Genomic DNA, 71,716 nt, shown 5'->3' with positions numbered 1-71,716 from the left:
TAGAGATGGGGTCTTTTAGCTGGCCTTTCGTGCTTAAGTTCTCTCTTGTACCAAGCAAGGTATCCTGGCGCCACTTCGCCTTTGGCCCGATCCTGCACGCAAGTATCTGCTTTTAAATATTGGCATTCACTCCAGATCTGACAGACTCTTGCTTCAGGAAACTGTCCGTCAGGGCTATTCTCAATTACTTGAGCACTAAGATCTTCCTCCTGTGGCACTGTTTGACATCTCCCGAGTTGTCTCAAAACCCGATATGGCGCGTAGAGCTGAATGCTCTTGAGCTCCATCAATATAAAGTGGGTCCTAATTGTCGGCATATATATGAAATCATCAACGGGCAACCATCCTAGCGTCCACTGTATTTGGCTGGCGGTAATGGTCCGAAAGAATGATGTCCACGCCGTAACTCCCTCGGGTAGACTGACCCCCTTGATTCTTGTGTGAAATTCTTCTATGCAAGTTTTCTTCGAGGCATCATAACTCAAGAGTTGGGAACGGTGGCAGAGATGCTCAGTCATCCATATTTGTAGTAACAAGTTACACCTCTCGAAAAAGTTCCCTCTGGCTTTGCAGGCTGTGAGAGCTCGGAAGATATCAGATACTATCATAGGTGCAAAAGTGCTTTCATCTTGAGTGAGCAAGGTACTGACGACCCCAGCTATTTTCAAATCAATGTTTCCGTCTTTCCTTGGAAACACCAAAAGGCTCAAAAAGGTTATCATAAAAGCCACTCGTCTATGCTCATCCCATTTTTGACGGTTACTTTTGCTGCATAACTTGTTACCCGGATTGTGGAATCCTCCGACATGACCATATCTGTCGTATATGAAGCACGAATTACAAAAACCCGCGGCCAAATCTGGGTTATGGACCGTCCTGGGTATCTTTAATGAATCTAAAAACCGATGCGCGGTGACAGCTCTTGGAGCAACCAGGTATTTTTGCCTTATCGGAACTTCAGCATTTCCGATGTACCCGGCTATTTCCTCCAAAGTCGGGGTGAGTTCAAAATCGGGGAAGTGGAAGACATTGTGTGCCGGGTCCCAGCAGGTGACCAAAGCTCTTATGATATCCCCCGAGGCTGGATTTCCAATAAACCCGTAAGACCTTTTAGATATTTATTGACCTCATCTTGCCCCTTACCACCTAAATCATCCCACCATAGCCGCAACTCGAAAGGGATTTTAGTTATTATTGAAAAAGGTTCATTTTGCATCGTGCTCATCCTACACATTTATTAAGATGATTAAGAAATAAAATTTATTTGACTTAACAAATTGACTATTTTTAATTTTTCACAGATTAAAAGGAAGATCCGGTTCCGAACACGGCTTTTCAGCACTTCGGGAATGAAGATTTTAAGGCTGTGCCCGCAAACCATTTAAAAATGACTCAGGGTAGCTGTTCTTGCGAAAACAGCCTTCTGGTGCCCTTTTGGGGACATTCGGCTTATTTTAAGCAAGAATGGTGTCACCCGACTTATTTATGACAAAAATTTTGACATTTTTGTAAAAGGGAGGTTGGACCCGATGAGGGTTGCCTACGTATTCCGCACCCTGTGAGAATCAAACCGGTGTAGTTCGGGAAAATAAACTATTTTTGGAAACAAGACCCTTTTTCCTTTTTTTTTTGCTTTGTTGAGTGAAACAAACTATAAAAATATTTATTTAGGCAAAGTTTCGACAGCGTTCGGGCGTTGGTTTTCTAAAATTAGGCAGTCAACTCTCTATACTGTTATTTCTCTTTTTTTTCTTTCAATTTTCCTGATATTCAGAAACCGGTCAGCACGCAGGCCCGAAACAAATAAATGCGCGGAAAACAAATAAGATGCATCAGGATGGTCTTTTTCATTTCAGGTTGCTAGTCCTAGACGGACCCAACCCCTGTGTTGAGTCCCCTAAGTCAAATGCAACATGATGCAAATAATCATTCCTACTAGGGATCCGGCATGAAGTCACGTTATTCTAGGTTCAAAGCCTAGGTATTTGTTATAGACTGTGTTCCCGAGTGGACAACTCGAGTCGAGGAGGGGGCAACGTACCGGGGAGCCGCGAGATCATCCGGCTTTGTAACTTGTCCAGCCTCTTTCTTATTTCAGGTTATGACACTAACAGAATAGGGAGTCTCAACCAGTAAGCACATCCCCGGAGGTAAGAAGAGAAGGGTTTCGACACAGTTTATATACAGTTCAGATAATATCAAAGCGGTAAAAGCATCATTTAGCACATTAGGCCCAAACATATAAAAAATCTCATAAAACCATATATAACAATTTATCTAAGCTCGAATTCTTGAACCCTGAGCCAGAGATTCTAGGTTCGATCCCCAACAGAGTTACCAGAGCTGTCACACCTCCTTTTTACCCGTGCCCGCAGAGGAGTAAATGAGTTTTTTCACTTAAAGGACAATCAGAACGGGATTTATTATTGAGATTTAGAGTCGCCACTTGGGAGATTAATGGTGTACCAAGTCACCGGTTGAATCCCGAACCGAGGAAAATCTGATTCTGTTAACAGTCTGCGAACCAGAAATCCGAGTAAGGAATTCTGTTAACCTGGGAGAAAGTATTAGGTATTCCCGGATTCCGTAGTTCTAACACGGTCGCTCAACTGTCGTATTTGATTTTATTTGATTTCAAAACATGCTCTAGCTTATGTGCTTTTTATTCGCTTTAAACCCGCTTTTATTATTATATTTATTTTAAAAGGAATACAACGTCGTGAAAACGCATCTCGAACTACGTCGGAATCAATGCACCCGTGGTGGTCAACACATTTCGACTCCGTTGAGATTTGGATTTGGGTCGCATAAATGCGCACCCGAGTTTAGGAATGTAATTTCATTAAAATCGCGTCTAAAGCGTCTAACGCGTTATTATTTGGAGAAGGTCGTGAAATTCGATAAACAACCCTCCCGAATTCTAAGTATTTTCATATAATATTTATTGAGGGCCCCGCATTTTGTATTTTTGTTTGGCGAGGCTCGTCTCATCATTTTATTAAAAGGACAAACCTACAAGCGACTATGATTTTCTATATATTTTGTTCGTCTCTAAAGTAAAAGAAAAAGGTCCTAATTATTTTAACAAGTCCATGTATCATTACTACGATATCAAAAATTTCTTGAATTAAAATAAATTAGCTTTATTAGATTCCAGCATTTGGGCCTGAAGCCAACCCGTGCTGGAAAAGCAGAACAAACCCAATGGCGGAGAGGGATCGAATCCCATTGACTGCTCAATGCAGCACTCAAATAAGGCGAGTCAAAACTGAAATGAATGGGGATGCAGGGATGAGACTGGGTCATCTCTCAACTAGGCCTAAGAGTGAGCCCAAATTCCTGAAGAAACTTTTGATTTACCGGAAACATGACGTTTATAAAGAGACACCCCAGCATTAATTAACTACCATATTCTCAGCAAATGGAAACAAGCTAATTAATCAGAACTTTAAATTGAAATGGGCATGCTTCAATATCATCAGTACTGTAACAAGTAACCTTGATTCAACCTATTATTTAACATAATGTCCTAATCATAGCACCTCGTTAAAAAATTTTAGAAGTAAACTCGCATTTCTTTTGTCAATGTATCCGGACCTAGAACAAATAGACATGAACTTCAAATTGTTGCCTACCATAAACTACCAAGAAAAATATGGAACCACATCCTGCATTTAACTAGTGCAAATTGCTGCATCACACCTCACTACAACCAACAAAACCAGCCGAACCTGTTTTTAACATATAAAACTATTTGAATCGATTTTATAACTACGGGAGATTAATTACTGGAATTGAATTAAGCTATACCATACTACCCTGGTAATACTGAATGAACTAGTAAGCTTAGACAGTCCAGAATAGTCCATACAACATATAATCCAAACAATTGTTCTAATAATGCAAAAAAAAAAAACAAATACTAAGCATTTAACTAGCAACTATCAGATGATAAAACAATTGACAGCATCCAAATGAACTCGAATCTGGCCAGTGTTTCTATTTCAACTCAACTCAAAGTTACATTAGGGTGATCCAAAGGTGTACCTGGAAGTTATAACAATGAAGAAGGAGAAAATCAGTGGCAACGAACAACAAGTGTAACAGCAGATTTGGAGTTCAAACAGCCACGAACACAACCAGTTCAGCCCAGAAATATATTTATCAATCCAGGAAGAGTTCAGAAATGTTTTGAACCAACAAGATGAATAGATTAACCCAAAACCGATTCGAATAAACCCAAATGACCTTCGAATTGACCCTAGAAACATACCACAACAACAAAACACTCAAACTGATCCGAGAATGTCTCGACTTAAACCAAAAGTCTACTGGAAAACCAAGTAGAGAACACTACTGACTCCAGTGGCTAGCAATCTGAAAGTTCTAAAAAAAAACTCTTAAAATTGACATCTCAAATTCTCTGTATGTTTCAAATTAGAACTGAATGCCCTCAAAGTTTTCAAAATGCTCCCTAAGAACTGAAACCTTAGAAAAACTCTCCAAAAAAACTTTTTCCAAACTGATTCCTAGTCCTCTCCACTTATACCCAAACACTGACCTTGTCAGCTCTACTTATACCCAAACACTGACCTTGTCAGCTCTCAAGAGCACTTAGGCAGAATTTTTTAACTAATTCTGCCCATGATCTTCTTTTAGTACCCCACTAGAGTATGTTTTCCCCATTACCCCTTGTCTTTTCCTTATTTAATGTTCAAACAAGCATGGACAACATATTTTAATCAATCCCTTTTAAGTCTTCCCCTACCATTATATTTTGTTCCCCATTAGCACTTAAACAAATGCATTAATTTAATGTTACCTTAGCACTTACTATACAGAACACTTAAATTTAAAGTCCAAATTACCCCCTGATGCCCTAAACTATTATCCTACATGAACCCCTTTCAATCTGTACCAAACCCTTCAGCTATAACCAATTCAAACTATCAAATTCCTAACAACTGACTCCTAACTCAACTGGATAGATTAAAAACTTCAGATTTGAAAGACCAGTAGACCTCCTGATGACCAACTAGGCAGGTAATCGACATTATGAATTGCAAACAAAGGGAGTCACACACTATAGAACAAGTTTTAATTCACAACATTTTTGACTAATCCCAACTACTCTAAACATGAGCCTGCAATTAGAGATGAGGCAAAACAAGTGTCATGAAAAGAAACCCGATTAATAGCACAAGTCTAGATTCAAACAATCATGAACCATTTCCTAAGCATTAGGTCTATTGTACAGGCCAACATCACTAATTAAGGAATCACAATGACAAAGTAAATGGTAGCCTAACCTTAAACCAAACTAACCGAACACAAATTAGACCAGTTCTTTACAAATTCAACTCGCAAACTGGCCCAAATTGGAGCTTAGACTACTGACCATAATTCAAACGGGAAACTCATGCAAATTATAGAAGAGGAAGGGACAAAGTAAACAAACGAAACTGCAAGAATGAACAATCAAAACTGGACGTAAAAGACTTACCCGAATCATAACTCGATTAAAACCCTCGAGGATCTTCCCACTTTCAAGTCGAGACGGACTTTAACCATGTGTTTTCGAAGGAAAACAGCATGGCTAAAGTCAGTCTCTGACTCAAAATTCATGGAACCTGGCCTGCCTAACTTCGATCTGGAATCTGAGCTGCCCCACGATGATTTGAAAAGAATTGATCAAGGATTCATGGTGAGGGGGTCCAGGAGATCACAGGGTGTGAACTTGGGACTGTTGGGTAAGCTAGGGTTTTGCTCGAATCTTCGATTGAAGATTCGAAACAAACCGAGATGATTCGAGGTTAAAGGGGTATGGATTTGTGTTGAGGGTGGTTAGAAGGTTCAGGGGTGTGAATTTGATGGTCATCGGACCTCAGGCCGCCAAGTTTTCAGGCGAAGGGAACGAGGGCGGCTAGGGTTTGGTGGGTCGTTTGGTTCGTTTCTGAAAGAGACGACCCGAGTGTATGGCTTAGGGGGCGTGAGGTGAGGCTTTTAGGAATATATAGTGGGGTGGGGATTTGATCTTGGCCGTTGGATCATTCACGATCAACGGCCTTGATCACTTCCCTAAGGAGGAACGGTGTCGTTTGGGTTTCAACTGGGGATTGGGTCGATCCGGGGACAAGGGGGTCGGGTAATGAAAATGGCTATGGTCCGTTGGATCAAATGAAACGGACGGTCGGGATCAACAGGCTTGAAACGGCGTCGTTACTTCGATGCTGGGGGTGGACTGGACCGTTCGATCTTAGGAGATCGACGGTTCAGATTGAACGTGGCCATACGACGTCGTTTGGTTGGCTTGGTCGATTGGGCCAGATAAAGGTGATTTGGGCTGGTTTCTGGTGGATTGGGTGTTTGGGCTTGGGAAATTAATTAAATTGGCCCAGATTTATTTTCTTCCTCTTTTCTTTTCCTTTTCTTCCTAAATTATTTTCTAAAATTATAAATCAAGTTAGCTTATTAAAAATACTAAATATCTTCTAATAACAATTATCACATCATTAAATACCAACTAAAATAAAATTACACAATTGGAGATTAAATGCTAAAAAATGCCAAGTACACATTTTTTGTAATTTTCATTCTCGCAAATCCAAATAATGTTTAATTAATTCCTAATTGTAAAATTAAATCCTAAATGCACATGCAACACATATTTTTGTATTTTTCTTAATTAACATAAAAATAAACATGCACAGACAAGTACAAATAAATCACAAGCAACACAAAACTATTTTTTTTTGAATTTTTGGGAGTAGTTCTTGTAGGGCAAAAATCACGTGCCCACACTCATCATTCAACCAAGTGCATCATTTAGTCTCTTTAGAGCATGAGTGCCAACAGAGAATACTAGACCAATTCCAAAAAAAAACATGTACATAAAATACCTAGTTTGACGGAAAGATCATGGGTTCACGTGTCCCGTCAATTTGCCTACAAATTCGCCCATGCTTACAACCATTACTTTTAAAAGCTATGGAGTTAAATATGTGTTCTCACAACTATTGCTTTCAGTCTCTCTTCTTCTCACGTCTTCTACATATGCTTCAAGGGGCCGTGTATTTTTTGTTTCTCTTGTGTCACCTGCTTGCTATGTAAGAAAATTGAAGAGTAGAAGTCCACCATTGAAAACCATTCAAAGCTTTGCTTTCGAAAATATTTTTTTTTTAATTTGTTAGTTGTTTGGATTGGGTGTTGTTCCAATTGATTGAAAAATATCAAAAGGAGTTCAAAATTTAAATTTGAAGTGATTTGGAGTAGATTTGAGCAAAATTTGAGTTAAATTTCATAAAAGACGCAAGGAAGAAGACGAAGTGAGTTTTTTTGTATAATTTTGTATAATCTTGTATAACAATGTATATGAGTATAGAAACACACCTTATACACTTTTATACACCTTTATACAAGCGTCTGTAGACGAACTTCTTCCACGATTTTCAGTTGCAATTCTTGTTCAAAATCAGTCCAAATCTCCATTAAATGACTTCAAATTTTATATACAACCTCCTTGTACTATTTCTAACAAGTCTAAATAACACCTACTCCAAATTTCTCACAAAATCAAATTTGGAATTTAAACCCACATATTTAAGCTTGTTAAAAAAATCTAATTTTCACCACCCAAATGAATTTGATTTGTTGAACTAATATTTGAGTCACAGTTACTGATTCAAAAATTAATTTAAAAGCTTGAGGAATCTTTTTTTAAAAATTAAATAGTAATTTTGAGAACCTGTTGGAGTTGGATGTTGAATCTTAGCCTATTATTTTTTGATTAGTTGGTTGTAAATTGAAATATGAGCTATAAAATTGAAAAGTAGGGAGCCCAATTGTTCTAATGTGAAATTGTCCCTAATATAAATGCAAAAAACTCACAACAGTAACAAGTTGTTACATCTATTTACTAAAAATACAGTGGAGCGCAATCATTCCTGCTCAAAGTCTAAGACTCTAAGGGGTCATTTGGTACGCGGGAGGTGGGATAAGGCGTAGGATTAAATTTATACGATCAATCAAATATGGTATAAATTTAATCCCAGTCTTAATACAAGATATTTCACGTTATCCCATCAAACTTGATAGTAATCCAATAATACGGTTTTATAATCCTACTCTAATTGTACTAGGAGAAGGTATTATCCTATTATCCAATACAACACCTACAAGTTGATGTGATGTACCTATCTTAATTCTCTTAGCCATGCAATTGACGTTGAGAAATATTTATTTTTTGGTTTTATGCTGATTATCACATCATCCGCAATCAAAATAGTGTTATAACACATAACTAAAGATTAAAAAGAAGGGAGTATAACCTACATATGAAGGTTTTGAACACTAAATAGCTATGTTTGGACATACTGTCAATCCTGGATTTAACAAAAACGGTGCAAAGATTGCTAGAAGAAAGGTAGAAGAAGAACATAAGGCTGCTCTACGACACTGACTAAAGAAAAAGTGTTGGTGACAAGCACAAATTTTGTTGAAGCACTTGTCTTCAACAATATATCATTGGCTCGACTTTTGCCAATATAATTATTGACCAGGCTTTTGCCAACATTAGTTTTGCTAGATGGGCGGCATATGTTGGCTAGCGCCACTCGCCGACAGCGGAAGCTATTTGATTCTCTCCCAAAATCGTAAAAGCTCTGATACCAATATGAAGAAAAATATTTTATTATAAGTCTCCACACATCTATATACATAAAATAAGTTATCAATACCCCTATTTATAATAGTATGAAATTTATTTTAACTAGAAATAGCAAAATCATTTCTAATATAAATTCTGACTACAAATCCTATTGAGACATGAATTAAATAAATTAGCAAATATCAAATCGTAACACAGAAAGTAAACTGATCCAAAATCAAAAGAAATTGCAATTACATAAAGTGAGCAATCTTATGTTTTAATGGTGAACGTTCTTCAGCTTAAACTCTTTAAATTTCTTTTCTTTTAAAAAATCATCTAATTTCAGAAAAATCTATATTCATATCACATGGCCTCTTTATATATTAAAAAAACTTTGAGAGAATTTTGTTCATAACATTTAGCACAAGGTACATCTCATATTTACCTAAGGTACATGTCATATTCGTTGCATTAATTAAGGTGAGATTAAGCTCTCACCTATTATGTGAGGGACTGTTAGGGGTGCTACTACTAAATTGTAAGTAAGATTTTGTGGAATTTTTATCTTAAAGCTAATTAATGAACCTACTATTTGCAGACACATAATCCACAAGGAATATAATAAATTAATTAGTTACTATTTGACTAATTAATCCAGATAGGCCAATTGACAAACCTTTCAACATCAAAACGCGTCGTTCCGATAAAATCTTCCCATTGAAGCCTCCTTAACGACGTCGTATAATTTTCATAAATTCCCCACTCCAACTCGGATTCCCAGCCTCAGCTCTCCAGAAGCTAAAAATAAGTAAAGCCAAAGTCTCACCTTCAGTGTAGAAAAATTAAATTATTTCTATGCAAAAAACACACATAATATTTCTGTTTATCTCCTCTCGACGAAAAGAGGAAACGATTTCCCTATTTAGCCTCCGATGTTAATCTGATCGGAGCGCTAGAATTCTCACTTCGATCCATCGATTTGTTGATTCATACATTCTTTTTGAATTTCCTTTTTTTATTTTTTGTATTTTTTTGGTATTTAATCTGCGCAGAGGCGAAAAGTGAATGGAGGATTATCTGAGTGGCGATGAAGATATATATTCTTCTGATCAAGAAGACTCTTTGGAAGGACTCGAGAATGAGGAGTCTGATTCCCGGTGGGCCTCTTCTACAGGAAATTCCTGCAAGGTGGTTTACAATCCCTAGAATTTTTCATTATGTATAAATTTTTAGTTTACTTTTTCTCTCCTTGTGCTATAAAACCTTCAATTTTGATGATCATGTATGTGGTAAGAGTAATAATTAATAATTTCAAACATTTTGATTTTAGGCTATTAATAGAACCCCCTTCTAGACAAGAGGGGTTGCTCTGATGGTAAGCAACCCCCACTTCCAACCGAGAGGTTGTGAGTTCGAGTCTCCCCAGAGCAAGGTGGTAAGTTCTTGGAGGGAAGGATGTGCCGGGGGTCTATTTGGAAACAGTCTCTTCTCTACCCTAGGGTAGGGGTAAGGTCTGCATACACACTACCCTCCCCAGACCCCACTAAGTGGGATTATACTGGGTTGTTGTTGTTGTTGTTGTTGTTGTAAGTAGAACATCTTAGTTTTAGTTCTATAATTTGTTTGATATTGAGAAGTAGTTGATTGATTCATTGATTGAAGTCTTAGTGTCTTTACAGACCTTTTCTTTATAGGTTTTCACGATTTTGTAATTTTCTTTATCTGAAATGGGAGAAAAAAGGTTTTTTTGAAGGGTTAATAGCACATTTGGTCCCTCAATTATTAATAAATTCTGGTTTTAGTCTTTTTGATATCTGACTAATTACATTTAACCTTCAATTGATTGAAATGTGCCCTTTCCTTTTAAATATTTTACGAGAATTATTAACCGTTCCACCATTTAATTACAATGTATTGTGCTAAGTTTGTATTGTAATTTTTACACCATATTTGAGGGTAATATAGTTTTAAATATAGTCTAAATACAACATAAGATAGTCTAAATATAACATATTTCCTACATAAAGAGACCAAATACATACATTTTAATTAATTGAAGGTTAGATGTGTCGGTGTCAAATATCACAATGACCAAAATCAGAATTTATTAATCACTGAGGGACCAAAAGTGCTATTATCCCTTCTTTGAAATTACTGCTTCAAGTTAGGTTCTTTTCTATGGATTTCAATTGGATGATGTGCCATTGTTTGTTGCCTCCCTTTTTTCTCCCTCTTTTTATTGGTTTTATCTGATAATTTGCAGTTTGTTTTACAGGTAATCACTAGGGAGTCTCTCTTGGCGGCACAGGTATGAAGACTTGAAAAGTTCTTTTTTTGGCACTTGATGTGTGTATGCTTTGCGTTTGATGTTTAAACACGGATATCTGAGGTGTTTTTACATTTTTGCTAGAGGGAAGAGTTGCGGAGAGTGATGGACTTGCTCTCGCTAAAAGAACACCATGCGAGAACGTTGCTCATTCACTACCGTTGGGATCTCGAGAGGTTGTTTGCAGTTCTTGTAGAAAAAGGAAAAGCTTGCTTATTTGCTGAAGCAGGGGTAACTGTGCTTGAAGAAGTTAATTTTGGATCATCTGTGTCTTCTTTGACGGCGATGTGCAATATATGCATAGAAGAGGTAGCGGGGAGTGATGTCACAAAAATGGACTGTGGTCACTGCTTCTGCAATGAATGTGAGAACTAATTCTGAGTAAAGCCAGTGCTTCGTTATTGATTCCATCAGAATTCATTCTACTTTTTATGAACATCTTGTTAATCTTGAATGTTTGGCCTTCCAGTTCTGTATTAGCATACAATTGTACAATTTGTTTAGAATGTTTTTAAGGTTTTGGATGTTCTTGTTTCTATATCAAAGGGCGTGCTTTTTTATTTTCAAATGGTCTCTACATTTGTTTTTTTTAAACCTGTCAAATTAAAGTGGTTCCAGGCTTCTCTTTTTTGTTTCACATGCTTGCTGCTACTTATTTCATTTTTATGCTGGAAATAAGCTAATTCTTGTTTGTTTGTTTAGGTTGGACAGAGCATTTCATTGTGAAAATAAAGGAGGGGCAGAGTAAGAGAATAAGGTGCATGGCTCATAAATGCTTTGCAATTTGTGATGAGGCCGTTATCAGAAAGCTCGTTAGTAAAAGGCATCCGGATTTGGCAGAAAAATTTGATCGGTTTCTCCATGAATCATACATTGAGGACAATAAAATGGTGAAATGGTGTCCAAGTACCCCTCATTGTGGGAATGCTATACGGCTAGAGACTGATGATCTTTGTGAAGTTGAATGTTCATGTGGTTTACAGTTCTGTTTCAGTTGCTTATCAGAAGCACATTCACCTTGTTCTTGCTTGATGTGGGAACTTTGGACCAAGAAGTGCCGAGATGAATCAGAGACAGTTAATTGGATTACAGTTCACACTAAGCCTTGTCCAAAGTGTCACAAACCCGTTGAGAAGAATGGAGGTTGCAACCTAGTTAGCTGCATTTGTGGGCAAGCATTTTGGTGAGTTTACTCTTGATGTCTTTTTGTGCCTAGATTTCTCGCAACATAAAGCTGATTCTGATGTTATTGATGGACGAACACTCTGGATACATATCAGCACTGTCGGCCCATTAGCAGAGAACATGACTTCATGGCGCACATATTGTTTTACCTTATTCTGTTAGCAGCCTCTAGTAATTTGAAAAGTCCTGAAAGATTGAGGCTCCTTTTGTAATTTTAGGATCAGGACCGGACTTGATCCAATACGTTTTTTATTGCTGAGAAATCCTCGAAGCCAGTGGTGTACAATGGGCCCACCCGTCACTCGTCCACTTAAGTGTCTGGCTTTTTTCTGCAGCAGGGTTTGAAACTTTGACATGCATCTAACCCACACATCATGCGTTGCGTTCTTACCACTAGACCAAAGTCCTGGGGGCGATCCTATACTATTTTGATCTAGCTTGGAGTTAACATAGATCTAGTTTAATTTAAGCGGTGTTGATCTTTGTTTGGAAAAACTTGGATTCCTAGGACTTGCTAACTTGTCTTTTAAAGGTTCTTTTTTCTATATAGTAAATAATTTTAATGATCATGGTGTCAGTGCTATGAATCTGTCTATTTGGGTGTCTATGTAAGAACTAAACCATCTCAGGCGACCTTATCTCATTCCTCCGCATGTTTCTACTTGCATTTTCTGTCATATGTGATCATTTTTAATCTTGTTTAATCTTGAATGGGCTGCACATATATGTTAGTGTTCGAATTGCTACGACATTTATCTTATTGATATGGTTTGATTTACATGCCAATATTGGCTCTTATTTGCATTTTTGGTCTTATAATTATTACTTAGGACTTGCTTTACACATTGGTAGGTATTCTACTATCCCATAATGCTTCCTTAGCACCTTTCAGTTCAAACATCTTATTTTAATTGCACACGTTACATCTTCATCTATCATGATATATTTCTAAAGGTTTGAGTCTAAATATCTTATTGTCCGCATTTTAGGCACTACAACCTTGTCTAATCTCACTTCAATTTTATTTTTATTATACTCTAAACTTACCGGGCATATATTTTGTCTTACTTTTAGTCTGTTCAGTTATATAATTGTCTTTACATGGACTGTGTAACGGCATCCAAAGGGGTTATGAATGTTTTTTCCCTACTCCACTTCACCTTAAGTTTTTGAGCTGGATGTTCAAATTCTCTTACCTGGTACCAAAGTTACCCTTTAAGAAGCCTATTCTCTCTCTCATAAGTTTGCATTGAAGTCTTTATGAATCTCAAATTGGACATTCCGTTTGTTCTATAAGTTGAAATAGTAGCTACAACATTTAACTCGAGCCATATGATATAATTCTTGCTGCTTCATTCCATTTGTTCTTAAGTTGAAATAGTAGCTGAAGGAAATTGCCTTCCCAGTTTAGTTGGTTGATCTTCTATTATGTTTTCTCGTTTGCTGTAGTTGGCTTTGTGGTGGAGCTACTGGCCGAGATCATACTTGGTCGCATATCACTGGTCACAGCTGTGGTCGTTATAAGGAAGATCAGGAGAAGAAAGCTGAACGGGCTAAGCGTGATCTTTATCGCTACATGCATTATCACAATCGTTATAAAGCTCATACAGATTCTTCTACCCAGGAGTCTCGTCTGAGGGATACTATAAAAGAAAAGGTGGCAATTTTGGAAGCAAAGGAGTCAATAGCGAAAGATTTTAGTTGGATTACAAATGGACTTTACAGGCTTTCCAGATCAAGACGGGCTCTCTCGTTTTCATACCCATTTGCATATTATATGTTTGGTGATGACTTATTTAAGGATGAAATGACAAAAGAAGAAAGGGAAATAAAACAACATTTATTTGAGGACCAGCAGCAGCAGCTTGAGGCAAATATTGAAAAGCTATCAAAAGCTTTTGAGGAGCCATTTGATGATTTCAAAGCGGAGGAGATTGCGGAAATGAGGATGCAAGTTATAAATCTCTCTGTGGTAACTGATACATTATGTAAGAAGATGTAAGTAGGCATCTTGGTATCATAATTTATTGTTAGTTTTAGTGAGAAACTGATGGTAGTGCTGATATGCAGGTATGAATGCATCGAGACTGATTTATTGGGACCTCTAAAGTTCAGTTGTGCAAATATAGCTCCATACAAGTCAAAGGGCATTGAGAGAGCAACAGAGCTTAATGGAGGACAGAGCACCAAAGCAAACAACAATATTACATGTCAAAAAGCTCATGACCAGACAAATGGTAAATTTTCCATCCTTTCTCATGCCTGAGTACCTATGTAGATCAGTCATCTCTGCCTACTGGGGAGTGGTAGTTTATTGTGTCCACCTCTTCAAATTTCTGATTGCTTTTGCAAGTGATACAAGTAGTTTACATTGTCTCATAGTTACCTCATCAGATTTAGTCCCAAAAAAATGTGTTACCACATCATAGAACTGTAGTGTGTTTTGATTTGCTTGGGAATATGTTACTTGAAGTGTTTTAGACATGCTATTAGTTGTTTGGGAAGGTGTTACTTTAGTATTTTAGGCATGCTATTATTGAATAATACTTTGCATCGACATCATCTTCATTGTCACTCAGTTGAGCAGGTGGACTGGCAAAGTGTTTATGGAGAGTGGTCCTCAGTGAACTAGTTAATCCTAAGATAAGCAGTAAATAACGGATAGCAGAAAAATGGGTGAGGAGATCTTCAAAGGGAAAGCAGGTTGCCTTTCTTTAGTTGTCATCTTAGAGAGGGTGACATTCTATGCTGTTACTGTTAAAGGCAGTGGGCGCTAGTTGGAGTGGTGAGAAAATTGGAGAAATGGAAAAGTGGCCTTAATCTCAAGCCAATCTTGCTGAAGCAACTAATGAAAAATTAGCACGTCTAATTAAAAGAAATGTTGTGATTGGAAGTTGCCCAAACTTTTAGTTTTCTCTTGAAGAGGGAGAAAGGTAATGGTAGAAGATCCTATCTCCAGGATCTAAACTTATGAGAACTGTCACTAGTGATAATGTCTTGTTCATTTATGTGATGAATTTGTTGAGTATTAGGCAGGAGCTAGATCATAATATGCAGTTTTGTAAAATGATTCACTGTTCTAGTAACTTAATTGGTTAGTGGTAATTATATTGGATGATCCAATTTCTAAACAAGTTTAGTGGTTATGTTGCAATTTCACCCCACCAGTTTAGGTATCTGAGTTCAATATTATAATTCTGAACTGTTAGTGTCAAAAACTCTCTTGTTAGTTCATCCTTGTAGTCACCCACATTGAAATTAGCTCTTTCACTAACTTTTGTTAATCTCATAAACAAATTTGTCTTTTACCTTCAAGAACTATTTACTTTTTTATCCATATAAAGAGCTTAAAAAAACACTTAAAAACTGGTTTAAATTTTTTGCCTAACAATTCTATCTCCACACAATAACAGTCACTGTCACCATGCAGCAGTTTTGACCTTTCATTAAAGAGCTTTCTGATGGTTATTGATGGCTGTTTTATTCAATTTAAACGTACTCATAGTTCAATCTTATGCGGCTATTATGTCGATCATCAATGCAATACAAATATTCCTAAGACATGCGTGTCTTTGTTCCCATTTTCCCTCGTATTCTCTTTTGCAGTATATGTCTCCCCTCTTTTTCCTTTTTTTTGTGGGGGTGGGGGGGTTGGTTGGTTGGGATGTACAGTAACAGTTTATATAAGTCTCTCCTCTTTATTTGTTGTGTTGGTGTAATGTAGGTTGTAAATTATTTGAAGTTGTGGTGCTTGTACATCTTGCAGGAGGTTCCATAGAATTGGTTCAGCCATCAGGTTCTGGGACTTCAGATGACAGTGGATGCTCTTCAAGGAAGCGTCGAAGAATAGATAATTCAGGTGGTGGTTTTTTCGATCTAAACTTGCCTGCCGAGCTCATTGATAGGAACTGACCCTATTGAGTTGCTGATTAATTTGAAATAAGTGTACAGCTCTTAAAAAAAGAAAAAAAAAAAACTACTCTCAGAGATTTGAAATGATAATTCAGTGGGCGATGCATTTCACTGCGTCACCCTATTTTGTTCTTGAAATTTTTGTAAGCCCTGTAAGAGGATAAGAATTACCTTAAAAAGTCCTTAGTTTTGGCTAAGATTTCAAATGTATAGCCTTTATTTGGCTTCTTTTGGGTAGAGATAGTTTGATTATTATTTTTCTGGCCTTTTGATCGCCCTCCAGTCAGTTCCTCTCGTAGTGCACTTTCCAGAATGGGCAGTGCTCCCGTGGGACTTTTGGCTTCATATCCATAATGGTAAATTTATTTTGTGAAATTTCTACATCGTGTTGTTTACTGTTTCGTTTTATCTTGTCATTGGACATTTTCTTATTCATGCAACTGTACAGTTTCTTATTGGGTTAGCTTACGAAAAAACAAGGTCTGAGTTGTACATATGTACTTTCATCTAAATCATTTTGACGTCTCCTTATGCCTCTTACATATCTGATGAGATTTATGTATATGACATAAACAGAGTCAGAGATCCATACCAAGACCTCAAGCATGAAAAAAGACCAAAGTTGTGAAGTATTCTAAGTACAGAAATTTCTCTGGAGATATAAGTTTCTGGGATGTTAGCATCACGAGTCGAAATTCGATCTTGCATGCTGAGTTAGAACTAGTCTTAACAATGCTAATTACAACTCAACTCCAAACAAGTTGAGCTGGAGTGTATGAATCATCACTAACCATGTTGTATTATGAGGACTGATCATACCCAATTATACCTTATAAAAAGGACTAGTCTCTCCGTACGTGCCTTGCACGTTAATGTTAAGTCATGTAATGTACAATTTTATAATTTCATATTAGTATTATCAAAATAAAGGATTAAATAAATAATTATACTTAAAAGAAAAAAAAATACAAATTTCTTCAGATAACAATATTGTGGATCATTGTATGGTAACATATTTGTCGAGGTCAACTGATCGTATATCGTCTGAACCTATGAACATGAACAATCAAAATTTAATTATATATATATATATATATATATATAGGGGTGTACATAGTTCGGGTTGGTTCGGATTTTACAATCACAAAACCAAACCAATTGTGTCAAATTATTAAATCTAAAGACCAAACCAAACCAATAAAACTCGGGTTTTTCAATCTCGATTATTCTCGAGTTTTCTCGGATTTTCGGATTATTCGGGTTTTGTTTCTGGTAAAATCTTCGTAGAACAAAACATATAACTTGTGCTCAAAATATTTATTTAATCCTAGTAAGATACAACTATATAAAGTATTTTCCAAAAAAATAATACAAAATATGAGATTTGTCATGGCATTATCCTAAAATATTCAACAATAAAGACAATAAAATTATGTAATATAAATATTGCTAATTAAAAAGCCATAATAAAAATAAAAATAATGTAAAAGTACTAAGTCATACTAAAATAAGTAGACAAATAAAGGGGTATTAATTACATGACTAAACGCTGAAGATTAAATAAAAATAGGTTATGCATTTTTATCTAAATTATTCCAAAATAAAAAATAGATATTCAATACATTCCGTTTCGTAGTATTGAATTAAATGCCTTTTGTTAGCATTAGTATTGATTTGATTTTGGTTTGTGTTTTTGTTAGCATTATTTAATTTCCTAATATTAATGGCTATAAAATTTATTGGAACATTCAAAAGTTTTAAGTCTAACCTTGAAATAATACCTTAAAAGATAAAATTATGAAATTTTGTAAGAAATATTTATAAATTACATCACAATAAGTATATTTATATATTAAATATATCTAAAATTTCTATATATATAATGTCGGGTTGGTTTGGTTTCGGTTTGACTTTCTTTAGTTAAAACCAAACCAAACCAATTATGGTCGGGTTTTTTTTCCAACACCAAATTAATTAAAACCAAATCATAATCGGGTTTTTTTTCTCGGTTTGACTCGGATTATCGGGTTGGTGCGGTTTACCGGTTTCATTTGTACACACATAATTAGCATGACACAATGGCAACATTTTACACCCATTACGTTTGAACAAGTGAAATAAACATATAATAAAATGTATCTCAGCAACTACATCCGTATAAAAGATGTTCTTATTGTATGTTCATTTCATCTATTTTGGTTGCTCTATCATGACGAGGACTCATGGTGTCGATATTGATATCCCTGTTGAAAATACAATATAAAGTTGGTTGTGTTTAAAAAAAAAAGTTGCGATAGATACAGACGAACTTTGAAAATTATTCGGCCATGTATTTGCAAGAAATAATTTTCGGACTACATTTGAGTTGAATATCATCTATCCTTCGAAAGTCTTCTAACAAGACAAAGTATCTGCCATACATAAAATATTGATAAAATGTAAAATGAAATCATAAAAATGACAAGACAAAAAATTTACCATACATGCAATATTGATAAAAAATAAATCATATCATAAAAATGAGATATAGTTCCTTTAATAATTATATTAATGATTGAAAAATATTTCAAATAAGAAGATCTTTACGTATAGATGGTCTGCAAGCATATATAAATTTAACAACATAAAGTACCTAAATGTGGTGAGAGAATAAGAGGAGAACGAAATAACATCTTAAAAAGAACATTAACCAAGTAGTCATGATAGCAAGTTTTGGTCCTTTGAGTCCTTGCCATCTTAGTTTATCAACAGTAATACAAGCGAAAAATTGTCAATTTTTTTTAAAATGGTTCATATTTTTCATATACTTTATATTTCTAACAAAATATTGATCTAATTAACTCAACTCCAACAAGCTAAATGCACTATTGGAAATCTTTAATGAAGTATTATGACACAACATCAAATACATTTCAAGAACTCATTCCAACTAATCCCTTTCTAAAGACACCTCCATACTTCATAATATATATCAATATTATCACTATATAATACATTTGTTATTTTGATTGACATAAAGTAAATAATATATGAGTTGTTTTGGAATTATCGAGAGGGAGATATTTTGAAACACCCAATCAATTAGAAACAACTTTTGAAAGTTTGTTATACTTTTGTTTTTAATCTAAATTCGTAGCAGGTTTTTTTTAATTAATTTTTAAATGAAATTGGAAACAATTTTCAACATTCATTGCTAAAAGGTAATTTGCAGAACAGTAATTTCTCCACAATTACAATCTAATCAAAAAATTAATGTTGCGCTATTTGATTTTCTCAACATAAGAACTCAACCTAACAGACACACTCAATGCCATACACTCTTTATTGGTTAATTTGTTGCATTGAGCATTTGTGCTTTGTACTCATCTCTAGGATTACCCAACTTATATCTTTCAACCTTCTGTTAATTAAGATAGAAAAACTGTGAGGACACCATAACTATCAAATAAATGTACACTAAGAGATAAAAGATTATAAAAAAAGAGAAAAGCTTTGGAGTCTGGTTACTGCATATAGAAGGTATTAGAAATAGAAACAAATGATGCGTTTTATTTTTCTAAAGAAGGATAGCAGATTACTCGCCTTTCAAAATAAAGGATTTGGTTAAAATTTCTTAAAAGTTGCCAACGGCTAAAACTAATTTTGAAAGACAAGTTAATTAGTTACATAAGTGAAGGGACGCGACCGATTTGAGAAAGGATGCAACAAATCATATTTGTTTTCATCCGTAATTTTTAAATAATATTTATTATATTATATATATGGTATTTTAATTATTTAAAAGGGTATTTTTGTAATTCAACATTTAAGTTATGGGTTTCATGCTTTTAATATAATATAGATTAAGTGGTCGTTGCAAATATAATCCGGTTTATAAGTCCGGAGTCGAATCCCACAAGGAATTAACGTATTAATCACAACTGCTAGTTTCACAAGAATTCAAGTAATCAACTTCCAAACATATTGAATAATGAGTTGAGTGTTTACTAACTGACAACAAGATAATTAAAAAGCTGTAATTTTATTACTAGCAAAACAAATGTTGTAGACAAGATTGGAAAGGTCTAGGGTTACGATTTTCCCTCTTATCGGAATCCTCTCTATTACGTCTCCTATAAATTCGCCTAGATACTCTATACCAATTGTGAACATTTTAGGTATCGTAATTCTCTTCCGAGCAAATGCAACAATTTACTAAACGTATTCTTCCGAACTACACTAGCTAGCACTATTTTACCGCTCACTAAGATCGCATCAATGTTTCGTTATTCCTAATCCCACCTTTAAATGCTCCGTATTGATTCCCTCATATCCTTCAAATCCCATTATTATGATGCATGACTTAATTATATTGGACTTGCCTGTTGTAAAACCTTGCACTTCATTGTTTAAATTTTAGCAGCACATGCAATATGTTTTCATAAAATTTGCTATGTTTCCTGTTAGTAGAAAACAATGGCAGATGAAGAAGAGCCGAAACAGAAGCAGCTGCTAGTTAAATCATGTTATAGTCATGAGGTTTAAAGATTTCTTTATCTTCAGATATCTTCCATTAAATTTAATTAGCTGCAGAAAGTCTATAGAAAGTTCTCTCCTGTCTTTTAATTTCTAGATCCACACAATTGTACATTAATCTATGCATTAAGATTCTTATCTATTGTTTTCTTATCTTTTATCTTAACGGCTATGGTTTCGAAAAAAACAAAATGATGAATTTTTAATCTGAAGTGGTTATAGTTTCGAAATATTAGAAATAAAAATTTATTACTGATTAAACATCTTTCTTTAACTACCCTCAGATTCTTTCTCTCCCCCCTTCCGTTTTCAGTTCTTGCAACTAGAATTGCATGCGCTGAACAAAAAATAAAATTGATGTCCCAATTTCCAATAGTTCAATTATACAATAAAAATTAATGGCGTGGTAGGGCGTGGCCATGGCATGACGCCGGACGTGGCAGGCCGCCATGGCACGACGCATGGCGTTCATGGTACGACGTCACGTCGGGCTTTTATTTATTTATATATATATTGTTGAATTTGTCAAATTCCACATCGGTGGTTTAGCCTTTTGGTAGGGAATATTTCCCTATAAAAGGAGGCCTAATGTTTGGGATTCATACACATCTCTCATTTGCCTTCTTATCTTCTTAAGGCATTTGTATCTTCTCTCTTTAGTATTATTTCACTTGTATTTTTGGAGTGGAATAAAATATTGGTTGTGTCTGATGAAGTAGGCAAAGTTGGCCGAACCTCGTAAATTCTGGTGTTCCTTTTATTGTTGCTTTATTGTCTTATTTATTATTTGGTGGCTGTCATAATTTTTGGTATAGTAGCTGTGACTCATTCACACTATATACATTTGGCTTCCACAACAGTTGGTATTAGAGCCAAAATACTGTCTAAGTATGCTCTGTGGTTGCAGCATAGTCTGATCTTCCACATCAGAAAAGATTTATCTTGGTAACTGAGTCAATGTTCTGTCTGAGTATGCTCTGTGGTTGCAGCTTAGTCTGATCTTCCACACCAGAAAGGAAATAATCTTGATTTGTGTCGTCAGCTATTAAATAATATTTGTGTCAAAGATGGGAGACAATAAACAAAAGAATCTACATCAAGTGTCAACAATACGTCATCATTGACATCTTCGCTTATGACAAGAATTGTGTCAAATGCGAAATTTGCGGTAAAATTTTTTGACGGGTCAGGACATTTTGGGATGTAGCAAGGCGAGGTTCTAGATGTCCTTTTTCAACAAGGGCTAGATCTTGACATTGAAGAAAAAAGACCAGATGTTATTGGAGAAGAAGATTGGAGAATTATCAACCGTATTTCTTGCGGTACCATTCAATCCTACCTTGCTAGAGAGCAGAAATATCCATACACAAAGGAAACTTCTACAAGTAAATTATGGAAAGCACTGGAGGATAAATTTTTGAAGAAAAATAATCAAAATAAATTGTACATGAAGAAGAGGCTGTTTCGCTTTACCTATGTTCCTGGTACCACGATGAATGAACATATCACCTGTCACACCTCCTTTTTCGCCCGCGCCGCCGTGAAGGGACGCGGTAGGGAGTTTTTTTTCAATTAAAGGACAATCGAAACGAGATTTATTTATTTATTTCAGAGTCGCCACTTGGGAGATTTATGGTGTCCCAAGTCACCGGTTGAATCCCGAATCGAGGAAAATATTGACTCTGTTTAACAGTCTGTGCACCAGAAATCCGGATAAGGAATTCTGTTAACCCGGAAGAAGGTGTTAGGCATTCCCGAGTTCCGTGGTTCTAGCACGGTCGCTCAACTGTCATATTCGGCTTGATTATCTGATATAATACATGTTGAACATATGTGCGAATTTTAACTTTTAACCGCTTTTATCATTATTATTATTTTTATCGAGAATTGCAACATCGTGAAAATATATCTCGAACCACGTCACATCAATGTACCCGTGGTTATCGACATATTTCGACTCTGTTGAGATTTGGATTTGGGTCACATAAATGTGCACCCGAGTTTAAGAAAATAAATTGTTAAAGGCGCGCCTAAAGCGACTAGCGTATCATTATATTGGGTGAGACCGTGAAATTTGCTAAACGACCTATCCCGAAGTCTATACAACTATTAACCATTTATTGAGGGCCCCGCAACTTGTGCGTTTTATTGGGTGCGACTAATCTCATTTATTTTAAAAGGATAATCCTAAAGTGCCTACATTTTTTCTATTAAATTTGTCTCTAAAAAATGAAAGAGAAAAGGTCCTAATTTATTTACATGCTTACGAGTTGTTATAGTCGGGTTCCGAACGTAATTTGTTAAATCAGAACATAATATGGACAGCCCGTTGGCCAACGTGGACCCAGGCCCAACGTGTATGGCACAAAACTGGACCTGAGCCATCTCATTCACATGTTACTACCTAGTTACATTATACTAGGCATGCTCACAGTTTGTCAAATTAAAAAAAAAACTTGGCAATCTAATTTTAATCCTAGACCATTTACATGCTGAAATTAACCAATAGTATCTAGCTAAACAATATTCCTACAAGTTCCGAAACGGTCTATTCGTTTAATGAGCTAATTGTTGAATGTTTAAGAATAGTCTAAATCAGCTAACATGCTTTTTGAGACATGATAATCATCAAACAATAACGAATTAACTGAACAGAATTACTACACCATTTATTTATTTATTAGCAATACATAGACAGTTCGTCCACTAAGCTACTGTCAGATGTTCCATTATATATCTTAAACAACTACATGATTCTGATTAGAGGAAGCTAAATAATGTGTATATATACAATTAAAATTCAGAATATAACTAAGATAAATTTAGAACTTCAACTCTTCATTTCATATTCATGCTTCATGTTTCAGTTTACAGTAACCAACATGTCAGTTGTGTACCTGATATTGGAAGCAAAAGAAAAGGAAGATCAACAGAAATGCAGTAGCATACGACAACAACAACACCCATCAACAGATTTTTTTTTTAAAAAAAACGAGCAGAAATCCGGCAACACCCAATGAAACAGTGGCAAATAACCAAATAGCAACCCAGGAAAAACCAACTTGAAACCCAGCAATACCAAACAATCACATGCAGAATGCAGATTGAACCAGAAGCAAAAGATGCAATGGAACCGTTCTGATTTTTGTTCTTTTAGCACTCAAAATAGAACACGCTCAAACTACTGACTCTCAAAAAGAAACTGAATTCTTAACGTTAAAATCTAGTTCTTTTCTCTCAAATTCTGACTCTCTAAGATTTAAAAGTCAGTCAATTTTTAACTCGAATTCTGAATCTTTTTTTTTATATTCAGAAAATTCTTTCTTTTAAACTCTCTTTAAATTCGAATCCTCAAAAAACTTTTAATCTTTTCGAATTTTTTCTCCCAATATTCAGCCAATTCCCCCTAGTTCTGTCCAAGTCTGCTTTATTTATGCCTCATAACAGACCCCTTAATCAATTAAACAAATAATAAAACAATCCACTTTCTCTTACCAAACCCACTACTACATAAAAAATGCAATTATTATTTTATTTAATCAACTTTTCTTGAGCCCCGTAATCCTACTATGTCTTGTTCCCCATTATTGATTAAACAAATGCATTATTCCCCACTACCACATGTCTTGTCCCCTACTATATTATTTTAATACCTTATTTTAATATTATTAGCTTAGTGGACAGAGCACTCAAAATAAATAATTGTTCAGATTTTTAATTCCAAAAATACCCCTCTGAAATTACTGAAATTACCATTCTACCCCTAAAAATACAGCAATTTACCATTCTACCCACATCAGCTATAACCAATTCACCTAATCAATTAACCAAAATACAACAGCTATAACCAATCAAACCTGACAATTGACAACTAATAATCAAACTCTGCATAATAAACTTGCCAAACAAACTCCTAATCGACAACGTTCATGAATTAACAACACAGTCAAATTCATATTCGAACAAACTCAGCAGAACAAACAAGTAAATACAAATCACTAAACTCGATCATCAATCGAACCTCGAATTAAATCCAACAATATTACAACAAAGATGAATGATTCAAACTAAATCAAAAATTAAAAATCAAAACATAAACTCACATTAAATCACTGGATTAAAAACGAACTTCAAACAAAAAATGAACACGAATTAAATCTAAATTAAACAACAAAGATGAATGATTCAAGTGATAAAACTAACACACTTCTATATTAAAACTAAACAAAAACAAATGAATAAAAACAAACCGAAGAAATAATCAAGAAATGAAAAAACAACGAACAAGAAAAGAATCAAACATATACTGATTTCAAATCTGAGAATATCAAACAAAATACGGACATAAATGAAACTTAAACCAACTAACCGGAAATGAACAACGACGAACTCGAACGGAAATGGCAAACTCGAACCAAGACTGCCAACGACCTAATGGATCTCGACTTCAATGAAAACCCACCTTCTCTTTTAACCTTGACGAACTCATACTGGACCTCACCGAACGACGAACAACAACGGACTCAAACAAAACCAAACGAAACCTTGACAGAACTTCGCCGGACTTTAACCGGACTGCCTCACTTTTCCTCCGTGTGTGTGCGTGTGGTCATAGAAGCAACAACAGTGGGGCTGTGTGTTCTTTGCTGGAGGTCGACGAGGCAGTCATGGGAGGTGAAGCAGAAGAAGCAACAACGTTTGGTTGGAGCTTGACGAAGGCAGCATCAATGGTGTTATGGTCGTCGATGGGGTTCGTTTGGACGTGAGCTAAGGGAGACGACGAAGAAGTAGCAAGAGTGGTCGACGGAGCAGCTGGGGTTTCAGCCATGGGAGGGCAGCCATGGGAGCTTGGGACGAGGAGATGAAGCAGCAACAATGGCTGCTAGACATGGAGCGACGGACTGTTTGGTCGCTTGGTGGAGCTCATTTTTGGACTGGAGGTCGACGGACTAGTGAAGACGAAGAAACAATAACCATGGTTGTTGGTCGTTCATGGTGGAGCTGGGAACGAAGAAGAAGAAGAAGAAGGAGCAGCCATGGCGGTTTGGGTAGACGACGAGGAGGGGTGTTGTTCGTCGATGAAGACGAAGCTTGGGCAGCAGCTGGTCGTGAGGAGGAGGATGGAACTGGAGCTTGGGGTCAGCCATGGGATCTTGGGACGAGGGGAATGGGGGTGGTTTTGGAGAAGAAGAAGAAGAGGGGGGGTAGCTTTGAGGGTTTTTTAGGGTAAAAAAAATGAAAATGGGGGTATGGGATTAACCATAGTTTGGGTTATGGGGCGGACTGGGTCGGGTCGACCCGGTGGGGTTATTTGATTTGGGCCATGGTTGATTTAAATTAGAAGGTGTCCCAATCCGATTTTCTTCCTCTTTTATTGCTTCTTTTTTCTTCTTTTATTTTCTCTTAAACTAAACTAAATTCTAAAAATCCTAAATTATCATATACAACTAAATTAATTTATAAAAGTGTAAATTAACTCTCAATAACAATTAACACACAATTAAATAGCAATTACGATAAAATCACACAATTTGGACATTAAATGCTAAAAATGCAACGTTCATTATTTTTATGATTTTTTGTTCTTGTAAAAACAAACTTAATTGCTCCTAATTGTAGAATTAAATCCTAAATGCAAATGCGACATATTTTTGTATTTTTTATTAATTTAACAAATAAACATGCATGGACAAAATACAAATAATTATCAAAATTTGAGAGGAAAATTCTCAAAATTGCACACAAAGGAAAATTATTTTATTTTGATTTTTTTGGGAGTATTTCTCTCATAGGGCAAAAATCACGTGCTTACATCACCAGTTTCAATAAGTTGGTCACATATTTGCAAAATATGGATGCAACTTTTGATGATGGTGACTTGGCCTTGATGTTGTTGGGGTCACTTCCTGATGAGTACGAGCACCTTGAAACTACTCTACTTCATGGAAATGATGAAATTTCTCTCAGAGAAGTTTGTTCGGCTTTGTACAGCTATGGAAAAAAAAAAGGAGAAAAACAGAAGGGCGTAGAAGGAGAAACACTGGTTGTAAGGGGTCGTCCTCAAAATCAAACAAGGACAAAGAAGGGAAGATCCAAGTCAAGATCTAGACCCAACAAAGATGAATGTGCCTTTTGTCGAGAAAAGGGGCACTAGAAGAAAGACTGTCCAAAGTTGAAGAATAAGGCGAAACATAACAATGGAAAGGCCATTATGAATTCCAATGTAGCTAATTGTGATGTTCAGACTTCTCATTAGTTACAACAAAGTCATCAATATCATCAGACATATGGTTGATGGACTCGGCTTGTAGCTATCATATGTGTCCCAACAAGGACTGGTTCGCGAATTTTCAAGAAGGAGAATATGGAGTCATCCACACAACGGACAACAACCCTCTTACCTCATATGGAATTGGTTCAATATGATTAAGGAACCATGATGGAATGATCAGAACATTAATAAATGTTCGATATGTACCAGATTTGAAGAAGAATCTCATCTCTGTGAGAGCCCTAGAATCAAAATGGTTCAAAATCATTGTAGAAAATGGAGTGATGAGAGTATGCTCCGGTGTACTAGTGGTAATGAAGGCCAATTGGAAGAACAATAACATATACCGTTATCGCAGTAATACAGTTATTGGGACAACGATAGTGATATCCAGTGACGAATAAAAGGCAGAATCAACCAGGCTATGGCACATGCTGGAGGAAAATCCTTGAAAACTCTATCAGATCAAGGATTGTTAAAGAGAGTAAAAGTTTGCAACTTGGAGTTTTGCGAGCATTGTGTCAAAGGGAAACAAACAAGGGTTAAATTTGGTATAACAATCCATAATACTAAAGGCATTTTGGATTATGTACACTCTGATGTTTGGGGTCCTTCCAAAACACCTTCATTGGGTGGGAAGTACTATTTTGTAACCTTTGTTGATGATTTTTCCCGAAGAGTGTGGGTGTATACAATGAAGAGCAAAGATGAAGTGTTGGGAATTTTTCTCAAATGGAAGACGATGGTGGAGAATCAAACAGGCAGGAGGATCAAGTGTATTCGCACAGAAAATGGAGGTGAATACAAAAATGATCATTTCAATAAGGTCTGTGAAAATGATGGCATCGTCCGACACTTCACTGTTAGACATACACCACAACAGAATGGAGTGGCAAAACGTATGAACCGGACCTTGCTGGAGAAGGTACGGTGTATGTTGTCCAATGCTGGCTTGGGCAAAGAATTTTGGGCTGAGGCAATTACATATGCATGCCACCTCATTAATCATCTACCATCTGCTGCTTATTGACGGCAAGACACCATTTGAAAAATGGCATGGAAAGCCTGCTGTAGATTATGACTCTTTGCACGTATTTGGCTCAACTGCATATTATCATGTGACAGAGTCAAAATTGGATCCAAGGGCAAAGAAGGCTATTTTTATGGGGATTACTTCTGGAGTCAAAGGATATCGTTTATGGTGTCCTATGACAAAGAAAGTAATATTCAGCAGGGATGTTACCTTTGATGAATCTGCTATGGTAAATAAAGTAACAGAGGATACCAAACAAGGTGCTTCTAAGCAGGTGGAGTTTGAGGAAAAATTTATTTTTCCTACATAAGAAGCAGAGGAGGAAACAAATGAAGATTATCATCTGGAAGAAGAGCCAGTAGAGAGGGAGATTCCAACTCAGGAACCTCAACAACAACTTGAATCAATAGCAACCAGCAGGCCAAAAAGGACAATAACAAAACATGTTCGTCTTATAGAGACGGTTGCTTGTGCCGCCTCAATTGTAGCTGATGATGTTCCTACCACTTATAAAGACACAGTCCGAAGTTCAGAAGAAGATAAGTGGAGGATTGCCATGAATGATGAAATACAGTCCCTTCATCAGAATCATACATGGAGATTGGCCAATCTCCCGAAGGAAAAGAAAGCAATTGGGTGCAAATGAGTATTTGCAAAGAAAGAAGGATTTCCTAACCAAGAAGATGTTCGCTACAAAGCAAGATTGGTGGCCAAAGGATATGCTCAAAAGGAGGGAATTGATTACAATGAAGTATTTTCTCCAGTTGTAAAACATTCCTCCATTAGAATTATGTTGGCTTTGGTAGCACAGTTGGATTTGGAACTAGTTCAGATGGATGTAAAAACTGCGTTTTTACATGAAAACTTGGAGGAGGAAATCTACATGACTCAGCCAGAAGGATTCAAAGTTGCTGGAAAGGAAAATATGATGTGCAAACTTGAAAAATCGTTATACGGATTGAAACAATCTTCTAGACAATGGTACAAATGATTTGATAAGTTTATGTTGCGACAAGGGTACAAGAGAAGCAAATACGATCATTGTGTATATTTGCGCAAGCTTAAAGATGGTTCCTTTATATATCTTCTCCTATATGTTGATGATATGTTGATAGCTTCCAAGAATTCGGAAGAAATTGATAAGTTGAAGATTCAACTGAAGAAGAAGTTCGAGATGAAGTATCTGGGTGAGGCAAAGAAAATTCTTGGCATGGAGATAATAAGAGATAGACGTTCAAAGAAACTTTGTTTATCTCAGAAAGAATATTTGAAAAGAGTACTACAACGTTTTGGCATAGATGAAAAGACTAAGCCAGTTAGTAGTCTACTTGCTCTCCATTTTAAGCTAAGTGCTACTATGTCGCCAAAAGTTGAAGCTGAACGAGAGTATATGTCAAATGTACCATATGCAAATGCTGTTGGTAGCTTGATGTATGCAATGGTCTGTACGAGACCTGACATTTCACAAGCTGTTGGAGTTATTAGCAGATATATGCATAATCCAGGAAGGAGCATTGGCAAGTTGTGAAGTGGATTCTACGGTATATTCATAATACTGTAGATGTTGGGTTAGTTTTTGAGCAGGAAGACAATCAGTCTGTAGTTGGATATTGTGACTCAGATTTTGCGGGTGATCTGGACAAACGAAGATCAACTATTGGTTATGTGTTTACTTTTGCAAAGGCACCAGTTAGTTAGAAGTCTACTTTGCAGTCAACAGTTGCTTTGTCTATAATAGAGGCAGAGTACATGGCTATTACAGAGGTTGTGAAGGAGACAATTTGGCTTCAGGGATTGCTAAAAGATCTTGGTATTGGACACAAAAGTATCACAATTTTTTGAGATAGTCAAAGTGCTATTCAATTAGCGAAGAACCAAGTTTATCATGCAAGGACGAAGCACATTGATGTTCGGTATCATTTCGTACGAGAAATCATAGAAGAAGGTGGAGTCACGGTGAAGAAAATTCATACTACGGAGAATCCTGCTGATATGCTGACAAAGGTGGTGACTGCGGTCAAGTTTCAATATTGTTTGGATTTGATCAACATTGTTGAACACTGAAGATTGAAGATGAAGACACAACCAAAATTTGTTATAGAGAGAAAATTGAAGATGTGGAATTTTGCCAAGGTGGAGATTTGTTGAATTTGTCAAATTCCACATCAGTGGTTTAGCCTTTTGGTAGGGAATATTTCCCTATAAAAGGAGGCCTAATGTTTGGGATTCATACACACATCTCATTTGCCTTCTTATCTTCTTAAGACATTTGTATCTTCTCTCTTTAGTATTATTTCACTTGTATTTTTGGAGTGGAATAAAATATTGGTTGTGTCCGAGGAAGTAGATAAAATTGGCCGAACCTCGTAAATTTTGGTGTTCCTTTTATTGTTGCTTTATTGTCTTCCGCAACATACATATATATATATTTGTTAAAATTAATTATTGCTTCTCTACACCATCGGAAAAAACAATATTATCAAGCATTTTAAAAATAGATACAGATAGATCGTTCATAACAAATGAAATTAGCAACCTGAAAAATAACGCAACGGGTAAAATATATTGATAACATAAAAGATTCTTTACATTTCAATATATATGTTACTTCTAATTATCTATGTTTTCATGATTTTTTTTTTCTCTTAGACGTTGGACTTCCAAAGAGGACTGTTAAAAAATGATTTAAAGGCTTGTGCCGCAGAAATCTATGTAGCGTTTCTTTCCTTTTGTCTTTTAATATTATAGCTTCAATTAATTTCTGGCACTAATCCCTAATGTCTTTGGAGTTTGGATAATCAGCGTTAAGTGTGCCTTTAGATGGGACGAGATGATCATTAATTAATGAAGCTCTATATATGTTTTTAATTAATTGGTCTACGAGCATGTCTGTCAGTTCCTTTGGAAATTGTTAGAACTTGCCTTACCAAGAACTAGGGTTTCTCTTGAGATATCTGCTGGTTTATCATCCCATCTATGAAAATATAGCCTCTATTTTACTGATTTTATTCTTGAATTTTACGTTAGTTATAGAACATAATGGACTTTCTAGTAGCTTTTTGTTTCACTAGCTAGTGTGTTAGGTGACGAAAGTGATGGACATTTTCCATGGTAAATATTTGAGTGAAAATCTTCTTTTAATTAATTTGATAGTATTTGATTTCGCCTCTTTTTTAAGCAACAAAAAAGACCAAGCTCATGACATGTCAGTCCTCTGATATCCTTATTTTTTCGTTTGTGTTTCTTAAAAATACCAAGCTCATGACATGTCAGTCATAGCACACATTGGCGACCTAAAAATTTTTTTAAGGGTATTCAAGTGTGAAATAAGTGAAATAAAAATATCAGACAATTCGACTTAGAAATATTTCCAAGGATATTCAAGTTTGAAGTAAGTGAAAAAAATACATGTCACTCATAGCATACAGTGGCGACCTAGGAATTTTTCCAAGGGTATTCAAGTTTGAAATAAGTGAAAAAAAATACATGTCAGTCATAGCACACAGTGACGACCTAGGAATTTTTTCAAGGGTATTCAAGTTTGAAATAAGTGAAAAAAATTCGACAAAGAGTATTCAATGTGTTATATATCTTTAAAACATAATATTTTATCTATATATATAGTGTAATATTCTGACAAAGAGTGATTAGTTAACCATTCTTGTGAGTTGTGACCACGTGACTTCGTCACTGATAGCAGAGACAAAAAATTATCTATTTTCGTTTATTTTAAGTGTTGGTGTGCAGATTTATTCGAAACTATATTAGAAGAAGGTGACAATTATTATGTAGAATTGTTAAGGTACACCAAAGCTGTTCCAATTTCTAAACCCATAAATAGAAAGGAAAAGAAAACAAAGTCAATAAATTATATTTAGTCCCAACAGAGACAAAAAAAGTTTATTCTCATTTTCCTGAATCTTATTTTGGCATATTATTAGATATCTATGTTAATGAAAGATAGCATATACTAAGTAGGATAATAGAGGCACGACACGAACAATAGATTTGAACACTGCCATTATAATTTATTTATTTAAAAAAAAAAAAAAGCAATTACATTTTAGTTCCCATTCTACATTTCTATCTCTTTTGCATGATCTCCACTATAACAACAAAACTTTTCAAGCAGCGCAGAACCAGAGAAAAATCAATTGACGAAAGTCAGCCAATCAGTCACACGTGGTGTTGGTCATCTCTGGGCCTAAAAAAGTATCAACCTTTTATTAGGAATGTTAACTTTAAGCAACAATGTTGTTGTCTTTTCTCTTTCAATTTTGTTCATGACTTATAAACTTTTAGAAAAGAATGTCGTCTTTTCCTCTACAATTTTGGTCATGACAATTTAGTAATGAAGAAAAATGCACATATTCCCATAAAAAGTAGGGAAGCAAACTTACTGGGTGTTGAGCTGTGACTCACAATCAATAGGTGCATCCTTTTCGGTCGTGCGAGTTGTGACCATATTTTGATATTTAAGATTCACTCATCTAACTAATTTAAATTCGCATTGCATACGAAAAATGGAGAAACTTTCTCTGGCTATCTATCCGAAGTTTTTTCAGACTCCTAAAAATTATTCCTTTAGACTTTTTACTAAGGGTGTATAAATAGAACCGGAAAACCATACCAAACCGAAAAGTCAAACCAAATCGATTAAAAAATCCGACTAGGTTTGGTTTGATTTAGTTTGGTATTGAGTAAAAACACCTGAATCAAACCGATATATAAATATATAATTTTTATAAATACTCTTAAGACTTTACATAGAATTTTCTTTATAAAAATTCTAGAAATATTTGGGATTCTCTTATGGGATGTAATATTTAATATAATATGAAGTACTCCATTTTTATTAACTTAAATAATGAGTTATATGATCATTTTCTTATCAAGTGCTACTGAAATCCGTCAATCTCTTTGTTCTTCAATGTTCATATGTCAAGATTTATTAAATTCTTATACTATTTTTTTCGAATTTGAAGTGATATTTCAACAATCTAAAATTAAATAGAACATATCATTATGTATTATATTGATTTTATGGTTAATTAGTAAATTCATTTAACCTTAAAATATACATCCAACGAAAATATATTGTCAGACGACTAAAAAGTAACTATCATATGTTATTAACAAAATTTTCCTACAAAATTATTTTAATAGATCATATGATTGTCAATTTTTACTAAACATATATTACTTATAAAAAATTTAACAAAGTAAGATTGAAATAATATTCATGGAACAAAAAAAGTCTAAAACCCGAAAAACCCTACAAAACCGAACCAATCCAAACTGATATAATAGGGTTGGTTTGATTTTAATAAAAACCGAACTAACCTGGTCCATGTACACCCTTACCTTTGATTAAAAATAAAGAAATCATATCTATTCTTTTTTTACTAATTTCAACATTTAAATTAGACAAATGAGAAGGAAAGGAAAATGAGCAAATACTAGACTGGTCATTTCAATACCTCACATTCTTTTTGGAATTGGTTTGACCTTCACCTTTCAGCCCTTTTGAGGTGATCTTATTCTCTTGTTAATGCTATCTCCTAAAGGCTAAGAAAGCCCACCAACTTACTTTTTATCTCCTTTTTCCTCATAGCTATTGATAAGATTTGTTTTCCCCGTGATTGGGAGTTATGATTTATTTACTGTGTTTGAATGATATAATTTAAAAAGACAGAAGGAGAAATACTCGAGAGACGGATCCAAAATTTTAATACAAGATGCACGGAATACAACTCGCTATGCTTTTTGAGTAGGAATTTTGAGTAGTTCTAAAAACAAATCAGAGACGTAAATTACTGGGTTCTAAATTAATAATTTAAACATACTAAATAAATTTTTTAAGACAAATATAGAATTTGGATCAAGGACGGCCCAACGAATTTTGTGGCCTAAAGCCAAATATTATAAGGAGCCTTAACTTTTTTTAAAATTTTATTTATTTATTTATTTATTTGAAATCTATTTTTCTAGCTTTTCTTAATTATAAAATTATTAATAATTTTCTTATGATCAATAACTCGTAATAAGTATTTCTCAATTGACAATATAACTAATCACTTAACCTTTCTTGAGAATTATTGATCTTAGGTAAAATTTTATCAATTATTAACATTATTCCATAAACAATATAGGCATTTGGAAAAGAATCAAATCTTTTTATTTGATTGAGTGTATCGTTGAACTGCTATTTTCTAATTGTATTATTTTTTCTTAATACTTTTAATTCCAAAAATAAATCTAAACCATCAATATCGAATTGATTATTATGCTTTAAGGAACATTCAAGATTAAAGGCAATATCTTTTCAAATGTTCATCATCTGGCGATCTTAGTTTTTACCGCTAAATAGAAAACCAAAAATATTTTCATATGCTTCGAATTGTTCAGATATATTTTGAAGTGAAAAAATAGTCTTGTCTACTATATAAAAGTAATCAATGGGTAACATAGGAGACATTTCTATTTTTTCCCAGGGAATCCCACTGCTTAGCTTTCAATTCGCCTATGACCATCAAATGAAATGTGAATAACCCGTCCTCTAAAGGACTCTTCGAAAGATCTTGAGATTTCATGATCAACATCCTCATCAAATTGTTACTTTCTATATATCACACGTTTCTTACAAAATTCGGGTTCGATATTCATTTCAACTGCAATTTCCTTGGCAAAAACCATAGCAGTTGCAAATCCTTCTTCTCTATATTTGTTAAAGAAAGAAATCAAACTTTTTCACTTCACAGATTTTTTTTAAAAACTTATACATAATTTATTAGGTGTAACAAAAAATGGGGCTTCCATAAATATGAGGCCTAAAACAGTTACTTTACTTACTTTATGAAAGGGCCGCCCCTGATTTGGACCAAGTTACCGGGTTCGATTGCCTCGGTCTCTAGCTCCGCCCCCGTGTACCATGTGTAATGTAGCAGAAACATTGGGTAAAGTAAATTTATAAAGTCAGTCGTATCCCGTCGGATGTAGTGATATATACTGCTAGTGATATGTTACTTTTTACAATTTATTTCATTTTTCTTGTGTCATTTGGTAACTGGGCAAGTTCATTAGAAAATGTTGTTACTACTTTTTAGCATGGTGCATCCCAAGTCTAAAATGTGACTTTGTTGAAATAAAAAGGTTACCAGCTATATTTACTTCTTTTAATGCAATAAAAAGTTCCCCTCTCACGAAAGGAAAAAGTAGCCCATATAAAGGCAATATTGCTTTCTAAATTATAAGTCATCAGTGAAACACTCACCACGGAAGAGTGCCATACAATAGATATGATTTCTTCATTCTTAATTATATTATATAAATAGGGATAAATTTTTATTTTTTGATTTTAATCTTGAATTTTTAAAGAAGCTCCACAAGAAGAGACTTGGAGAAAAGCATCTTTATTTTTAGTGTTTTATACCAGGATTAGTAATCGGGGATTGTTAGCCCACCCCAATGTAGGATAAAATAATATCACAATTACGGTGTAACCAATATCGGGATAATTAATTTCGGATTAAAAAATGTAATCAAACACGGGATAAAATAATCATGCATTTTATCCCGAGATTATTATCCCTTACCCCACCAACCAAACGACCCATACGTGACGAATCAAAGTCCCACCCTCGAGGAATATCGTTGGTTGGATGGAATATTGTCACTCTTAATAAAAAATCTCGCGTTTAAATTTGAGAATTTAAAAAGTCTTGATTTGAAGCGCCTACAAATATGAATTAGTCAGATCAATAAGTACCTAGATCGTTAAATATAAAAAGACTAGTCAAGGACTCAAAATAAGCCACATGTTTAAAGAACCACAAGTAAATGAATGCATGAGTGCATGCGCTCATAAATAAGCCCATGTCGCACCATACTTTGTACTTAAAAAAATCTGAAAGCCACAACACATAGTGCGCAATAGGAATATTATCAAATTGAATCCTATGGTCAAAATAAGATTTTTGATTCATTTTTTTAGGAATACTTGTGGTGACTAGGTGAGTAGTCTCAATCTTTTTACAGGCATTCTTGTTGTTACCAATTAAATGTTTCTTGGATTTAGTCATAACCTGGTCTTCTATTCTTCTGTTTGGGCAGTTGTCAATTTCTGTTGGATATACATAGCTGCAATTAATGCTGTTTCAGTGAATTTTCAAAAATGTGGGGTCTTTTTGCAACATGCTTAGTTCATTTTCAATTGTAAAAGGAATTTGCATGGTTCTTCTTCAAAAGCTGTTGTGTTGAGTTATATGGAAGTTAAAGCCTCAGAATACAATCAATCACCAGGTATTTCTATTCTATTTTTCAGAAGAAGATCCTCTGTTGTCATCTTTTTATACTATGAAATTTTGGAGCAATAAATAAACCATTCCAATTAGCATTAAATTGACTGAACTTTCACTGAAACAGTTTACTTTTCACATTGACAATTAGCAGTTAGACAAATGGAGGAAGAAAAGCATAGTGAATTCTGCAAATCTTCATTCCATTTTGACTTGGTGAGGCTTTTATTTACTACTTACCTTTTTTTTCCCTTTGTTCTTGAGCAGAGTCTTGATTCTTTCCTTCTACAGTAATAATTTTATTACTATTTAATAGGACACTGGGCTAGAGAAGAACTACGTAGAGCAGAAGAAAAGACAATTACCTAGCCATGATTCTTCTAAGGATGAGATTAATGTAAGAAGCTTGTTTAGTGGATATTTATTTGGGGTGTGCTTGTTATGAAGTAATTTTCAGAAAATGACTTATTTTCTGGTATTTGGTTGGAGGGTCGAAAATATTAATGACTCTTTTTCTTGTTTAAGCCGAGGGTCAATCGGAAACAGCCTCTCTACCTTCACAAGCTAGGGATAAGGTCTCCGTACACACTACCGTCCGCTGACCCCACTGAATTTTTTGTTGTTGTTGTTGTTTCTTGTTTAAGGAAAAGAAGAGTATTTGCAAGCTTGAGAAATTGAACTAGACTGTTAAAAGGAATTTGAATGCTAGCAGAAAAACTTGTCTTTAATAAATCCATCTTTTGCTCAGTAATTTTTCTTTCTTCTTCTTGCTTTCCAGCCTGCTCATGAGGATCTGATTAGAGAAATTGCACTTTTGGAGCTTGATATAATGTATTTGGAGAAATATCTTCTTTCCATGTATAGGAAAACATTTTCCAAGCGGTTAGAATCACTGTCCATGAATGATGAAAGGAAGTTTTCAGAAGTGAAGGAGCAAAATGGCAAGTCAAAGGAAAATCAAATGACTAGTACTAGTCCTATTTTGCCAAATCTTAGTAATCCAATCAAAGAATGTGATGGAGCACAAACACTAGTTGATTCTACCATTTTGAGATGCCACTCCTCCCTATCACATGCTGCTTTTTCATTCAGAGCTTCACCTTCAGTTGCAGCTCTTGCTGAGGCGGTCGACTCATACCATTCTTTGCCTTTATCAATGCTCGAGGTAAGTAGTAATATAGGAAAAGAACCATGTTATAAATATTTGCAACAAGCTCTTGTAACGCTCTTGTAACTATAATCGTTTGACGCCCTCCTATTCGGAGCAAGAGAGGGAGGCGGCGTGGTCAGCTTATAAGCAATCCACAACCTCACGAGCTAACTTTTGAGGTTGAAGTTAGGCGAATCGGTGACAGAGTGGTATCAGACCCACCCTCGCCTTGTTCCAAGCTTGTGACCTAGTTGAGTCTGGCAGTCGGTCAGTAGTGAGGGAACTAGGATCCGGGTGGGTGAGAGTCTGACACCCTCTCTCATTGGATAGGAGAGGGAGGCCTGGACAGTTTATAAATGGTCCTCAACCCTTCACCTCATGAGTTGGCTGTTGGGTTGGAAGTTAGGCAGATCAGTGACAATAGTCTTTGTTGGAACCAGTCAGCTACATGTATTCAAGGGGTGTCAACCGACCCTTTCGTCAGAAAATTACACTGTGTACCTAGGTAAATTAATTTATTTGTATACACTACATATTGACACCCATTGGCTTCTTCAGTTGATCCCTTAGTGAAAATCCTAGCTCCGCCACTGGCTGGAACTGGTGTATAACAACCTATTTATCCGAGGTGTCATTTTGAATTAGAGGGTATTAAGATGTCACCTTTTCCTTCTTTAATTTTGGATTAACTATCTTGCTGCTAACCAGATTATACATCTTAATTTTGTTTTATTTCACTTACCACTCTGCACAGAATACATGAACTAAGATTTTTTAATATGATCTGTAGAGTAATCACTAATGGAAATTTTATCATGTTGCAACCAGCATGCTCAGCCATCAACTTCAAATAGGAGTCTCACGGAGTATATTGTTACAAGTTGTTCTAATCATTATCATAAATCGCCAAGCCAGTTATCTGAAGAAATGATCAAGTGCATTTCAGCCATATATTGTCAGCTTGCTGATCCGCCTTTCTTTGGCCATGATTTAAGCTCATCTCCCATATCAGTCTCATCATCAACGCTGGAATCATTTCCTCAAGCTCAGGCCGATGTGCAGGGTCAGCAATGCAGAGAAAATTCGTCTTCTGATTCATCGTCAAACTATCCGTTCCACATTGAAGAGTCGAAGAGATTTAGCGGATGTTTTGCTAGAATGGTTGAGGTGCAAGGGCTGTGTCGAGATAGTCAGAGCTTAAATGCTGCAGAACACGCACTAAAACAATTTAGGTAAGCCTAATATTTCCATTTGTAGATTCAGTTTACAGTTACAAGGGCTGTGTCGAGATAGTCACAACACTATCTCTCTGTGTTGTGAGCCTATGGATCAATCTAAGCAGTTTATGATTATGTCGTATAGAGCTTTCTTAAATTACATTCGGATTAGATACTCTAAGTTATCCATTACACAAATCTTTACAAATTGTCTATTTAAAATGAGTTGGAAAGCATGCACCTGTGAACCAAAGCCTAAGTGCATCGGCATGACTACTGCTGGTCTTTTGGTGTTGATACGACAATAACAACAACTACGCCTGAGACATGACGAGTCTTAAACTTTCCAATGCAGGTATCTCGTCTCAAAGTTGGAAGAAGTTGACCCTAGGGAAATGAGACATGAAGAGAAACTAGCCTTTTGGATTAATGTCCACAATGCACTAGTAATGCATGTAAGCTTTACTGTGTATTCCTGCTTTACATTAATATGTGAAAAATTATGAACCAGCCAGCATTATATATGTTTTTACAGGCATTTTTGGTTCATGGGATTCCAAGAAGTAATCTCAAGAGAGCATCTCTACTTCTTAAGGTAAGAAGATTCTATTGTTATTGTGATAGTTTGCTGTGTAATCGGTTCTTTATAACTCGGTGAACTTTCCAATTTTCAGGCAGCTTACAATATTGGAGGGAATACAGTAAGTGTAGACATGATTCAGAATTCTATACTACGATGCCAATTGCCTCGTCCTGGTCAGGTAATTAAATTCAATTCCTGTGTTTCATTACTTGAGAACTGTCACACATTTCCTCTTTGGTTTCATATGTATTATTTAAATGATTAATTTGTTAGACTTGTGTCTGGTTTCATTGGGCTTATTGAAGTTAATTTTGCCTGTAGTGGCTTCAATCATTGTTCTTTACGAAACAAAGATTTAAAGCTGGAGATGCACGAAAGGGATATGCATTAGAGCATCCAGATCCTCGCCTACGCTTTGCTCTCTGCTCAGGAAACCATTCTGATCCTGTGGTATGCACTGACAAAAACATAAGAATAACTGTCTTTTTTCCGCTCTTGCCTAAAACTAATGATGTCTTGATCGATAAGAATAACTGTTGAAGTTTGGCAAAATGCCAAAGTCCCACATTGGTTGGGAGTTAAGTTTGGAGGGGATTTTTCCCCTATAAAAGAAGGCCTAATGTTTAGGATTGAGACACACCTCTCATTTGCCTTCTCATCTGTTTAAGGCATTTGTATCTTCTCTCTTTAGTATTATTTCACTTGTATTTTTGGAGTGGAATAAAATATTGGTTGTGTCCGAGGAGTAGGCAAAATTAGCCGAACCTCGTAAATTCTGGTGTTTCCTTTATTGTTGTTTTATTGTCTTATTTATTATTTGGTGGCTGTCATAATTTTTGGTATAGTAGTTGTGACTTATTCACACTATATACATTTGGCTTCCGCAACAATTGGTATCAGAGCCAAGGTACTGTCTAAGTATGCTCTGTGGTTGCAGCATAGTCTGATCTTCCACATCAGAAAAGATTTATCTTGGTAACTGAGTCAAGGTTCTGTCTGAGTATGCTCTGTAGTTGCAGTTTAGTCTGATCTTCTACATCAGAAAGGAAATAATCTTGATTTGTGTCGTCAGCTATTAAATAATATTTGTGTCAAATATGGGAGACAATAAACAAGAAGAATCTACATCAAGTGTCAACAATACGTCATCATTGGCATCTTCGCTTATGACAAGAATTGTGTCAAATGCGAAATTTGCGGTAGAAATTTTTGACGGGTCCGGACATTTTGGGATGTGGCAAGGCGAGGTTCTAGATGTCTTTTTTCAACAAGGGCTAGATCTGGCCATTGAAGAAAAGAAACCAGATGTTATTGGAGAAGAAGATTGGAGAATTATCAACCGTGTTGCTTGCGGTACCATTCGATCCTACCTTGCTAGAGAGCAGAAATATCCATACACAAAGGAAACTTCTGCAAGTAAATTATGGAAAACACTGGAGGATAAATTTTTGAAGAAAAACAGTCAAAATAAATTGTACATGAAGAAGAGACTGTTTCACTTCACCTATGTTCCTGGTACCACGATGAATGAACATATCACCAGTTTCAATAAGTTGGTCACAGATTTGCAAAATATGGATACAACTTATGATGATGGTGACTTGGCCTTAATGTTGTTGGCGTCACTTCCTGATGAGTACGAGCACCTTGAAACTACTCTACTCCATGGAAATGACGAAATTTCTCTCAGAGAAGTTTGTTCAGCTTTGTACAGCTATGAACAAAGAAAGCGAGAAAAACAGAAGGGCGGAGAAGGAGAAGCACTGTTTGTGAGGGGTCGTCCTCAAAATCAAACGAGGACAAAGAAGGGAAGATCCAAGTCAAGATCCAGACCCAGCAAAGATGAATGTGCCTTTTGTCGAGAAAAAGGGCACTGGAAGAAAGACTGTCCGAAGTTGAAGAATAAGGCCAAACATAACAATGGAAAGGCTATTATGGATTCAAATGTAGCTGATTGTGATGATTCAGACTTCTCATTAGTTACAACAGAGTCATCAACATCATCAGACATATGGTTGATGGACTCGGCTTGTAGCTATCATATGTGTCCCAACAGGGACTGGTTCGTGGAATTTCAAGAAGGAGAATATGGAGTCATCCACACAGCGGATAACAGCCCTCTTACCTCATATGGCATTGGTTCAATACGATTAAGGAACCATGATGGAATGATCAGAACATTGATAGATGTTCGATATGTACCGGATTTGAAGAAGAATCTCATCTCTGTGGGAGCCCTAGAATCAAAAGGGTTCAAAATCATTGCAGAAAATAGAGTGATGAGAGTATGCTCCGGTGCACTAGTGGTAATGAAGGCTAATCGGAAGAATAATAATATGTACCGCTATCGTGGCAGTACAGTTATTGGGACAGCGACAGTAACATCCAGTGACGACAAAGAGGCAAAAGCAACCAAGCTATGGCACATGCGCTTGGGACATGCTGGAGGAAAATCCTTGAAAACTCTATCAGATCAAGGATTGTTAAAAGGAGTAAAGGCTTGCAACTTGGAGTTTTGTGAGCATTGTGTTAAAGGGAAACAGACAAGGGTTAAATTTGGTACAGCGATCCATAATACTAAAGGCATTTTGGATTATGTACACTCTGATGTTTGGGGTCCTTCCAAAACACCTTCATTGGGTGGGAAGCACTATTTTGTAACCTTTGTTGATGATTTTTCCCGAAGAGTATGGGTGTATACAATGAAGAGCAAAGATGAAGTGTTGGGAATTTTTCTCAAATGGAAGATGATGGTGGAGAATCAGACAGGCAGGAGAATCAAGTGTATTCGCACAGACAATGGAGGTGAATACAAAAATGATCATTTCAATAAGGTCTGTGAAAATGATGGCATCATCCGACACTTCACTGTTAGACATACACCACAACAGAATGGAGTGGCAGAACGTATGAACCGGACCTTGCTGGAGAAGGTACGGTGTATGTTGTCCAATGCTGGCTTGGGCAAAGAATTTTGGGCTGAGGCAATTACATATGCATGCCACCTCATTAATCGTCTACCATCTGCTGCTATTGATGGCAAAACACCATTTGAAAAATGGTACGGAAAACCTGCTGTAGATTATAACTCTTTGCACGTGTTTGGCTCAACTGCATATTATCATGTGACGGAGTCAAAATTGGATCCAAGGGAAAAGAAGGCTATTTTTATGGGAATTACTTCTGGAGTCAAAGGATATCGCTTATGGTGTCCTATGACAAAGAAAGTAATGTTCAGCAGAGATGTTACCTTTGATGAATTTGCTATGGTAAATAAGGTAACAGAAGATACCAAACAAAATGAAGGTGCTTCTAAGCAGGTGGAGTTTGAGGGAAAATTTATTTTTCCTACACAAGAAGTAGAGGAGGAAACAAATGAAGATTATCCTCTGGAAGGAGAGCCAGTAGAGGAGATTCCAACTCAGGAATCTCAACAACAACTTGAATCAATAGCAACCAGCAGGCCAAAAAGAACAATAACGAAACCTGTTCGTCTCATAGAGACGGTTGCTTGTGCAACCTCAATTGTAGCTGATGATGTTCCTACTACTTACAAAGACGCTGTCCAAAGTTCAGAAGAAGATAAGTGGAGGATTGCCATGAATGATGAAATACAGTCCCTTCATCAGAATCATACATGGAGATTGGTCAATCTCCCGAAGGGAAAGAAAGCAATTGGGTGCAAATGGGTATTTGCAAAGAAAGAAGGATTTCCTAACCAATTAGATGTTCGCTACAAAACAAGATTGGTGGCCAAAGGATATGCTCAAAAGGAGGGAATTGATTACAATGAAGTGTTTTCTCCAGTTGTAAAACATTCCTCCATTAGAATTATGTTGGCTTTGGTAGCACAATTGGATTTGGAACTAGTTCAGATGGATGTAAAAACTGCGTTTTTACATGGAAACTTGGAGGAGGAAATCTACATGACTCAGCCAGAAGGATTCAAAGTTGCTGGAAAAGAAAATATGGTGTGCAAACTTGAAAAATCGTTGTACGGATTGAAACAATCTTCTAGACAATGGTACAAGCGATTTGACGAGTTTATGTTGCGGCAAGGGTACAAGAGAAGCAAATACGATCATTGTGTGTATTTGCACAAGCTTAAAGATGGTTCCTTTGTATATCTTCTCCTATATGTTGATGATATGTTGATAGCTTCCAAGAATTTGGAAGAAATTGATAAGTTGAAGATTCAACTGAAGAAGGAGTTCGAGATGAAGGATTTGGGTGAGGCAAAGAAAATTCTTGGCATGGAGATAATTAGAGATAGACGTTCAAAGAAACTCTGTTTATCTCAAAAGGAATATTTGAAGAGAGTACTTCAACGTTTTGGCATAGATGACAAGACTAAGCCAGTTAGTACTCCACTTGCTTCCCATTTTAAGCTAAGTACTACTATGTCGCCAATGGATGAAGCTGAACGAGAGTATATGTCAAAGGTACCATACGCAAATGTTGTTGGTAGCTTGATGTATGCAATGGTTTGCACAAGGCCTGACATTTCACAAGCTGTTGGAGTTATTAGCAGATATATGCACAATCCAGGGAAGGAGCATTGGCAAGCTGTGAAGTGGATTCTACGGTATATTCATAATACTGTAGATGTCGGGTTAGTTTTTGAGCAGGAAGACAATCAGTCTGTAGTTGGATATTGTGACTCAGATTTTGCGGGTGATATGGACAAACGAAGATCAACTACTGGTTATGTGTTTACTTTTGCAAAGGCACCAGTTAGTTGGAAGTCTACTTTGCAGTCAACAGTTGCTTTGTCTACAACAGAGGCAGAGTACATGGCTATTACAGATGTTGTGAAAGAGGCAATTTGGCTTCAAGGATTGCTAAAGGAGCTTGGTGTTGAACAAAAAGGTATCACAATTTTTTGTGATAGTCAAAGTGCTATTCAATTAGCGAAGAACCAAGTTTATCATGCAAGGACGAAGCACATTGATGTTCGGTATCATTTCGTACGAGAAATCATAGAAGAAGGTGGAGTCACGGTGAAGAAAATTCATACTACAGAGAATCCTGCTGATATGCTGACAAAGGTGGTGACTGCGGTCAAGTTTCAACATTGTTTGGATTTGATCAACATTGTTGAACACTGAAGATTGAAGATGAAGACACAACCAAAATTTGTTATTGAGAGAGAATTGAAAATGTGGAATTTTGCCAAGGTGGAGATTTGTTGAAGTTTGGCAAAATGCCAAAGTCCCACATTGGTTGGGAGTTAAGTTTGGAGGGGATTTTTCCCCTATAAAAGAAGGTCTAATGTTTAGGATTGAGACACACCTCTCATTTGCCTTCTCATCTGTTTAAGGCATTTGTATCTTCTCTCTTTAGTATTATTTCACTTGTATTTTTGGAGTGGAATAAAATATTGGTTGTGTCCGAGGAGTAGGCAAAATTAGCCGAACCTCGTAAATTCTGGTGTTTCCTTTATTGTTGTTTTATTGTCTTATTTATTATTTGGTGGCTGTCATAATTTTTGGTATAGTAGTTGTGACTTATTCACACTATATACATTTGGCTTCCGCAACAATAACAACTCCAGATGGTCAGCTCAGAGAGGGAGGAGGGCAGCGCTGATTCTCGAATAGATTTGAGTTGATGGCAGTACTTGATCTTTAGACGTTGAAGCGAGGTGAGGCGTCGAAGACCTTCGGTTGGTAGTGAATGGAGCTCATCATGGCTATCTAATGTTAAAGAGGTGAATTTGTGTCCATCTGGTTTATTCGAAACGATAGAGCAAGCATTACCTTCTTATTTGAGGAAGAAAATTCAGCAGCCCGAGCAACGAAAGTTGTGGAAGAAAATTGATTGGATTCCTCAAAACTTCACTTTTCGCTACCTTATTTCAAGTGAATTGGTTGAGTGAGTTTCACAGTCTCGCGCCTTTCTGATTGTCGTCACTGTCAATGGTTATGAATGTCAGATGAATCACAATCAAAACCTGTTGAATAGCAGCTTTGAGAAAAAGTAACTTAAGATCTGGAATATATTAAAGGGGGTTATTCAGATTGAAAAGTGGTTCAATTTTTCAGCTGATAGTCTAACAAAGTGCTATAGTTGTGATTCAACTGTCATTCCTAAGTGAGTTTGTAACAATATGGATGGTCAAAAAACACATTTATTCTCTTATTTTTTTCCCTTTTACCTTTTTGTGAGAGTTATTTTGGTTATTGTAGTAGCTCTAAATAGATCAATGGTATGCAAAAGCCAATAGGGATTATTAAGCAAGTATTCTCTAGTCTTGTAAATTATGAAGAACATTTTCTGGTTACATTTGTTTGCTAGCTTGGACCTGAGACTTAGGTTGAATGACATTTTGAACTGCATAAAAAGCATGAGATTGACTAAATTTTAGCACTATAAGCTCATCAACTACACCTAAAGGTTGCCAATTTGTGGACAGAGTCTCTTGGAATTGACATAATTCAACAAAGATTATAGTGAGGTTCATTACAAATTTGGAAACTTTCTAAATCTGGATTTAGTGGAAGGAGACTTCATTCATTTTAGTCATCATACTTTGGAAAAAGCTTGAAATCTGTTCTCACACTAATCAAAATAAGTACTCCATTTATATTGATACAGAATATAATTTGATAATTTCGTGTCTAGATTAAGGTGCTAATAGGATTTGAATGAAATGATTTAAAGGGTCACAGAAGGATAAAATTAGAGCTGTCAATACGGGCTGGCCAGCCCGGCCTAGCCTAGCCCACGCTGGCTTTGGCATTTGACGGGCTGGGCTGGCCTGATTCACTGTTTCGATGGGCCTTAAAATGGTCAGTCCAACTCAGCCTGCGAGGGTCACGGGCCGACCTACCATTTTTAAAAATTATTTTTCATATTTTTTAAAATTAAAGTTTTAAAAAAGAGGATAATATTCCATTCATTAAAAATCAATACTCAAAACAAAATACTCAAAAATATTTTCAAGGTACTCATGGCATATCCAACACCAACAAATCATCTTTATCAAGTACATTTGAATCCTCTTATGAAACAAAGATGTCTTAACATCTTTATTTTTATCTAAATATATAATTATATGCAATGTTAATTAGTTAACCATTAAGAACTAACTAAAAGTTTAAGAACAAAAAATATTTATATTTGCATAAAAAATATTACCAGTTTGAGATTACACTACTCTTATTGTTGTTTATAGTTCCCTATACTTTTTTTATAGTTTTAATTAAATACATTATTAAGCCCACGGGCGGCCCAGGCCCAGCTTCGGTCAAGCCTCATGGATCACAGGCTTACTTGGACCGGGTTTAAAAGCTTCGTTTTTAAAGGGAAATTTTCATAAAATACTATCTTTTAGTAGTAATTAGTCATCTATAGATACCATTTGCTATATTACGGATTATAAATACCTTTTATGTGGTTATAAGATGTATTTGATGTATTTAAGCTATTGTATTCATGAATACAGTAGCAAAAATAGGCGTGAATCAGGAAAGTCCAGCTAATCAGTTGTTGTATTCGATTGTATTCGTCTTTATTCATGGAGTGAAACATGGGATTACAGCTGGACAGATTATTGTATTCGACTGTATTCACGACGTGAAATAGGGGATTACACTGTTTTTAAAATGGAAAGTGAATCAATTAACATAATAGACTCCTAATATAATTCAACAAACTCAATTATAACACACAAATTTTATATTTTCAGTTATAAAAAAGATTCTCAACCAAAAAATACCCCAAAAGCATAGCAATCTTCAGAGAAATTATATAATACATCTGAATACATAAATTATATTAATTAAAAAAATATTTATGAATACATTCATGGCATATAGCGAGACAGTAAATACAATGAAATACATCGGGATACATTGAAATACAATGAAAAAAAGACAGTAAATACAATGAAATACATGAAATACGACGAGATACAATGAATTACAATGAAAAAAAAGACAATGAATACAATGAAATACATGAAAATACATTGAAATATATTAACAGAAAATCAAGTTGCTCAGCCCCAAACTCCATTGTCTTTGTTCAAGAACAGACCCTAATTTCCGGTGAATATGCCGTTCACCGGAAGCCAGTAGTGAAAAGGGTTCTCAAATAGGTCGTTGGCTCAGACAGTGTTGAAGAGGAAGATCAGGGTTCCCAAATTACGTTGTTTCTTCAAGGATACAAGGAAGGAAGTATTATACAGAAACGTAGCACTTCAAATTCTTATAAGGCTTTCATTGACTAATAGGTCCACTTTGGTAAACGTCAATCCCAATTTGATCAAGATAAGTTGCTTGAGAAATCTTTACGCGCCGCCTTGGTCCGGCGATGGTGCCGGAGCCGTTCAAAATGATCCACAAAAATACTACTGTATAATTTTGTTGAAAATCTGAAGACATTACTAGTGAATTTGACGGCAACTTGGCAAGGTGGATCTGCGACTGCCTATAATATATAAGAAATTAGACAATTAGATCTGAACGACGGCAGAATAATAATTCAATCAAACCAAAAAAAAAATGAGAAAAGAATTACAGGAACAGATCCGGAAACATTCTGATTATCAATTGCGGTGTAATTGCTGGACATTCGGATTGGAGCAGTTGAAGATGGCAAATTGATAAAGAGGAAACTTACTGCTTTCATTATTGAATGGCGTATCAAACTAGAGAGAGAAAAAGAAAATAGTGTAATTGAATAGCGTATTTAGTGGCTTAGGGATATGAAGTAACCAAAATTAAATATTTTGCAATAAATATTAAAAAGTATCTATAGAATATATATTTTTAAATGATATTTATTTAAAATAAATAAGGTGTTAACCTTTGCTATAGGGGGTAAAAATTTCGTTTTAAATGAGGTCCAAAAATCTTAGCCCAACCTATTAAATCGTGGGTTGGGTTGGGCCGACCCAGTGGTCCAAGGGCATATTTATGGGTAAAAATAGCACGATCTATCCAGTTTTCGGATTGGTTATTCAAAAATAGTCAGCGTTTACCAAGTCAATGAAAAATAGCCACTATTTTGTTGCAACAAAGACCGGTCCAACATAATATGCTGGAATTCTGGACCGGTATACTTTGCTGGCTCCAGTATAATATACTGGAAACTGGAGCACCGGTGCTCCAAACTCCAGTATATTATGTTGGACCGGTATATTATACTGGAACTCCAGTATATTATGCTGGAGTATTTTTCCGAATTTTGAACAGTGTTTTCGTTCAGATTTATCTTTACATGAAAAATGGTTAAATTTCGATTACTTTTGAAACTAGACTATTTTTGAACGACCACTTGTAAATCTGACTATTTTTGAATTTCTCCCTATTTACGGCTCTAGATAAAATATTCTAAAAATGAGAGAACGATCCAACATTTTAACACATTGCAGTGGCCATGCTATTTGAGTAGATACCACCTGATCGCAAGTTTAAAACAAACTTGGTGCTTGAATTTCTGACTCACTAACCTTTCCTTTTTATCCGAAACAAAACGTTAGTGTTAGCTCTTTAATGTAGCAATTTTGCAGTTGTGAGTTTGAATGTAGGAAGTGGTATTAAATTTTTATAATACTCCTATACCTTCTTATATTTTATACCAAACGATCCCTAAAGAGAACAACATGGACAAGCCCCTTGGAAGACCTCGCTTTCACATTATTGAGGCCTACATGGGTTAAAAATTTATCCGCATCGAATGTTTAGACTAAAATCGCCTTCACCATCAACTGATATTTTAGAGATTCCAGTCACGGTAAGTGAGGGCATTCTTGACTCTCCGGGTGGGTGGGGTTTAAAAAAAAGGTAACTTGAGTTTGTTTGTGAAACAAAATTGCCAAAATATCCATGTACCATATACAATCTAGCAGAAACCTTGGGAAAAGTCAATTTATAAAGTCAGTCCTACTGTCGGATGTAGTTTTATTTGGGTTTGCGATCTGGTGTCCAATACCCGCATAAGGACAACTACTAATCTGAATTTACGCCACGTAATAGCTATTAAAGGGAGAAGCCGAGAAGCAATCCTTACAAGAATTTACGTTATTCTCATGACTGAAATCCGAGACCTCTGGTTAAAAATGGAGATATCTTATCCATACCACCGCAACAATACTTGATGGTGGCCATATAGTGATATACTGCTAAACTTGTCTCGTAGGTCAATTTTTAAAGTCAGTTCTTTCCGGTGCATATAATATGTATTACAATTTGTCCTCTTTCTTCTTTTGTCATTCGGTAATTGGACAAATGCATTAAAAAATCTTGGTGTATCCCGAGGGTATAAAATGTGACTTTCCTGAAATAAAAAGGTTACCAGCAAATTTACTTCTTTTAGTGCAACAAAAAGCTCTCACAAAAGAAAAATTAGCCCACTATAAATGCAGTATTGCTTTCTAAGTGACAAGTCAAAGACTATGATCCTTTTATCCCTAGTCGGAGATCTCGAGTTTGAGCCATGAAAATTAAAAAATTACTGATGGGGATTAGGGAGCGTTTTCCTCTTTGATAGGTCCTATACGATGGGATTAGGGAGCGCTTCCCTCTTCGATTTGTCCTATATGGTGCGAAGCTTGATTGATCGAATCAGTATATACATGATGGTAAAGTTGTTGCCATGTGACCAGGAGGTCACAGGTTCGAGCCGTGGAAATAACCTCTTGCAAAAGTACAGGGTAAGGCTGCGTACAATACACCATTGTGGTCCGGCCCTTCCCATGGACCTCGCCCAGTAGGCGAAGCCACATGGTCATAAGGGTGGTCAACTGACTATCCTTTGTCAAAAAATTACACTGTGTATATAGGTAAAATATTATGTTTTAGAGGTATATAACACATACTGAACATCCTTTATCGGGAATTCACTGCTTTTAAATTTGAACACCCTTGAAAAAATTCCTAGCTTCACCATTCACCTCGCGCATAGCAGACGCTTAGTGCACCACGTTGCCCTTAGTATACACGAGATGGTTAAAATAAATACTGGTCAAATGCTCAAAATAAGCCACACCTTCAAAAACCTACAAGTGAATGAGTGCATCATAGTTTGGAGTGAAAAATGTTATAGCCACAACACAATGTTGATTAGGAAAATATCAGATTGAACCAATTATTTTCTAGATATTTGATTCATTATTTTAGAAAACTTGCAATTTGGGGTGACTAGGGGTGAGCAGTCTCAATCATTTAGGCATTCTTGTTGTTACTGCTCCACTAATTAATGTTTCTTGGATTTGTCATAACACGGTCTTCTTTTGCTTCTGTTTGGGCAGTTGTCAACTTTTGTTGGACTTGGATCTAACGTAGCTGCAATTAATGCTATTTCAGTAAAATTTGCAAATGTGGGGTCATTTTTGCAATTTTCACTTTTAAAGTAAATTTGCATGGCTCTTCTTCAAAACCTGTTGTTGTCTTGAGTTATATCAACTAAAAGTAAAGCCATCACTTTTGACAGCTACTCTTATTCTGCTTCCTTTTAATAGCATAAGTGCTTAGTTGCTATTTTCAGTAAAGATCCTCTGCTATCCTCGTGTCATATTAAAATTTGGAGCAATAAATAATCCAATCCAAATTAGCATTAAACGACTAAAACATTCTATTTTTCACATCGACAAAAGCAGCAGTTAGACAATGGAGGAAGAAAAGCTTAGTGAATTCTGCAAATCTTCATACCATCTTGACTTGGTGAGTTTTTTTTCTAAGCAGAGTCTTGATTTTGTTCCTTCCCTTGCTCTAATATTTTCATTATGTAATAGGACACTATGTTACAGAACTATACAGAGGAGAAGAAAAGACAATTACCTGGCGGCAGACAACATGATTCTTCTAAGGAAGAAGTTAATGTAAGAAACTTGTTTATGGATTTTCTTTTCTTCTTTTTATACTTGTAGCAGTTTACCTGATTGTTTTTAAGGTGATGATTAAGGAAGAAAATACATACTATGAAAATTTGAGTATCAATGATTGATAATAATGTCTAAGTATTAGTTAAAGCAGTATATATGATGTTAAGAGGGCAGCCTAGTGTACAACGCATCCTGCGTTCACGTACAATCCGGGGAAGGGATGCACCCCAAGGTGTGTGATGTAGGCAGTCTACCCTGATGCAAGCATCAGTAAATGTTAAGAGTTAAACAATTATGCAGTAAAACGACTTTCGCCCAAAAGAGAAGGAAGTTATTTTCCCTCTTTTTGGTGAAAAATATTTTCACTGGAAAATAAAAATATTTCTGACAAATGACTTCCTGGATAACCTTTTTTCAAAATAATTGTTAGTCGTACCAAACATGCACTTGATTAATGACTTTCTTGTTTAAGGAAAATAAAATATTTGTAAGCCTGAGAACTGAACTAGACTGTTAAAGGGAATTGAAATGCTATCTGACTTGTTCTGTCTTTAGTTAATCCAGCTTTTGTTTAGTAACTTTTCTTATTTCTTCCTATTTTCAGCGTGCTCATGAAGATCTGATTAGAGAAATTTCTCTTCTGGAGCTGGATATTTTGTGTTTGGAGAAGCATCTCCTTTCAATGTATCGAAAAACATTTGCTAAATGCTTAAAATCACTGTCAAAAACTAATTCAACTCCCAACGAAAGGAGACTTTCAGAAATCAAAGAGCAAAATGGCAAGCCAAAGGAAAATCAAATGACTAATACTAGTCCTATTTTACCACCTTTGGATAATCCAATCAAAGAATGTGATGACACACAAAAACTAGTTGATTCTACCATTTTGAGATGCCATTCTTCCCTATCACATGCTGCTTTTTCCTTCAGAGCTTCACCTTCAGTTGCAGCTCTTGTTGAGGCTGTAGACTCATACCATTCTTTGCCTTTATCAATGCTCGAGGTAAGTAGTGATATCGAAAAAGAACCATGTCATAAATTTTTGCAACAATCTCTTGTAGCTACTGCGCAGAATACATGAACTAAGTTTTGTTAATATGCATTGTAGAGTAACTAACAATTGAAAATCTTATCATATTGCAACCAGCACGCTCAGCTGTCAACTTCTAATAGGAGTCTCGCGGAGCATTTTGTTCCCAATTGTTTTAATAATTATCATGGCTCGCCAAGCCAGCTGTCAGAAGAAATGATCAAGTGCATTTCAGCCATATATTGTCAGCTTGCTGATCCGCCTTTCTTTGGCCATGATTTAAGTTTGTCTCCCATCTCAGTCTCATCATCAAAACTGGAATGTTTTCCTCAAGCTCAGGGTGATATCCAGGGACAGCAATGCAGAGAAAATTCATTTTCTGGTTCGTCGTTGAACAATCTGTTCCACATTGAAGATTCAAAGGGATTTAGCAGATGTTTTGTCAGAATGGTTGAGGTGCAAGGGCTGCGTCGAGATAGCCAGAGCTTAAATGGTGCAGAGCACATGCTAAAGCAATTTAGGTAAGCCTAATAACTCAAGCTGTAGTTTGTATAATACCTCCACATATAAGCCATCAAAATTTAAAGGCTGAATACATGCGAAGATACCTAAAGCTGCCACGATTTTTCATTTGGACACTTTAACTAGGCTTTTTTCTGATTGAACACCTGTAGTAGGCCCAAAGTCTACCAATCAGACACATTTCACACTGGTTTGGAAATACCTCAAGCTCGTGTTTGCTTGTAAATTTTCATAAGTGGAGCATTGACTTTGATACCATGTGTAGGTTTGTGGATGGTAGCTCTTGATACCACTTGCTAAACTCTTCATATGTACACTTAGATTAACATTATGTTGGAACACACCCTAGCAGAACAATAGACGAGTTGACATTTTGTTGGACGGAAGCATTTGGAAGGAAGGGTAGCAGAGGCGAAATCATTGTACTGATTTTGAGTTTCCCTTTCCTTTTGCTTTTCGTTCTAAAGAAACAAAGCCTAAGTGCATCTACATGACTAAAAATGGTATTTTAGTGTTGACAGCTTTTATAAAATATAGTCGACTTCAAGTACAAAATAAATTTCTGTTTGGTGTAACTTTGATCTTTCAATAAGCTTGCGGAGTTGTGCAACTTTTGCAATTCTGAATAGTCTTAAACTTTCCAATGCAGGTATCTGGTCTCAAAGTTGGAAGAAGTTGACCCTAGGAAAATGAGACATGGAGAGAAACTAGCTTTTTGGATTAATGTCCACAATGCACTAGTGATGCATGTAAGATTTCTGTTGCTAGGAGTTAGAGTTTTTTACTGTGTATTCCTGCTTTATATTAAAATGTGAAAGATTATGAACCGGCATTGTATATGTTGCAGGCATTTTTGGTTCATGGGATTCCAAGAAGTAATCTAAAGAGAGCATCTCTACTTCTTAAGGTAACAAAATTGTGTCTGATTTACATGGAAATTAGTTGCACTGTAATTGGTACTGCGAATGACCTTTTCATGTTTCAGGCAGCTTACAACATTGGAGGGAATACAGTAAGCGCAGACAGGATTCAAAATTCTATACTACGATGCCAGTTGCCTCGTCCTGGTCAGGTAAATTCAGTTCCTATTTCTGGAATAGTAAGTTAAAGTCAAAACTATTTTCTGTAACAGTCAAGTCATCTGTATTCCCTCTTTGGTTCCATATGTATTATTTAGATAATTAATTTGTTAGACGTGTGTATGTTTAGTGGGGCTTATTGGAGTTAATTTTGCCTATAGTGGCTTCAATCATTGTTCTTTACTAAACAAAGATTTAAGGCTGGAGATGCACGAAAGGGATATGCATTAGAGCATCCAGATCCTCGCCTACGCTTTACTCTCTGCTCAGGAAACCATTCTGATAATGTGGTATGCACTGACAAAAACATTACTTAGTATCTTATTACATTTTTGTCCAGTCAAACTGTATTTTTCCTTTTTTGCCTAAAACTAATGGTATCTTGATCGATAAGAATGATAGTTTTCTTGATTTATAACCTATATGTTTTGACTTGTTATTCCATTATATGTTTGTAGCTTCGTCTGTACACATCGAAGAGAGTGTTCGAAGAACTAGAAGTGGCTAAAGACGAGTACATTCAGGCAAACATAAGGGTAAACAAAGAACAAAAACTAGTCCTTCCAAAGAATGTGGAATCTTATATTAAAGAGATAAATTTGGGCACATCTGGTTTTTTCGAAATGATGGAGCAAGCATTACCTTCTTATTTGAGGAAGAAAATTCAGCAGCCCGAGCAACGTAAGTTGTGGAAGAAAATTGATTGGATTCCTCACAACTTCACTTTCCGCTACCTTATTTCAAGTGAATTGGTTGAGTGAGTCTCAGTCTTATTCCTCTCTTCAGGCTCTTCACTATCAATGGTTTTGAATGTCAGATGAATCACAATAAAACATGTTGAAGAGCAGCTTTGAGAATAAAGTAGCTTAAAAACATGAATATATTAGAAGGTTTTTTCAGATTGAGAGGTGGTTCAATTTAGTGAACTTTCTTGAGCTGCTTCTTGCCATAATTGTGATTCAACTGTCATTCCTAATGATTGTATCCTCATTTTCCCAAGTGAGTTTGTAATAATTTGGATGGTCTAAACTTCATCTATTCTCTTCTTTTTTCTTCCCCTTTTTGTTAGAGTTTCTTTGGTTATAGTAGCTCTAAATAGATCAATGATATGCAAAAAGCCAAAAGGTATAAAGCAAGTGGTATTATAAATTATGAAGACCATTTGTGATTACTTTTTTTGCTTGTTTGGACCAAGGACGTAAGCTTTATTTCGGAGTTACATGAATGAGGCCCAAGCAGTGAACAGAAGATGTGGAAACCACAACCCCACAAGTCACTTTAAGTAGTTGAATGGTATTCAGTTACAAGACTAAGAAATGTGCCGCTATGCGCGAGATCCGAGGAACGGCCTGACCACAAGGGTTTATTGTATGCAGCCTTACCCTGCATTTCTGCAGGAGGCTGTTTCCATGGCTCGAACCCGTGGAAGGGCCGGACCACAAGGGTCTTGAATGGTATTCAGTTACAAGACTAAGAAATGTGCAATCTGAAAACAAGTACTAACAAGTTTGTACAAACTAAGCAAAATTTGGACACCTCTCTCAGCTAGAAAAATCTAACAAGCATCACCAGTGTATAGTAGAGATGAATCTAGAAAGCTAGCTTCTCTTCATGTCTCATGATTTCTCTTGGACCAACTTGTTCAACTTTGAGACGAGATGCCTGCATTGGCAAGCTGAAGGCTGCTCAACGGTTAACACAAAAGGTTATACTAAAACCCAAATTTTGGTTTTGTACTTGAGAGTATTTAACTTTAACGTTCCCTAGTCTTAAATAGACAATTTGTCAAGATTCGTGCAATGGAGTCTTAAATTCCATTTTTAGTTCAAAACCATATCAGTAAGCTACAAGTCACAGTAGTACTTCAATGAAGTAATTACGAAGAGTACTTGCACTTCAACTATTATAATGAACCATTTTTAAACTATTAATTCAATGTGGAAAGGTTGAAAAATTAATTATTTATGCTACTTACAACCTACACTATGGCTCGATACATCCCAATATGCTACTATTATTATGGTGAGAAATCATATGTAAAATTGATAGCAATGTATCCCTTGCAGTGGTGGCAACAACCTTTCTTGACTAGGATAATGATATGAATTGCATGGCGAAGGGATTCTAGAAAATTAAAGAGACATGAGACGCGATGCATAACATCTCTAATTTATGAAGATATAATAGATAGATTGTTTTTTTTTTTTGTATTATTAATCTAAATGCCCTCCCTTGGCAGCATGCGATGGTAACATTAAGCTTCATCTCGGCTAATGAGTGTGTCGGCAACTCAGTCCTAACCGAAAGTCTCTCCATCCCCACTGGCAAAATCCCCACCCAAAAGTATGAAAAGTGTCATAAGGAAAGTATGCACCCCTGATGGAGGTGTGTTTTGTAATGTAGAGCGAAGATTGTCATATATATAAATTTGAGCTATGCTGCAACGACAACTGGTATATCCCGTATTTTAGGCAATGCTGACAACGTCTCATACGTAGAATATGCATAATAGGCATAGATGAGCCATGCAAGTATGGAGAATAATAACTTGCCCTATCAAAATCACTATAAGAAAGTCGAAAAGAGGGGAGACATAAAGTCGTCGAAAAGAGGGGATATATAGAGCCTCCCACACAAAGAGAAATACAGTTAGTGGTTATCAAAGTCAATTTTAATAAAAGACCTTAAACTTTTTTTAAATAATTACTTATATTATATATGTATGACACGTAAGCAAAATGTTAGTATCACTTTTCGGTTTTTTCCTACTTGTTGTTAATAATATTGTATTCTTATCAGACATGTTTTTAACTTCACATGAACTGTTACTAATGTTTATCTATATTGATAAGAGTTAATTTAAGTCAAGAAGATGGTACCCACGTATTAATAATATATTATTTTGGATCTTATTGTAAAAAATTTATTTATTAATATGAAGAATTGAATAGTTTAATTCAAAGTTCTAAAATATTTATATTAAAATAAATTACTAAATTTGAAGATGAGACCTACTATATTCTTAATGTAACCATACAAGAAAATAATTAAAAAAATTAGATATTGATTGTAATTTTTTGACAGAGCTAGAAGTTTTAAAGAATCAAAGGTTAATTTGAATTTGAAAAATTAATTTTTTTAAAAAATATTGGAAATAAGATTTAATACATTTCTAGTTCTAGAAAATAGTGGATTTTCATATGAACTAAAAAGACTTTAAAAAGACCTGTGAAATGGTATTCAGAATATTCCTAATATGACAATAAAAGGCAAAGATAATTACTTGGAAATAAGATTTAATTATTTTTTAAAATTATTATTACAAATATAAACTCGAAAATAGGAGTATATGTTTTCCTTCATTTAAATTCAAAGGGGCAGCCCGTGCACTAGTGGAGTCCGGGGAATGGCTGGACTATAAGGGTCTATTGTACGTAGCCGTATGTTGAAAATGGTGTTGATCAAGCTTTGTGTCGTCGATACCTAGAATATTTTGGTGGTGATAAGTACGATGAAAGAGGAGATGGTTAGGTTGAATTTATGTTATGTCTGAATGGTTACAAGACATGTTATATTTGTATAAAAGATGGGTAGCCCGGTTTTATAAGGGTTTAGTTTACATTGGGCTTGGATGAAGACATTAGCTTTGGGCCTTGGCTTATTTTGCTGTGACTCAATGTTTTGGGCCTACATGCATTCCAGACCATGGTCAAGAGATTAATTATTGTGGTTATCATTTTATAGATAATTTTATCCTTCATTGTATTTATCTGATAGGTGGTTAGATATTAGGAAATAGGATACTGCCACTTGGCAATAGTTAGTTATAGCTAGATTCCTTTCTTATTATATTTATACGTGCACCCTGTACAATGTATTTTCATTCTCAATACACAAAAGAAAAATTCTCAAAGTGTCTTCTTCTTTATTTGACATGGTATCAGAGCGGGTTTAATTTGCTTTTTACACTTTGAATCAAATTTTCATTCTCCTCTTTTTCTCTATACAATGAGTACTGTTTCCAAACCTACTGATACACTAGCTTCAACTACAGATTCTTCTACTATAGCTGGTACTGGATCTACTGCTTCAGGGATGACTGGTGTAGTGAATTCAGCTCATTCTTACTATCTTCATCCCTCGAATTATCCAGGGATGAATCTTGTCTCTTCAGTGTTCGATGGAAAGAGTTATGAGGGCTGGAGAAGAGCTACGGTAATAGCATTATCTGCTAAGAACAAGCTAGGTTTCATTGATGGATCCCTAGCTGTTCCAGCTGCTGATTCTGGGCTTCAAAAGCACTGGGCTCGTTGTAATGACATGGTACTGTCATGGCTGCTCGACTCTTTGTCAAAGAAAATTGCAGAGAGTGTCTTGTACTCTCAAAGTGCCAAAGATCTTTGGGGAGACCTTAAAGACAGGTTTGGTCAGACAAATGGGGCAAAATTGTTCCAATTGCAGAAAGAGTTAAGTGCAATAATTCAAGGTAATAGTAGTGTATCAAGGTATTTCACTAAAATAAAAAATCTATGGGATGAATTAGATGCTTTAAACACCTTTTCTGCTTGTGTTTGTGAATGTGATTATGGAGCTAAGGCTAAAACCTAAAGGCACGTCAAGATGAGAGGCCAATTTTTGATGGGCCTAAATGAGACTTTTATTGGGGTCAGAAGCAACATATTGTTGTCTTCCCCTTTACCCTCTATTGGTCAGGCTTACTCACTTGTCATGCAGGATGAGAAGCAGAGAGAAAATACATTGTACCAGGTGCACGTATAAATATAACAAGAAAGGAATCTAGCTATAACTAATTATTGCCAAGTGACAGTATCCTATTTCCTAATGTCTAACCACCCATCAGATAAATACAAGGAAGGATAAAAATATCTATAAAATGATAACCACAATAGTTAATCTCTTGACCATGGTCTGGAATGCATGTAGGCCCAAAACATTGAGTCATAGCTAAAATAAGCCAAGACCCAAAGCTAATATCTTCATTCAGACCCAATGCAAACTAAACCCATATGAAACTGGGTCACCCATCTCTTATACAAATATAATATGTCTTGTAACAATTCATACAGAACATAAACTCAACATAACCATTTGCTCTTTCATCGTACTTATCACCGCCGGAATATTCTAGAGATCGACAGCACAAAGCTTGATCAACACCAATTGCAATGGGTTATTTACACAGCTTAAACCTGTGATTTACTGGTCACATAATAACAATTTACCAATTGCGCCAAGGTCTCCCTCCTTTATTTAAATTCAAAGAAAGACAAATGAAAAATAAAAATAACAACGAGGAGTGTGATCCGGACCACAAAAATAATTTCCCAAAATCAAATATTTATTGGAGATTTTTCAATATAAGGTAAAGGACAAAACAGACAAATGCATAATCTGTTTTGTTTTACTTTGTTAGGAGGAGGTTTCGAGGTTTATAGAGTCTAGCAGGAAAAAAGTTCTAATGTCATCTCTTTAGGCTTCAAGAAAGCACCACAATCACTTGTATTTCACATTTTGGCACTTTCTTGGCACTTGTTTGTCCCTATTACAGAAACCCTTTTTTGCAAAAATTCAAGATTTTCATTTTTCAGAAGCCAAAGTCGAAATCTTTAGGTTAATATGGATGAAGACAGAATAGGGTTAGTACTGGCTAGAATCTCTGAGCTGAGAGTGGAGATAACAAACTGCATTCACAAAGCATCAAAGAAATTAGATGATGAAGAAGTGGAATCTGCAAATGGAACGAACCCTGAGGCTGAGGAGGACGATGAGGCAGTGGATTGTTTGTTGAAGATTAAGGATGCTCTTGAATCACTTGAAGCTCAGGTGTCTTCTTTGCAGGTCTCTTCTTCTTCTTCTTCATTTTATTTTTTATTTTTTTATTTTTCAGCTTCTAAATGTGTATATATCATATATTTAGAGGATTCATATAATCAGACTCCAATTAATTTGAGATTGAGACGTAGTAGTTGTTTATGTCTTCATGCTACTCGGAATTTTGCAAAATTGCCCTTTTGTCGAGTTAATAAGCAAAACGGCGCCCAAATTAGGGTTCCACCTTAATAAATAGTTGTTAGAAGTTACATTTGAGTTGTTCTCCATTTTCTAATTACCTTAGGGATTTCTTAGTCTGGTTTGTCTGTAGTGCTATGAGTATGTTTGCTTTAGGAAATTTTCCTCTGTGTGTTTACGTTTTTCTCTTGTTGAGGTCCTTTTTTAATTCTTTTTTTGGTCTTGATATATACTTCATTCGTCCTCTTGATGATGCATGTAATGGTGCATTAGGTAGCAAGATTTTGCATAAAAGTTTTTGGAGCTGAAGTTGGGATGCATATCTGATGGTTAGACTAATGTTGACGTTCGTTAGAATTTTGCGTTTGTGAGAATTAAGTAGGTATATAATGGTGCATTAGATGAATTAAACACAATTTAGATTTGTTCGATCAAGTGGATATGAGGTCTTCTAGACAGAAATGGATAAAAAGTGTTTTATCTGTCTCAGTACTTTAGCATGCATTTTAGTTCTTTTGTTCCAACGAATGGATAGCATTTTAGAGTTGACAAATTTTTTGATAGTTAGGATTGGTATTCCGTTATATATCTGCTCACTAATGCTGTTGCATGTTACTATTATTTGCTTTTGTTAGAGTTTGGAGATTTTGTTGTCTTTGTTCTGTGGAGTGAGGCATAATGGTAGACTTAAATGGAATCAGTAGTACGTGGATTCTTCCGTGATAAGCGGACATATCGGGTTTAAAGTTTAGATGAGGTAACCGAGAGTAAAGTTGTTTGCTTTACTGCCTAACGTTGATATTGATAAAATCTCTTACTCTGTCTATGATGTTGTAAGACGAATCAGAGTTCAAGATCCTGATCAACCATAATACGGATAGGATTCTCAGTTCTCTTGAATGCAACCCTGTTCACATTTGAGTGAGAATTTTTTTAATTTCTGTTACTTTTGTATTCAAGAGACTGACGCACCTATAGAATATAAGGGAATGGGAAGGGGAAGGTAGCTGTTGATGGGATCTGAACCCTTGCCTCCTCAAGCAAAGTGAACGCGGTGAATAGTGAATGGAATGTCAATTGCCTAAACACATGCTTGTTGTAGAAATGCTTTTTGGAAATATGATCTTCATTATAGAGAGAGATTATGATCTTCTCATCTCTATTTGAAACTAAAGATATTGAGATGTAGAAGTACGATATTGAAAAACATATCTTATGGACTCACCAACCCCTTAAAATGTAACTTGATCAACCATTCCATAAAATTATTGACTTTGAAACTGATTCCACAAACATTATGAATGCTGGTTCCTAGCAGTCTCTATTTAGGTGAAGTAGATACCTCATTTCAGGTGACATTTGTGATAAAACAGTCTGGCCACTCTATTCTAACATGAGAAACACAAATCTTAGTTTGCAAAACCCCCCAATCCATCCATTGTTTTGACGTAGAGTTGATTTTTTTTATTTTTTTTGATAAGGTGATTTGGGAAGCTTAAATCCGCAACTGCTTAACAAGGGTTCCGGCTATGATATCTATTAAATAAACTGGGTATTTCTTTCTTTTTAGTCTAACTTCTGATATTTCTTATTACAAATTTGTTCTTTTCACGTTATTTTTAAATTGCTTAAAATTACTATCCAATAATAGTAAAGTAACTTCTGAGTGTAATGTGTCTGCAAAACATTGCTCATTTATACAGGAATTCATAGTCACTCTGTCATGGAGGCAAGTGTGTTTCAAGTGATTGTATGATCCTAAGTCCTAACTAATCTGCAAGCTAGTTGCTATGTATGGTCAACCGAAAAGTGATATCACCATGTTGTTAGGGGAATTACATTTTGCTTCCAGAATAAGAGTGCCGTGGTTTGAGTGTGTCATCACTGGCTTTCATCAAAGAGTTCGAAATCTTCATGTGAATTTCAGATAATTGTTATTCTTAATTATCTCTTGGTTGTGGCATGCTGAGCTTGGGGCTGTAGCATGTGCTTGATTGTATTGTTCTGCAGTGCACCTTGTCCGGTACTGTTTCTAGATGCAGAATTAGTTTTTTGATCTAACCATTACAATGGTCGATCTTGGTCTGATGATTGTAATGCCATTTATAAGCTTTAGAACTACCACTAAATATAATCTTCTGTGAGGAGGCTTGTCCTGTTAATAATATTCATTTGCACTTAGTGAATGTTTAACGTCACTCGCTTAGTGTAAGTAGATTGACTTATTAACAATGTTGGAGGAAGGATTTAATCTTGGGTTAATAGATAGATTAGTTCAGCTTTTGTCCATCGAAATATCCGATGAAAAGACTGGTAACAGTAAAGCCCAAAGGTTGTTCCCGTCCCTGCGGGGTGAGATGCCAAGAATCTCGTCTTTGTAGCACCTGGCTGATTATATTATTATACTTTATTCAAAGTATCTGTTGAAGATGTTTATAATGCCAACCGTGAAATAATGGTTTGGCTGAGGTTGAGAAGTTACATGGGTAAAGATTTTTTTCTTCCTGTTTGTTGTTTCAAACATGAATGTAGTCCAATATCCCAAAGTGGCAGTATTTTCTGATTTCCTTAGGGATTGGATTGCCTGTGCCTCTTCCGACAGTATTTCTGAGTAAATTAGTAGAACTTCCCCTTGTCAAACATGGCGTAGTTAAATATCCCAAAGCTGCAGTATTTTCTGATTCCCTTATGGATTGAATTGCACGTGCCTCTTTCAACAGTATTTCTGAGTACTTTGTGGAACTTCTTGGCCCGATTGCCTGAGATTATTCGCTGCATACTCCAAAGCTGTTATTGCCATTCTATCTGTACAGGCTTGTTTATGCATTAATTATACAACGTGCCTTTTATAACATTCGTCTTGTTTCTATGTTTGTGCATTTGAGTTATGTCCTCCTCCTTATTGCCTTCAAATAAAAATGTCCAGGCACTACAAGAGCAACAATGGTATGAGAAAGAAGCAGCGTTGTCTGAGATAGGCTATAGTCAAGAAAAATTGCTCCAGACACTGAAAGGGTACAAAGGCAAGGAATTCCGAGTCATACATGAGGCAATTGCTTTTGTTTCTGAAACAGTAGAAGACAACAACGATCTTCTACTTCCCCCGTACCCAAGCAGACCTTCTCGTGCAATGGTGTCAGACAAGGGTTATGGTGCGCACTTGCCGTCTGCACGTAAGTTCACTCAAAATGGGGTAACTGGTAGCCACAACCACGACTCCAGGAAAGATCTCGATGAAGCTAACCGCGAAAGATCGGAGCCTAAAAGCCCATTAAAAATGGTTAAGTTCTTCGTTAGTGCTGCAGCCAAAACAGCACTTACAGTTGTTGGCGTAATCTCTGTCTTGACGTTGGCTGGATTCGAGCCTCAGCTAAAGAAACGGGATAATCAGCTCAAGGTCGCTAACTTGTTTCAACAGCTCGCAAACAGGGAGGCGACAATGTTTGTTGAATGCCCTCCAGGAAAAGTCCCAGTGGTTGAAAATGGTGAAACTCGGTGCGTCGTGAAAGAGAGAGTTGAGATCCCATTTGAATCAGTTGTGGCAACTCCAGATGTAAATTACGGTTGTGGATAAAAATGTTAGTCATTTTCAGCGTTTGTGTAAATCCCACTGAGTTTTTGACTTTATTTGAACTCTGCTGAAAGTCTGTGGCCTGACAATGTAATTTGTCTTAGCTAGAGAAAGTTCAATCAGAAAATAAATATCTCATACTCATTGTGCCCTATCAATTCCTCTTTTCTTTATGTATGTAGATAAGCTGAAGAATTCCCACCACAGCTCCTATTCAAGAATCATGACGCTCATCAAGGGCTGTTCATTCGGATCGGATATCCGAAATCCGAATCGATTCATTCAATTTCGAATTTTGTATTGGATCGGATTTCGGATTGTGTTTTTTAAAATTTCGGATTCGGATTGGTATATTTTAATCCGATCCGATCCGAAATTATTAGGGAATGTATAAATACTACACTTTAATTTCAGATAGTCAGTACTTCCTTTACATCAACCTCCAAGTTATTACCTTTACAATTGCTAGATTTAGCTATATTGGCACCATAGTACTCTCATAATTGCATAAACATAATTTTTTCTTAATGTATTGCTTCTTTTACAAAGAAAATATACATATTAGTTTAACTTTGAGGCATAATAATCCGATCCGAAATCCGATCCGATCCGAAATCCGATCCGATCCGAAATCCGATCCAATCTGATATAATTCGGATCGGATTCGGATTGCATTTTCTAGAATCCGAAATCCGAAATGTGCTAAATCCGATCCGATTCGATCCGTGCATAGCTTTACGCTCATCCCGATCAAAATAGAAGAAAAAAGGGGATGAAGTATACAAATAGCCCTCAAAGTGGATGGATTTGAAATTTTGTCCCTGCTTGCCGAGCAGAACTTCAAAGTGTTGCCCCTTGGGTAACACTTTTAACAATTAACCTTGAAGTTTTGCACATGGGGCAAGCGAGGGTCAAAAGTTAAAAATCGCCCCCAAAAGTGTCATATTTTGCAATATTTTTTAAGGAAAAAGGTCATCCATATGTGGTTATGATTGTCTGGTGGATACCTATACAATATTTAGTGTAGCCCTAAAAATTTGTTTGCGTAATGTTGGATTACCATTATTAGTATGCGATTAGGTGCAACATCTTGCCTACTTGCTGGTTTTCAGCTTCTCGCTATCAATATTCTCAATGAAAAAGTAAGAGCTCGTTTGGATGGGCTTGTTGTAAGTGGCTTTTAAGCCAAAAGCCATAAGTTAGGAATTCTAGATTTGAGCTTATTTTTGTCATTTTAGCTTAAAAATAAGTGCTTAAAAGCACTTTTTTACTTTATTTAAACACTATAAAATGACTTAAAAGCTATTTTAGCTTAAAAGCACTTAAAATAAGTCAATCCAAACGAGCTCTAATGCAAGGTAATTTATTCATTTGGGAGGAAATGTAAAACATTACTCCCTCCGGTCCACTTTAATTGATTCTTTTGGTTGTTTTCACACATATTAAGGAATCTATCTTTTAGCATTATTAACAATAAAATTGATCATATTGACCTTAATTTGTTACATTGGAAATATACAATTTTGAAAAAAAGAAGTTAACTGAAAAACTCAAATATTGTGGAACACAACAAAAAGACCAAAAAATCAGTTATAATGGACCGGAGGGAGTAAAATTTACAACCTATACCGTGCAAAGCTCAAAGTCACATACGAGTTAAGTTATGATAATAAACTGACATTACTTGCACAAAATTCCATGAGTGTTGATACGAGCGAGGCCTAAACATCAACTTGTTGTTGCTATCTAGTCCAAGATCCAAATATAGCAGAAAAGATCACAATACTCATATAGTCGACCCCAACTTATTTTGTGTTGAGGCATAGTTGTTTGATTGTTTGATTTACGAAATAAGACCAACTGGAGAGCCGCTTCCCAAATGCTTGAACATAGATATTTTTTTTTTGGTTAAATTAGATGCATATTATAAAACAAACTACCCATTAGGGTTTACAAACAGATTGTTTGCAGGTGGATATATCAAATCTCCCACTACTTGGCTATCGTTAATAATATTACAATCCATAATTTGTCTTTTAAAAACAGTTCCTGCAATGTCTGCCCAAAATACATGCGTCACAAACACCGGAGGAATTGTTGTTACAAAAATATCTTCAAAAAAATTGTTGTTAGTGCCCTCTTTTGCAAGTAGATCGCAACTCTGTTGGTTTCCTTGTAGCTGTGCTTCACTACCACATCGCCTAGTCTTTGGACAATTGACCTACATTCATGAATAAGTGAGTCAAAAGGGAGGTTCCCAATGATTAGCATTCTAATTACCTCTGTTGAATCAGTGTTTATTTCCAATGGGGTTAACTGTCTTTCTTCTGCAAGATGCAGCCCTTTCAGAATGGCTAGCAATTCTGCATGAGTGTTAATGGTGCACTGGATGGAACCCATATAGTCGAGTATCCAATTTCCACTTGCATTTATGAAGACTCATCTCTGTCCTCCCCTTCCAGGATTTTCTGTTGCAACTCCATCAGTGTTGAGCTTGCAGGTGTTGATTTTTGGTGGCTCCCATTTTACCCAGATATTCTTTTTAGTTTTGGGTGCTTTATTCAACATAATGGTAACATATTCAGTTGCCTTAGCTATAGCACTTTTTGAGTCTACCCTTTCCTTTCGATTATTGAAAAGATTGTTGTTCCTTGTGAGCTATATTTGCCAGAAGCAGAAGGGTAGTAGCTTTTTCCATGTAATGATGTTGTTATAATGCTCTTTCTTAAGGGATGCCCATGTGGTTGGCCAATCCCTAGGAGTGAATGATGGTATAGGAGCAGCGTTGTAGTTTGTGCTTTGTAAGAGGATTGCTTTCCAGAAGAGTTTGGAGTTTGTTCATTCAAAAAAGATGTATGTTGATGTCTCATTTGCTTTATTGCAAAAACTGCACATGGGGTCTGTTTGTATCCCAACATGGTGGAGAAAAGCTCCAGTAGGGAGCCTCTCATGGAATAGTAGCCAAAAAAATGACTAAATCTTTTTGGGAACTTGTAGTTTCCAGATCCACGAAAAATTGTGGGTCATGATTTCCTCTCTTTGGTGTTGAAAAGTATCCAAGAGTGAGTAAGCAAATTTTGTAAAATAGATTCCATTTGAGGTGGCTCCCCAGATCATTCTATCGTCCTTAACTAGGTTGGGTGAGATGAAGGTAGTGTAGATGGAGTTTTGGATATTTTGGGGGATGGTAAGAGAGAGTGTAGAGAGATCTCAAGTTCCATTATGATGAGCAGAAGCTACAGTTTTGGTCATGTCTTCTCTTATCAGAGGTCCTTCTATTAGGGACCTTATAGCTGAGAAGTTATTAATCCAAGGATCATTGAAAAAGCTGACTCTGTTTCCTGAATGCACTATCCATCGTTTTGCTTTCATGCATATTTCTCACCCTTTTATAATGCATTGCCACGTGTGTGACTTAGCTTTTTTAGGAGGGCTCCTCCAATTGCAGTGTTCTGCAATCAGACTTTTTACCCAGATGGATGAGGGATTTTGATATAGCCTCCAATCAAGACCTGAGTGATGGGCTTTGTTTTTCAATTCAGCTTACTGAATCCCTAGCCCCCCTTATCCTTAGGCATAGTGATTGTATCCCAAGAGACCTGGTGCATCTTTCTTTTAGTGGCAGTAGTGCCCCAGATGAAATTCCTCTGTATTTTATCAATCTCTTTGGTTGTTTTTGTAGGCAATTTGATGTATTGCTTTACATGATTTGGGATGGAGTTCAGAGATGCTTTTACCAAAGTGGTTCTCCCAGTCATGTTTAGCATACTTGTTTTCCATCTAGCCATTTTAGAATGGAGATTGTCAATGATGAACTGGAAATCACTGTGAGTTGGTCTTTTGTGGAAGATTGGAAAGCCCAGGTATTTTCCAAAGTTTGCTGAAGCTTTTATGGCAAGAGTGTTTGAGATGAGTTCCATTTGGTAGGTTGGCAATTTGCACTAAAACAGACTTTAGACTTGGTAAGGTTGATCTTTTGCCCATATGTCAAGTCGAAAGAGTTGAGAGTACTCATGATTATGTTGCAATTGGCTTGGTTAGCTATTGCAAAAAGAGTTAGATCATCAACAAAGAATATGTGTGGTATCTTAGGGCCATTTCTGCTAATGCTAATGGGGTGCCACTTACCCTGGAGGAAAGTTTAGTCAATGTCTCTGGAGAACCTTTCCATACACAGGATAAAAAAGTAAGGAGAGAAAGGATCACCCTGTCTGATGCCCATAGTAGGCATGACAGGGTTAGTTTGCTCTCCATTAACAATTACAGAGATGGTGGAGGAGCTGACACATGACATGATGAGCTTGGTGATTGTGTTTGGGAATTTGAAAGCATGGAGGGTTTGCTTAATAAAAGACCATTATAGTCTGTCAAAAACCTTTTCCAGATCAATCTTTAGAATCATGTTAGAGGATTTGCCTCTCATTTTCCCAAAGTGAGAGATGTATTCCTGGACTATGATGGCATTTCTGAGGCTTTCCTGTTGGAGAGGAAGCTAGCCTAACTAGGCCCAATGATGTGAGGGAGGTAAGGCTTGATTATGTTAACAATGATTTTTGTCACTATCTTGTAGACAATATTACATAAGCCTATGGGCCTGTAGTTTTTGATCATTGAGGCTTGAGGGAATTTGGGTATGATGCACAAGAGGGTTTCATTCATGACTGGATTCACTATTGATGTGGAGAAACAATTTTTGCAGAATTGGATGACATCCTTACCCACTATGTCCCAGTATTTTTGATATAAGAAAGGATGAAGGCCATCAGGGTGTTTTCATGGGCTTGAAAGAGAACATGGCACTTTTAATTTCACTATCCCTAAGAGCCATCTTAATTGTTGTTTGTTGAATATGGGAGAGGCATTGCCCTTGGCTTTCAGAAGAGGAAAAGCCATTCTAGGACTGGGGGAGGGATGTTGTGTAAAGTTCTTGGAAGAACTTTGAAATTGATTGCTTGATTTCCCTAGGCTCAAACATCCACTGTCCTGAGTCATCTTTGAGGGAAAGGATTTTGTTCCTCCTTCTTCTATTTAGTGTAGAAGTGTGGAAGAATTTTATGTTGGCATCTCCATCTGAGAGCTAGTTTATTCTAAACTTCATTTTCCAGAAATCCTTTTCATTCTTTAGGATAGAACTAAGCTCCTCAATGAGGGTCCTTTCAAGGGTTTGCATGGAGGTGCTAAAAGTATAATAGGGGGATTTTTTTGGAAGATATTTCCAAAGGTATGTTTATTCCACTTGAGTGCATTTTCCTTGAACAAAATGGTGGAAGGGATTAGGGAGGAATCAAGCTGAAAAGCTTCCCTAATTAAGTTTTGAAACAGAAGGTAGCTGCACCACATTGATTCAAACCTAAAAGGTTTATTGAGAGGAGTATGATTGGTATTGCTTAGATTGATAAGCATGGGGCAGTGGTCAGAGTGGGTCCTGGGGAGGTGAGTAATGTTAGTTTCAGGGTATTCATTTACCCATTGATTATTAGCAAAACACCTGTCAATTCTTTCTAGGATTAGACTTGACTTATTTTTGTACCTCTTATTTGACCAAGTATATTTACTATCTTTAAACCCTAGGTCTACAAGGTGACAATTGTTGATACAATTCCAAAATGAGTTACTCCTGTGGGCGTTTATAGGGTTTCCTCCAAACTTGTCTCTTGCTTTCAGGACTTCATTGAAGTTTCCACCCACAAACTAACTCCCTCTGTGATTAATGGAGATATCAATTAAGTTATCCCAGAGGGCCTTTCTATCCTCAATGTAGTTGTTAGCATAAATCGCAGAAAAAGCCAAGGGGGGCTTAAGGGTAATACCTTAACCATCGCATGGATACCCTGAGAATTTACAGCCACTTCATCAACTTGGAGGGAAGATTCCCTCCACATTATCACTATACCTCCAGAGTGGCCTACAGCAGGGAACTGAATGTGCATATCGTATTGAAGCTCTTCAGTTAGCTTTTTATAGCAATCATTTTGGTGTCCAGTAGAACCAACATCATGGGCTTGTGCATTTTGACCATGTCTGAGCAATGCCTCTTGAACTCTACACTATTTTCCCCTCTAATATTCTATATTATGAAACTCATTAGAGGGTTCAGTGTTGGAGGGTTGTTGCTCGTTGATGCCTTATCCCTGCCCTGGGGTTGCATCACTTCTCTTCCCCTATATTGAGATTGTTGGGATCTCATCCCTGGGGTTAAGGTTAAAAGAGGTTTGAGTGTAACTTGACTCTGGTGAGAGGAGAAGTTCATTCCGCATCGGACTAGGTTCTTTGGGCAAAGGAGTATCAAAGTCTCGTTGTGTTCCACGCTGAACTTCACCGCTCTTACTTCTTCCAGCCATACTGAATCCACCCTCACTAGGTTTTCGATTGGGGTTGCTTTCTGGTCCATTGGCACCTAGTTATTTCTCAGTAGCTCTAGGGTTGTTGATATTCCTTTGGAGATGTTCCCCAGAGGCGATTGGTGTTGTTTCTCCTGAGGTGGCTGATGATGATTCTCTTGCACTGAAGATGAAGTTTTCCTGGGATGATTCCTGATGGAGGATCTTTAACTGAGGGGTTGCATAGGGGTCCTCTACTGATGGATCTGGGAAGAAAGGCATGTTGTTGAATATTTGTTGCATTTTGTCGTGGGCAGATGAGTCGTTGTTCAGTTGCATGTGACTTGGGTGGCTCTAGGCCATGACTGCCTGTCATAGTTGTGCTCCAAGCATCCCCAAACCCCTATTTAGGGCTTCTGTAGCAACCCTTGCCAGATGAGCTGAGTTCTGTATGATTAGAGAGATCGATTGATCGCCCAGCTGAAAATTGTAGCATAGGGCTTGGCCATGGAGGGCAGTTCCAACCACGACGCTGGTAAGTGGTCCAGTGGTGGTGGGATGGAGGTTAGGAAGATTGAGAGGTTGGTATTGGGTTCCATTTTTGGGTTTCTTTTGTCTACCCGTTTTTAGGTTAGTAATAAATGGTAGGTTATTGGGGTAATCAACCATTTTTGGGGGTTGTGGACTTGGATCGACAAACATGCTTAATGTTTTGGAGTCTGTGACTAATACACTGAGAATGTGATTATTGTGATATCCGGTTGAGTTGATGGGTTGTGTCAAATCACTTAAGATTTCTTGATTGCTCAGCTTTGGCTCTTGAGCTTTCATGGAGGGGTTTTCTCCTGTTGGTGTTGGTAGAGGAGACGTAGTGTTATAGGAGTCATTATTGGGGTCTACCGTAGAGTCTAGTTTTTCAGAAGTGTGAGGTGGGCCAGTCTGAAGTTTTTTGCTTTCCTCTTGGCTTTTGAGCTTAGTTGACTTTGGGTGTGAGGTAGTGTCAATTGGGTTTGGGTTACTATGTGTGGGGTTTGATTTGGTTTTTGCTTGTGGTGTGGACCCCTTTCCAGTATTTGTGTGCTGTTGTGCAGGCCCTGGGTCCGCTTTCCTTTTTACACTTGTATTGGGCCTTTCTCTTGTGGGCTGCTCGATTGTAGCTTCCTTTTCTGATTGTTGTATCTTTGAATTTATGGGTTGGTCTTGGTTCATATCCTATAGAGGGTTAGATTTAGAGGTGTATCGGAAAGTTTGAGTTTCAAGAAACTTACCGGATGTAGCATCGAACATTTTGACTTTGATGCCATCTGGTTTTGCTATTGGTTTGCCCTTCTACTCTTGTCCGTTGCTTCATTATGCTGCGTGTTGTTCTCTTTTTTATGCCTTCTTGGGACAGAAACAACTTTTCATTCCTCTTCTTCCTCGTTGTTTAGTGTTTGTCTTAAATCAACGTTTGGCTTTGTAATTGAGCACTTCGGGCTGTCTGGCATATTTGTTGTTTGATGTTATTTTTGTATGTGCGAGCATCCTCTTGTAGTGTGCCCTATCCTTCCACACCCAGTGCAGAGTACGTTTTCTCCTTTATAGACCACCAACTGTTTATGGTCCCCTATTGTAACTGAGGTAGCAACTGGTGTTTCCAAGGGTACCTGGATACATATTCTTGCGTATCTACCTCTGAGAGTGGCGGAGGTGCACATATCAATTTTTAGGAGTTTCCCCAGATTTCTACCTACTTTTTCTAGGACCTCTTTGTCGTAGAATTCAGTGGGTAGTTGTGGGAGTCGTACCCAGATTGCAGTGAAGGATAGTGTCGCTTCTTGTGGAACGAATTTAGGTTCCCATCTTCTGACTGAGAGAAAACTGCCAGAGATGAACCATGGCCCTTTTTGTATGGCTTTCACTAGATTTTCCTCTTTACTAAATTTGACTATGAAAAAATCTCATCCTAGGTCAATCAAGATTAACTGTTCGGATGGGTTTCATAAATCAATTAATTTAGATCGGAGGAGATAGTGTGGCATACGCTTTCCAAAAAGCTTTATGATGACTGAGTAACGCCATGGTTCATATAACCTATTTTTATCCTCTTGAGATAGTAGGATTGGACTTGTTGTTTCCTTTCCTTTTTGTTGCGTTATTATGGATTTTAGTTCGGAAGTGAAGTAGTCAGCTTGTATTGTATCTTGCTTATCTAGGAG

The 71,716-nt window shown here is 36.3% G+C and overlaps 5 protein-coding genes and 1 long non-coding RNA gene across 28 annotated transcripts; 5 read left to right on the top strand and 1 right to left on the bottom strand.

Annotated features, from left to right (window-relative positions):
• Nucleotides 1-9,432: 9,432 nt before the first annotated feature.
• Nucleotides 9,433-16,327, top strand: LOC107779473 (putative E3 ubiquitin-protein ligase ARI2). The gene is made up of 7 exons (XM_016599918.2): nt 9,433-9,835; nt 10,923-10,955; nt 11,058-11,337; nt 11,676-12,156; nt 13,608-14,156; nt 14,229-14,395; nt 15,925-16,327. The coding sequence occupies exons 1-7, from the start codon at nt 9,713-9,715 to the stop codon at nt 16,068-16,070; spliced, it is 1,779 nt and encodes a 592-aa protein (XP_016455404.2). The 5' UTR covers nt 9,433-9,712; the 3' UTR covers nt 16,071-16,327.
• A 19,443-nt stretch (nt 16,328-35,770) lies between these two features.
• On the top strand, nt 35,771-45,462 carry LOC107779471 (uncharacterized). 22 transcript variants are annotated; one of them, XM_075218133.1, is made up of 11 exons: nt 35,771-35,901; nt 36,002-36,190; nt 36,341-36,402; nt 36,503-36,583; nt 36,965-37,351; nt 38,165-38,568; nt 38,909-39,008; nt 39,089-39,148; nt 39,228-39,314; nt 39,458-39,586; nt 44,754-45,462. In XM_075218133.1, exons 2-11 carry the CDS (start codon nt 36,154-36,156, stop codon nt 44,772-44,774), a joined length of 1,368 nt encoding a protein of 455 aa, XP_075074234.1. In that variant the 5' UTR covers nt 35,771-35,901; nt 36,002-36,153; the 3' UTR covers nt 44,775-45,462. The 22 variants fall into 22 exon arrangements, with proteins under 22 accessions (XP_075074234.1, XP_075074241.1, XP_075074231.1 ...); XM_075218140.1 differs by having other exon boundaries at nt 44,720-45,462; XM_075218130.1 differs by having other exon boundaries at nt 39,458-39,616; nt 44,777-45,462.
• A 1,536-nt stretch (nt 45,463-46,998) lies between these two features.
• On the bottom strand, nt 46,999-47,796 carry LOC107779478 (uncharacterized). The gene is made up of 2 exons (XR_001646620.2): nt 47,660-47,796; nt 46,999-47,569 (listed from the first exon to the last, which is right to left on the bottom strand). It is a non-coding gene; the product is annotated as an uncharacterized LOC107779478 (long non-coding RNA).
• A 2,854-nt stretch (nt 47,797-50,650) lies between these two features.
• On the top strand, nt 50,651-54,626 carry LOC107779477 (uncharacterized). 2 transcript variants are annotated; one of them, XM_016599924.2, is made up of 9 exons: nt 50,651-50,805; nt 50,892-50,963; nt 51,571-51,969; nt 52,114-52,517; nt 53,168-53,267; nt 53,366-53,425; nt 53,504-53,590; nt 53,759-53,887; nt 54,056-54,626. In XM_016599924.2, exons 1-9 carry the CDS (start codon nt 50,752-50,754, stop codon nt 54,356-54,358), a joined length of 1,608 nt encoding a protein of 535 aa, XP_016455410.1. In that variant the 5' UTR covers nt 50,651-50,751; the 3' UTR covers nt 54,359-54,626. The 2 variants fall into 2 exon arrangements, with proteins under 2 accessions (XP_016455410.1, XP_016455409.1); XM_016599923.2 differs by having other exon boundaries at nt 50,877-50,963.
• Nucleotides 54,627-57,605: 2,979 nt separating this feature from the next.
• On the top strand, nt 57,606-58,205 carry LOC107779476 (uncharacterized). Its single transcript, XM_016599922.1, has one exon. The coding sequence runs from the start codon at nt 57,606-57,608 to the stop codon at nt 58,203-58,205; it is 600 nt and encodes a 199-aa protein (XP_016455408.1).
• A 799-nt stretch (nt 58,206-59,004) lies between these two features.
• Nucleotides 59,005-63,352, top strand: LOC107779470 (plastid division protein PDV2). Its single transcript, XM_016599913.2, has 2 exons — nt 59,005-59,456; nt 62,554-63,352. Exons 1-2 carry the CDS (start codon nt 59,235-59,237, stop codon nt 63,199-63,201), a joined length of 870 nt encoding a protein of 289 aa, XP_016455399.1. The 5' UTR covers nt 59,005-59,234; the 3' UTR covers nt 63,202-63,352.
• The last annotated feature ends 8,364 nt before the right edge of the window (nt 63,353-71,716 follow it).

This window comes from Nicotiana tabacum, chromosome 7 (genome assembly GCF_000715075.1).
Source record: "Nicotiana tabacum cultivar K326 chromosome 7, ASM71507v2, whole genome shotgun sequence".
NCBI lineage: Eukaryota > Viridiplantae > Streptophyta > Magnoliopsida > Solanales > Solanaceae > Nicotiana > Nicotiana tabacum.
This window is presented reverse-complemented; position numbering and strand designations above follow the sequence as displayed.

Excerpts from the sequence above, each read along its gene's own strand:
- LOC107779473 (XM_016599918.2), top strand. The coding sequence starts at position 9,713 with ATGGAGGATTATCTGAGTGGCGATGAAGATATATATTCTTCTGATCAA. Across the intron at positions 9,836-10,922 it reads CTACAGGAAATTCCTGCAAG|GTAATCACTAGGGAGTCTCT; the intron begins GTGGTTTACAAT and ends TTTGTTTTACAG. Across the intron at positions 12,157-13,607 it reads ATTTGTGGGCAAGCATTTTG|TTGGCTTTGTGGTGGAGCTA; the intron begins GTGAGTTTACTC and ends CGTTTGCTGTAG.
- LOC107779471 (XM_075218127.1), top strand. The coding sequence starts at position 36,154 with ATGGAAGTTAAAGCCTCAGAATACAATCAATCACCAG. Across the intron at positions 36,191-36,337 it reads AGAATACAATCAATCACCAG|CAGTTAGACAAATGGAGGAA; the intron begins GTATTTCTATTC and ends ATTGACAATTAG. Across the intron at positions 39,009-39,088 it reads ACAATGCACTAGTAATGCAT|GCATTTTTGGTTCATGGGAT; the intron begins GTAAGCTTTACT and ends ATGTTTTTACAG.
- LOC107779477 (XM_016599923.2), top strand. The coding sequence starts at position 50,752 with ATGGAGGAAGAAAAGCTTAGTGAATTCTGCAAATCTTCATACCATCTT. Across the intron at positions 51,970-52,113 it reads TGCCTTTATCAATGCTCGAG|CACGCTCAGCTGTCAACTTC; the intron begins GTAAGTAGTGAT and ends TATTGCAACCAG. Across the intron at positions 53,268-53,365 it reads ACAATGCACTAGTGATGCAT|GCATTTTTGGTTCATGGGAT; the intron begins GTAAGATTTCTG and ends TATATGTTGCAG.
- LOC107779476 (XM_016599922.1), top strand. The coding sequence starts at position 57,606 with ATGAGTACTGTTTCCAAACCTACTGATACACTAGCTTCAACTACAGAT.
- LOC107779470 (XM_016599913.2), top strand. The coding sequence starts at position 59,235 with ATGGATGAAGACAGAATAGGGTTAGTACTGGCTAGAATCTCTGAGCTG. Across the intron at positions 59,457-62,553 it reads CTCAGGTGTCTTCTTTGCAG|GCACTACAAGAGCAACAATG; the intron begins GTCTCTTCTTCT and ends AAAAATGTCCAG.